This window comes from Amaranthus tricolor, chromosome 3, assembly GCF_026212465.1.
Source record: "Amaranthus tricolor cultivar Red isolate AtriRed21 chromosome 3, ASM2621246v1, whole genome shotgun sequence".
NCBI classification, from domain to species: Eukaryota; Viridiplantae; Streptophyta; class Magnoliopsida; order Caryophyllales; family Amaranthaceae; genus Amaranthus; species Amaranthus tricolor.
This window is the reverse complement of record NC_080049.1, coordinates 23,986,348-24,058,436: the sequence shown is the minus strand read 5'-3', so window position 1 is coordinate 24,058,436 and position 72,089 is coordinate 23,986,348. Positions and strand designations below refer to the sequence as shown.

Below are 72,089 nucleotides of genomic sequence, written 5' to 3'. Positions count from 1 at the left end.
GTAAATGAAAAAAAAATGGAGAAAGTATTATTTTAAATGAGAAATTTAATTAAAATAGAAAGAGCAATACTGATTTTCAATTTTGTATTGCCACTAGTTAACTTGAGAATTTGTTTGTTATTTTATGAGCGGCGCAAAATTAGAGGAGGGAGAAAATAAACGAAATGAGAAGAGGGCCTCTAATCTCGAAAATTTATAACAATTTTAAAATGAAGAGGAGAGAGAATTCATATAATCTTTAGGAGTAAAAACGGGCAGAAAAAGTGGGTGGCTGGGTAGGCAACGGGCAGTTTTCGGTCAGTTTCCGATCCTGTGCGGTGTCGACCGCCATTACTGTCTGTGAACAAGATCTGAATGTCAGTGATTTGATGATATGATCTCAACATTACATTAGAATTATGTCGTTTTGATTGATTTCTGTTTTTGATCTCTTAATCTTCAACATAACAAAAAATTCTCAAATTTCTCTTCATATTATTCTCAGTATCTTCCTCTAGTATCCTTGCAGCTGCTTTTGTTCCTCTTCAGGTCGGTATTTTCTTTTTATTTTTGGATGTTGCATTTTTTTTTTAAATTTGATCCTCCGGGTAGATGTTTTGATTGTGATAAGACCCGATTTTCTGGATTGTGGGATTTGAAAATGTTACATTTAATGATATATATATATATTTAGCTGATGAAATTCGTTGCATTTTGCTAAAATTTTGTGATTGATATGAATTTGTTGAAATTACTAAGCATATGATATAAATGTATGTATCATATCTTCATGTTTCTGATAAAACTAGCTAATTTCTGGTTTAGCGTTTCGGGAGATACTATATTTGCTGGGTTAATTTTAGATTATGAATATTCGTTTTTTCTTATTGAATTTTATTGATATTTCTTGTTAAAAGTGCGACTTTTTCTGGGTTATTAAAGATCATTTATTTTTCTACAGCTCATTTTATGTCATTTTCATCTGCTAAAAATGGGGTTTTAATGAGGTTTAAAGGCCGTTGTAGATCTACTATCATGTCACATTTTTCTGGGGGGCTAACTTATGGGCTTAAAAACTTATAAAATTGAAACTTTATCCTGGGGTTTAGGTTTTATTGAAAAAAAATCTTTATTTTTGTTGCTATTTCAATGAATGAAGATTTTTACTTCATTCTGCTTGTGATTTGTACGCTTTGAGGATTTTTCTGGCCACAACCACAACCTCCTTTATCTCCTCTGATAAGGGTATGTTCTGTCGTCTTTCACGGGCGGTTTAGATGATGATTTATATGCTGTGAAGGATTTATTGTCACCATCATCATCATACAGGGTGCGGCCAAAAAGTCCCTCAACTCGAGAAATATCCCGACAACTGTTTATTGTCACCATTTATCATATTTGAATTCTGAAGTGTGCTCCTTGTTAATCATTTTTGATTCTGTTTTTGGTTCAATGTCATTATCAAACTAAAAAGACTAATTCAAGATGACAACTGCTTATTTAATAGTTCTTTATTAGGTAGATGAGTTGAAAGCCCATAATACTCTAAAACAACATGGAAATTTTAAAATATCCTAAAACTAATTAGGTTGATGGGTTGAAAGAAAACAAGATGAATTATCTCACTAATGATTCATTGTAATGTTTCTGAATTTCTCTTCTGGTGGATGCAGTGAAAGATTAATCTAGTGTAAAACACGATGTCCTTCAAGGGCATTGTAAGAGAACTAAAAGGAATGAGGGACGGGATTGGAAATCTCTCGAGACGAGAAGGGGGGAGGCATTGGCGAGGTAGAACGAGGTCACATATTGCACCTGATCATGCAGCACCTATTACCGAGGAAATTGAGCAAGGGCGGTGGGCGAATTTGCCTCCAGAGTTGCTTTTAGATATTATTAGAAGGGTTGAAGCTAGTGAGACATCTTGGCCTGCAAGGAGTGTTGTAGTGTTTTGTGCTGCCGTTTGTAGATCATGGAGAGAGGTTACTAAGGAAATTGTTCAGACTCCAGAACAATGTGGAAGGCTCACTTTTCCGATCTCTTTGAAGCAGGTATTACTACAAGTCTACAACAATGTTGAAGCCGACTAATTCTGTTGGCTACACGAACCAAAATAAACTAATGCATTTGTCAGAGTATATAACATATCCCGAGGCCTCAGCTTAGCTTTTGGTTGATATAGTTCCTTGACCTGTTAGAATATATAACATATCCTGAGGCCTCAACCCAACGGGCTCTCGTGTGAGGAGGCGTGTTAAAGTATATAATATATCCTGGGGCCTCAACTGAAAGCTTCAGATGATGGTTGAGGCCCAGGATATATTATATACTCTCACAGCATCCACCTAATTGGTTTACTATTTGAAAGATTTTGCAACTTGAATTAAGACCTTTAATCTTGCTATCTGATTTCTAATTGTTGTTTTTTGTGGTTTGATTGTAGCCTGGGCCACGCGATTTGCCTATTCAATGTTTTATTAAAAGAGATAGAGCAACTTCAACTTTCCGGCTATTCTATGGATTGACACCTTGTAAGTCTTGTCTACTTGTAATTTTGTGATTTTGTTTTATAGCATTTGGTGTTCTTTTTCAGCTTGAAGTGCATATGTAATCTTCAAAGATTACAGCTTTACATTGAAAATAAAGTATGACCATATCGAAATAAAGTATGAGATCATATTCTTGCTATGTTGTGATTCTAGGTCTATTATTCCCGGACCCAGTTAAAGTAAGCTCCTTATTCAGTTAGTCCTTAAATTGACTAGATTGGACTTTGCATCGAGATAGTATCTTAAGTGTTGGTTGTCTATCAAAAAAGATTTTTAGCTCTAAGAGATATTTCTGAAGTACAAGAGAGGTGCAAGGTGCCCAACCGCACAAGCCTAAAGTTGTTTTAGATTTAGTTTAATTTACTTGTTTTTAGGCCCTAAAAGTTTGAATAAATGTAAAATACACCGGGCCTAAAAATTATAGTTTATTTTTCTCCGCCCCAGCTGAAGTAATTATTGATCATATGCAGCTGAAGATGAGAATGATAAGTTATTATTGGCTGCTAAGAAAATACGAAGAGGAACGAGCACAGACTTTGTAATATCTTTAGTTGCAGATGACTTTTCTAGAGCTAGTAATGCATATGTCGGAAAGCTCAGGCAAGCTTATTTATCGCAGTAACTGGTTTATATCCCACCAACTGGTAACAACCCACAAATGAAGATCTAACACGAGTTATGTTCATTACAGGTCGAATTTTCTGGGTACCAAGTTCACCATGTTTGACAGCCAGCCACCGGAGGATGCAGTTGTCAAAACAAACAGTCGATCGAGTCGTAGGTTTCATTCTAAACAGGTTTCTCCGAAAGTGTCTGCTTTCAATTACAGCATAGCGACTATCTCCTACGAGCTGAGTGTTCTTCGTACGCGGGGGCCCAGAAGACTACATTGTGTCATGCACTCGATCCCTCTTGCTTCAATTCAAGAGGGAGGCTCTGCACCGATACCTCAATCCTTTGCCCGATCATCTGACGAGAAGCAAGGTCTGCCCGCACCTAATTTATTAGGGAAGGATCAAGCTATCAATTTTAGCTCTACTAGTCTATCCGAGCTACCACCCACAATCTCCGAGGACCGACTTATACTAAAAAACAAATCTCCTAGATGGCACGAGCAACTGCAGTGCTGGTGCTTGAATTTCAGGGGTCGAGTGACTGTTGCCTCAGTCAAGAATTTCCAGCTTGTAGCAGCTGTTGAGCCGCACCACAATATTTCAGCGGCTGAGCAAGAAAAGGTAATACTGCAATTCGGAAAGATTGGAAAAGACATTTTCACCATGGATTATCGGTACCCACTCTCTGCATTCCAGGCCTTTGCAATCTGTCTTAGCAGCTTTGATACAAAGCCCGCATGTGAATGATATCTCAGATTGTTTTTTGTGAGTTTTCTCCCCCCTCTCCTGGCCGATGCCAGTCGATATCGAAAAATTTGTGTTGAAAGCCATGAGAAACCCGAGCTGCAGAATGTGTTGACTGGTGAGTGTGATCTTAACTGTGTAATCATGGAAGTTTGTATTGCAGAACAACAATGGATGTATATTAATGGTGCCAAGAGAAAGTAGCGTATTTTGTATTTCGTTTTCTTTCAACTCGGTAATATTTGCCCATGTACGCGCCTCAAAGTGATACCGGTAGCTCTTAAAAGTCGCAACTCCTTAATGTTATAGCTTAATCTGCTTAAAAATTTTTCCCAAAGAATGGCTTGATGCATTGCTGCCGTTAGTTTCACACATTGAATTTTCTTTGTCAGTTGCATAAAGAGAATCTACTAGTCTTTATCATGCTATCATAAGGTCAAACCTTCCCAATTAATTTGGGCACATGCCACTCATCAAGTTTCCTTGAGACGATGCTTGATATATGGATGTACTGAGAGGTCATTCGGGTCATTAGGTTGGATTGATTTCGAGTTAGGTGTATTGCGTCTGTGTGAAATCGTGTTTTGCGTCCATATTGTTTGTTACATAATTGAAAATCATTTTTAAAGTCGAGTCAAAACGGGTTCAGTTACAAGATGGGATAAATATCATATCATCGGATTTGTTTTAAACATTTATAGATAGACTTATTAAAAGGTGTCTATTGGAAATTGGAAGATGGGAGGAGCCGACCACTTGATTCTTCCAAGACACTTTCCTCTGAGTAATAATTGATATAGACATCCACCTGAATCCTGATATGACAATGTGCTAATGCCTATTGGCATAAGCTGTGTTTGTGTGGATACCACTATAAAGAGAAGTGCTATTTTCTTGTTGTAGAATTTTTTTGGTTACAACCTGAGAGAAGGAAGAGTTAGATAAAAATTGAATTGAACTGAAAACTTTGCTTGAAAACAAGACTTGATTCTTGCTGTAACAGAAATTTTAGATTAAAAGATCAATGTTTGATAAATTCAAGATTGTTCTGGGGAGGGAAAATCATTTTGGTCATAATTTGCCGAACTAGAATTAGATCAAACAGATTGAAAGAATCCAATGATAAAGATTAAAGTGAATATATGTTATCCAAGTACTAAAAATCTATCAAAAAAAAAAATAGTTTAAGCAAGTGTCATTTTCTTAGACAAAGATTTTGAATTTAATTTTCACCTAGCGCCAGTTCTTCTAATCTAAAATTGATCTAATTTTCAAAAACATATCTATAAATAATCCAATTTCATTCGACGTTACATATGAATGGGAAGATATAATGATTAGTTATCCATAAAGTTCTGAAATAACCAAATTTGAGAACGTGAATGCCCACTTCTGTTATCCATTGACTTATTTTCTTCAATCCATTTTAAGTGTTTTATTTGCCTCTATACGATTGTAAATGTGTTACTTCAATCCTTTTATTTTTAATTATGCATAATTAAAGATTATAAAAAGTTCATTGATATAAAATTCATATTAATTAATCAAATAAGATTTCATTTGATTATGTTTTCTTATAGATAAAAAATAAAATACAAATAAAAAGTAATTGGTAAATATCTTCTCCAAATTCAAAAGATTCGTGTTTATACAAGACAAACAGTGAGTATTATTTTCTTCAAATTATATGTGGATGACATATTAATTGTATGAAACAATGTATCAATGCTTGAGTTTGTAAGGACTTGGCTGAGTAGTATATTTCTCTATAAAAAGTCCTTGAATACATATATATTTTTGGGAACTATAGAGTTAGATTGATTGAGAAGGATGATTAGAATCAATCAAAGGACTTATATTCATATGCTATGGTAAACTCCAATAAAGACTTCCGTCCCATGTTTCGTAACATGTCTATTAGTAAGAAAGTAGTATCTTTGGACACTTGATGGCCTAGAAAGCCCGAGCATAAATAAAGGATGCAACTTTGACAGTTGGATCCATCTTGTACGCTATAATATGTACCTGTCTAGATGTGAAAATTTGAAATCATTAAGTCAAAAAATCAAAAAAATGAACCAAATAATACCACTTACATAATTATTCCAAAAGTAAGCGTGAAAATCTCAAACCAGAGGTTTGGAGCTGTTCGCAGTTACTAACTGCGAATAGGAAAATAGGACAAAATAACTGTTCGCAGTTACTAACTGCGAACAACTGTTTTGTCCTATTTGCCTGTTCGCAGTTAGTAACTGCGAACAGCTATGCTGCACAAATACGCAAATCAGCTTCTTTTTTTTTCCCATTTTTTCTAATTCTCAAAATCTTACCTTCACACTCGATATTCTCCTTCTAAAACCATAGATTCAGTCCATCAGTTCTTGCATTCCTCTTTCAATTTGGCACTTCAAAATTAGTCTGGGATACTCTAGGTTGCTCAAAGGTAAAACTTGTTTGTGTTTTTTTAGTGTATATGTAGTTTTTTAGGGTTATAAGCAAATTTGCTTATTTTTTCAAATGTAGGTTACTAGTTGTTAAATCAAGACTCTTTCTTAATTATCCATAACTATTCAAGGTAATTTTTAATTGTTTTTATAGCTTTATGTTGTTTTTTGAAGTAATGTTGTTGAATTAGTTAAATTCAATGTTGATAATATTATTAGAAATGTTAATGTTGATGTTGGTATTAGAAATATTATTTATGAACTTATGAATTGATTTATTATTTGGATTTTATGTGTATTATATATGTATGAACTTAGTTACATTATGGACTTTAATAATTTTTAGACCAAAAAAGATTATAATCAAATGAATATAATGTACTTGTATGGGCATGAAGTTGATGATGATGTTGATGTTCTTTGTATTAATGTAGAAAATGGTATCATTTCGCGTGACTATAGTATGTTTTTAGAATGGTTGTATTCGAGAAAGTAGTGGTAAAGTTCATTATGTTGGGAGAAGACGTAAGTTGTTTGCATGCAATTCGAACATGGATTTGAACCACTTTAAACGTTTTATATGTTCTAAGATTGGATTGGACCCCACTAGAAGTACCGTAAATATAAGCTTTAAATATGACATGAGTGGAGAATTGTTTGCCTTTCCTGTTGAGGATGATGAGGCTATAGATACTATGTGGGAGCATTCAAAGTCCACCCAAATTCCCTCTTTGGAGTTATACGTCGAAGAAGTACCCTTAGGGAATGTAGTTGCTTCTAATCCTACTCCTACCCCTATGCTTATATTAACTCTAGAAGCTCCTACCCCCTTCGTTCCTTCCGCATCTTATACTTTTTCTCAACCCCCAACGAATCAACTTCCAATTGATTCAATAGTTAACTTAGGAGAAACTATTTAGATGGGACCTTGGGATGATGGAAATGCGAGTAATGAGCTCATTGACGATCCTTCTGAGGATGATGTGGATGTCGATGAGGATGCGTTAGCAAATGACATGACCCTAGGCAACATTCCTACAATCATTCCTCCTACACCTTATGCCCTATGTCCACCTTTAGACGAGTATGAGGAGGACAACTCATGGAGGACTTAGGCTTGTGATACCTCTTACAAAAAAGACGGAGAGTTGGAGAAGGGTATGATGTTTGATAGCAAGGAAGCGTTGTTGGAAACTATCAGAGTGTATCATATTCGCAGAAATATGGAGTACAGAACGGAGACCTCGAACCAAACTGTCCTTACCTTGAAGTGTAAGCGGGGTTGTTCATGGAGACTTAGGGCTACGTTTGATTCTTATTTATCTTCATGGCGTATTGTTACGTATAAAGGTAAGCATGGTTCTTGTGTTTTGGGTAGTGACACTGTTTCGGCTGGACACATTCACCTGACATCTTCTGTCATTAACAATGTCATTAGAAATTGTGTTGCTAAAGACCCATCCATTAAGGCATTTATCGCACGGCAGATGGTTAAAGATCGTTTTGGTGTGGATGTGAATTATAAGCGAGCGTGGTGTGCAAAGCAACAAGCTTTATTGTCCATATACGAGACCTGGGAAGGTTCTTACTCACTCCTTCCACGCTTTTTAGAAGCTTTGCAACATTCCAACCCGGGGTTAGTACTTGAGTGGTATTTTAAGGAGGACAATGACACGGGTGTATATGTAAGACCTAATATTAGAACCTTCCAACGTGTCTTTTAGGCCTTTAAACCTTGCATTGAAGGCTTCAATCATTGTAAACCTCTTATCGCCATTGACGGCACACACTTGTATGCTAAATATCGTCATACCTTATTGACTGCCATTGCCCAAGATAGTGATAAGGGAATCTTTCCATTAGCCTTTGCCTTGGTAGAGAAGGAGAATATAAGTGCATGGTCGTGGTTCATGGCTTGTATTCGTAAGCATGTTACACAGAGGATGAGTTTATTCGTTATTTCTGATAGACACGCGGGTATTTTAGCAACCATGGAAGAGCCGGAGTGGCAACCACCTAATGCCTATTATAGGTTTTTCTTACGTCATTTGCTTAGCAACTTCAATCGTGCTATGGGTAATGTTCAGCTGAAGAAGTTGTTTGGTAAAACAGCTGAGCAAAGACAACAAGCTAAGGTAATGAATGGCTTAAAGGCAATTGCGACTGCAAAACGAGAGGCAATTTTCTGGATTGATGACGTGGGTGATATGTCTAAGTGGTCGTCGTGTTATGATGGAGGTCATAGGTATGACGTTACTAACACGTACTTAGCTGAAGTTTTCAACTATGTGATGAAGGGTGTACGTTTCTTACCTTTGACAACACTTGTTGAATTCACCTTCTATCGCGTAAACGACTACTTTGTTCAAAAACGTGAACGTGCTAGTGCATGGTTACTTGGAGGACACATACACAGCGCATGCCACCAGGATTATCAATAGAAACACCGAGAAGGCAAATTTCCATGACATAATCTCCTTTGATTATAGAAGAGGCGTATTCAAAGTTAAGAATGGGAGAGGAACTAAAGGATCGTCCAAGGGGCGTAAGATTCAACATGTGGACTTGAATCAAATGAAGTGCACATGTAACAAACCTGAGATATACCACCTACCTTGTTCACATGTACTTGTTGTTTGCATCAAACGACACCTTTCATATGAGAGGTTTGTGGATCTGTGCTATACATCTCAAAGTTATGCAAGTACATACGAACATTACTTTATGCCAATGATCGATAAGAGGTCATGGCCGCAATACACGAGCTTTGAACTTAGACATGATCCCGATCAAATTCGTGGTAAAGTGAGGCCTAAGTCTAGGAGAATTGCCAACGGATGGATGAGAGTAGAAAGAAACGAACTAATTGTCGTCGTTGTGGGAGCGAAGGTCACAATACTGGAACCTGTAACTCCAGGTAATATGTTATATATATTATACTAGCATGATAATCTATAACACATATAATAATGTTAAACCGACAACACAGCAGTAGCGGAGATGGATCCAGCAGCTCCAGGACCCCTAGACCCTAGTGTCTTGACTATGCAGCATGAGCACAGGAGTACTCCTCTTTGGGATGCTCAAGTTGGGTGTACGATAGTTGTAATTTGCATTTTACTAATGATAACATACAAGTAAATTATTTATATGTCAATATTCATAGGTGTCCGATGCAGACACGCTAGGCACCAGGCATCCAGATTCCATTCCATGGGTGATCAATGATAGGATCATCCCGTACCTGGAGCTAACGAGGTTGTACGACTTTCACTTCGTTGCATACGACAGAGTTGACCGTGCCATTATCACAGCACTGGTCGAGGGACGTGCCATCAACTCCTTCTAGGTGAGGCTACCATCACACTGCTTGATGTAGCCTTACTAACGGGGCTTCCCATCGAGGGACGTGCCATGTGTACAGCCGGACGCCAGCTATCAAGCTGGCGTGACATGGTGCATCGCATATTGGGAGAGCGCCCTCCACCGAAAGTGATCAGGGGGAGCGGTTTGCGCTGCACGTGGTTAGTTCAGACCTTCTCGCATCTCCCCGAAGATGCTGATGAAGGCACCATTTCAAGGTACGCCTTATACTTGATAGGAGCTGTGTTGTTTGCCGATAAAACAAACAGCCAAATACAGCTCCTTTACTTAACTTTATTTGACGACCCATTGGATCGCATCGCCAAGTGTAGCTGTGGCACCGCAGCCCTTGGAGACCTGTATAGGAGGCTATGTAGTGTTGCCCACAAGAACGTCAAGGAGATTGTGGGACCATTAGTCATATTACAGGTAATAAAAATAACATTTAATTCTAATCCGTTGTATTTGAATTTCATACTAATTACATTTTCAATGTTCAGCTGTGGGCGTGGGAGCATATTCTTATCGGCCAACCTTACAGAACCGTTGGTCGTGGTGATACTGCTCCTCGGCCACAACCCCCACCAGATGTTGCGTACGTTTCAAGGTGGAACTTTGCACGCCGGGCGCGCAAGCACACCGGCACCGGTCTCAGATTCTACCGAGATCAGTTAGACTGGCTTTGACCCAACCAGGTAAATATTTCAGTACTCATTAACATTAGTACAATTTAATTAACATATTACTTACATTTGCATAACATGTATTTTAGTTTTTGTGGGACCCATACCCTGCGTAAGCCTACGCAGCTTTACCCGAGCACTCAGCGATTCATTCAGGTGCGTAGAGGGCTTCTGTGCCACTCATATGCTTCGACATTGTCGAAGTACATCTACCAGAACGCGTACTACGTCAATATAGGTTGGTACAGGGCATTCCACCGCCTTGTGACACTGAATCCCAGCTGCACCTGATTTCGAGCAAAAATCAGGGTCTGGCAATCTGGATGGACATCAACTGGCGTCACATTGGTCGTTGGGATGGTAGACTGGAACTGCTGGCACAAGGTACGCCGATCAATGTTCATGGCGCACCTACTACACCAGAGTACATGCCGTGGTTCCTCTCCATCACACGCCGATGGATGACGCCACATGGCATCATCACAATGGCACATTACGCACTTGCTGCGCCTACGATGACCCAATTTGTAAGTCTTCATTTGCATTTAAATGATTAAGTTGCCGATTACATAATATAATGTTACATTAACTAAATATTAATTGCAGGCACAAGGTGCGGCAACAGTGATGCGGTATAGCCACGAGGAGCCGGTGAGGGAGATTGTGCATGGCATGCTCGTCGGCACGCAGTTCCAGCATTTCATATTGGAAGTCGCTGCAGAGTCCTCACCGACTATCACCCATACGCACGTCTCATCTCCTGCTTATGACTATCATTTGGATAAAATGGAACTTTCATACCCCGTTAATGTTGCGGGGACCTCGTAGGCTAGGCCATCACAACCATCATAGTACCAGTCCCTTCCACTGCCAGAGCGACACCCGAACGCCTCTTACTACCATAGGAGGCGTAGGAGACCAACTCAGTTGGATAGGGTAGATGAGGGTCGTGAGCGTTAACGTTTAACTTTTGTGTATTTGGATCGACTATATATATATATATATATATATATATATATATATATATATATATATATATATATATATATATATATATATATATATATATATATATATATATATATATATATATATATATACATATATATATATATATATACATATATATATATATATATACATATATATATATATATATACATATATATATATATATATACATATATATATATATATATACATATATATATATATATATATATACATATATATACATATATATATATATATATACATATATATATATATATATACATATATATATATATATATATATATACATAATATATATATACATATATATATATATATATATATATATATATATATACATATATATATATATATATATATACATATATATATATATATACATATATATATATATATATACATATACATATATATATATATATACATATATATATATATATACATATATATATATATATACATATATATATATATATATATACATATATATATATATATATACATATATATATATATATACATATATATATATATATATACATATATATATATATATACATATATATATATATATATATATATATATATATATATATATATATATATATATACATATATATATATATATATATATATATATATACATACATATGCATATATATATATACATACATATATATATACATATATATACATATACATATATATATATATATACATATATATATACATATATATACATATACATATATATATATATATATATATATACACATACATATATATATATATATATATATATATATATATATATATATATATATATGTGTGTGTGTGTGTGTGTTTATTTAGTTGTATATTTCAAACATTTGTATATATTTTGTTGTATATAAATGTTTATTTACTTTATCATAGCCTCCAAGTTTTCATTTACGAATGATCGGAATTTTGGTGATGAATCTTCCCGCCTGAAACATACATTGACTTGTAATTACTTATTCTAATGTCTCTAATGCAAATACAACAAATAACAACTCAAAAATTAGACAAAAAAAAAAATTTGTACATAGTTGTTCGCAGTTAGTAACTGCAAACAGCTCCAAACCTCAGGTTTGAAATTTTCTCGCTTATTTTTGGAATATTTGAAAGTTGGATTATTTTGTTCATTTTTTTGATTTTTTTGACTTAAACATTTCAAATTTTCTCTAGATGTCTCGTGGACTTTGAGAATGAAGGAGAATATATACATTGCTTCTTTGGTAAAACCCATTGGACATTGAAAGTCATCAAGACAATTAAGAATATATGAACAGCTAGTCTCTTCAGAGACGTATCTCAAACCCAACCCATTAAAGATTAATGTCTATTTGTTGTATTCTTAATGCCTACTTACATTATCCTTAATGCTTACTTACCGTATCCTAAAGACCTACTTTCAATATGATAAATGTCTACTTACATCATTCTTAATACTTATTTACAATATTTTAAAAAATATATAATGGGCCGGTTCAATTAGAGATGGTCTCTCAATTAAACCATCTCTCACAAGAATTTGTGTATATGAAAGCTCCTTTTAACAAATTTTTGGAAAAATCCTTGGTTTGGAGAGGCGTGTTTGAATTATGTGTAGGGGGTTTATAAATCCACATTTTGCACTAATCTTAAATTTAGTACAATAATAGAAATTCTGGTATCAACTTCGTTTAGGTATTGGTTTATTGATTATCATTTTTGTTGATTTTTGACTTTTTTTGTTAAAACAACAAAAAAGGTTATATAGTAAATAATTTTTATGTCAAATTAACTTTAAGTTATAATGAACAAGCATCACAAATATATTATCATTTGCTTTTATTTGGTGGCTGAATTTTCTCTAATAAACAACCAACATGCAATATCTAATTGCAAATTATACTAAAAATTTCATAAATAATTGACATAAGTATCTAATCTAGCCTAAAAGTAAACTATCCTTAAACAATTTACTTAGAGTTCTATTTCATCAATTAAATTAATTAATTAGTCATCAATCAAAAATCATTAACAAAGCTCAAAATATAGAAATCACACTCTACATAAATTTCTTTTCAGGGACAAACATGTACTCCTATACTATACTTCCTCTCGCTAATTAACGTTATTAAAACATTCATCATTCAAGCTTATTTTATATTATATTGGGGTTAAGTGTAAGAAAAAATATAGTCAAATAAGTTTTTGTTTGAATCGTCTAATTACATACTTTATAATATTAACTTTTTATAATTTTTAGATGTGTATAGTTCAATATATAAATAATCAAAATAACACATTAAATTACATAAAAAGACAAATATAAAAAATATAGTGAAACATATTAAGTCCTATCTATAAATATAAATAGAAATATGTCATCTACTCACACAATTCCACTAATTCATACTATTAAATTTACTCTATTTCTATTTTTGATTATGAACTTGCACTCTTTGTTTATTTACCATTACATCTCAACTACATATTTCTCTCATGACCCTATACTTTAAATATACTTATTCCGTTCCGAATTATTTGCAATATTTCCTTGTTTACGAAGTCTAATGCACTAATCTAATTATTAATATCTCAAATTATAAATTATATTATATATGATAAAAAATTATAATAAATAAATATTAATAATTTTTACATTGGAACGAATAAACTAACATCTTATTTGACTATATTTTAACTTATAGATTAAAAATTAATCGCATATTAAACATGATAGAAAAATAGTATTAAATCTCTAATGTTACAAGTAAATTAAAATAAAGGTAGTATAATTAAGCGTGCAAGTCTTAAAAGACAGCTACAGCTGCAAGACTAGACGAAATTGAAGGAGTCAATATCAAAAAAAATCAACGTCAGGGTCTCTTGACTTGTTCTAGTTACCAATCTTGAGCCTTGGCGTCTTTCTACTTTCTACTTACGGACTTACCATTTCAACTGAACCAAATATGGAAACTTAGAACTCCAAACATTACTCCTCCATTCCAATTAAGTTATTTTTAAAAAAGTGGTAATAAATGAAAATAGAAAATAAATTGTATAAATAATTTTAAAAAAGAATTAAAATGTATAAATGAGATTAAAAAAAGTGATAAACCATTCTCCAAAATTAAAAGTCAAACAAATTAAAATGAAAAATAATACAAATTTAAAGGGACAAAGAAAATACTCAATAAGCTTTCAAATTAAGATTTTACAAGCAAATCAAAATTATTAATATTGTCCTTCATTATTCATTACCAAACAAACCGTAAAACATTTTAGAATTTCAAGTACAAAACATATTCTTTCGCCCTTTAAATTAGCTATGTTGTGGGTCATGTCCTGTGTGATGGCTTTTTGGCCGCATTATAGCAAATTTAAAGAAAAAACACGTGCAGAAAATATAAAAAAACACTACAAAAGAGTATTATTATTTTGAAAAAGGAGATTTAGTAATTTACATAGCCTTACATTACATAATGACCCAGGAAAGAACAAAAAAGGGAGCATATCCTATATACAAGTTCCAAGTCAAATTCTTCAAAACCCTAGAAAAACTAGACACTAACTACAATTAATAATCTAAGCCATTTGCCTTAAATATTTACCTTACACCAAACAAGACATAACATCTATCTCAAAACCAAAATCATAAATGCTATAAAAAAGTTTACAGTTTTACTAACTACTTATTAGTTATATACATGCACTCTAAATGCTGGATGATTCTTTTTTACCTCAAAATTTTGGTTTAAGGAGCAAAAAAGGGATTTACCCTGATACCCAAAAACGAAATCATCTCTTTCTGAAGAGCTTGCTGAAAAACCCCGAAGTTTTTGAAGACTTTTGCTTAGACCTCCCTACACGACCATCGAATACACCAGCATTTGATCTAGGGAGCTCTTGCTCGGCATTTGATCTAGTAGACTCTTGCTCGATTTCTTGACTATTAAATTCCTTCAATTGCCGAAGCAATTCCGTTGCAATGAACTTCCCTTTATCGCTCCCAACATGTGATACATTGACAACTGAAGGTATGCATCCCTCGCTTAAAACCAAATAACAATAATAGTCGCTTTGAGAGCATAGAGAAAGAAGAATACCAACTGCGTATTCCTGGTCCCTGCTACTGCAATTCTCATTCTCGAGTAGCTTAACGATTGATGCTATGCAACCTTGTGTCTCAGCAATAGATCTCTTGGTCTCTTCAAATTTACATAGGTTTTCCAAGATGCCTAAACACGTTCCAGCAAGTGTGCTATCTTCCAGGAAATGAACAAGAACCAGTATCCAATCTGAAGCGACGTTGCATGAAGCATTGTCAATACTCGAGGAAAAATTGTACAGCACTTGAAGGGCTGGTTCAAGAAAATCCCTTGCGTGACTTTTGAGTATATTTACAATTGAAGCGCAAAACGCGTCAGATGCTGCGAATTTGGAAAAAGGAACTCGAAAAGACAACACTTCCATTATGGCTAGGGCTTCTGCAGCAGGTTCTGTTGCAAGAACAGAAGCTAAGAAAGTGTACACATCCTCGCTTAAATGAATTGGATCCCACCTGAAAAGGATCAATGGACTCATTAGACCTTCTAAACAATATTAATACTTACACTAATTATTTATTGAGGTTTTCTCACCGTGAGATGACCTCAATTGGATCAGCCTAAACTCTTAAAAAAAATGTTTTTTGTACAAGTATGAATTAAGATTTCATTGTTTTTTTATTTTTTTTTTACAAATAAGCTGCTTGTATGGGCTCGTCTCACGGTCAAATAGTCTCATACAAGACTTGATGTAATACTTATTGGCCTTGATCTAAAACTTGATTTATCAAGATATTTAAGAATACTACTTGCACTTCATAACCTCAATACAATTTTGATTTATCTAGAACTTGAGCATGTCCACTCTATGTGAAACCAAGGATTACAATTTTTGGTTTTAGATTATAAAGAAATATACTAAATAACTAGTTAAATCATGTGAACTTATTTATGTAAAGTTGCAAATAATGTTTTCTATCAAGGGTCAATCCAAAATATCTATGTTTTTACAAGGTTAACATTGTGAATACTTGACCCTAAAACCCTGCGTAGGATGTAGGTAGGATAAAAGCTGGAGCCACTTAATAACATTGGGGTAATGAAAAGTTGTTGTATATCGGTTAATATAAACCCTTACGGCCTTTTGGAATAAAAAGAAATAACATTTACATCGATGAAAAAGACCAAATTACCTGTCTGCTTGGAGAAAAGTTAAAAACAGTTGACTCCCAACCTTAAGAGCTTCCCTATCATGCTTGTCCACAGCATCTTGCAAGAATGACATTAATGGATCCAGAAAATTCTCAGAGGAGACAAAAGCACAAGAAGGATTATGATTGATCAAGTACGTCTGAACATCTTGAATAGCTGTACATTGCAATTTCCAACTGTGCCCCCTGATGTTTGACAAGAACTGTGTTCTAATATCATCTATGCTACTGTAGAACTGAAATCTAGGAGATTCGATCTCTGAGGACTCCTCGATACAAGCAAAGCTGTTCTCGGGTTTAGTATGAGAGATACTGTAACTGCTATCAAGTGATCCAAGGGATAAACTGCTCATATCAATTCGAATATCTATATCTTTCATTGAACTTGCAGTGCTGCGGATGGAATTCAAAGAAGTATCCAAGGAACCATACATTGAAACTTCATGACCAAAACGACAAACCTGAGCAGAAGACTTGGTTGTTTTAGTTTTACTATCAGACTCTACAGAGCTGAAAGCCTCGTCAAGTTGGATTGAGGACGTCCTTGTTTTGCCTTGCAAAATAAGCTTATCATGCTTCTTCAGGAGATAACAAAGGTATTTCAGCGTCTTCCTTTTTGTTGACATCCCATCTTTCACATCATTGAGCAGTTTCCTTAAGCATCTTGCCTCTATCAAGAGATCCTTTGCTGATTTAAGATCAAGCTTTGAAGCTGCAAACTGAATCAAATCTATCTCAGAATTTCCATCAGAATTTAAAAGATACTCATCTTGCTGGAGTATTGCTCTCAATGCTTTGCCAGCTAATTCTTCACGCGAGTCCAAGAAGAACTTCAAAGCTCTAACATCATTGAGTATTTCAGATATCTGCCAAAAAAACAACAAAGCAGCTAAGTACTTTGTCACAGGAAAACACTCCTTCCAATTCCTATAACAAAAGTTGCATTTGAATGGAGTGATCTAAAAGAATTTGGCCCAAAACCCATTATTTTTCACTATATATAGTCTTACATCTCCACCATATAGTCATACAAATATAACATTTCTTTGGATTTCTTTTAATTGTATCACTACAGCTCGACATGGTAGTTGGTAATCAAAGGTAGTAATGGGAATGATATACAAATCGAAGGGGAAGCACAATTTCACATTAACGTCCAAGGTACTTGAACACCATTTAGGTTGTTAGTGGGGTAGGTTCAAATGGAAACCTGCCCCACACCCACCCCAACAGGGCACGGATAGATTCAAGTTTGCTGGTTGGTGGGGCGCAGATGGAGATGAGGAATCGTACCCAGACTACCCACCTTAAATAAGACTATAAAATAATAAGTATTGCACCGAGTCGAAATGATACAACCCTATTTTCGCACCGAGTTGTTTTGATTATCAATTTAAATATGGTGGGGGTTGGGAGTCTAGTGAAAATTTGGTGGGGAAGGAGAATTGATTGGACGGTGGAGAGGGAATGGTATTAGATCCATCCCTGTTGGGATGGGGATGAGGATGGCATTATATCTACTGTGAGTATGGAGCGGCGTGAGGATTAAAAATGGGGGTGTGCATGGGGGGAGACTGTGGACCTAACCCCTCCACACATGCCTTGTCCATTTACGCCATATATCACCTTGCAAGTGCTAAAAGGGAGGAAATTTGAGTTCTAACAAGGTCGCGTCATAGGAAGGAGGAAAACATTTGGTTTCGTGTTCAAATGAATAACACTCATGATGAAAAAACCTTGTTTTAATAGTCAAACATAACTAAAAACGTAGTTTCTAGAATATATATATATATATATATATATATATATATATATATATATATATATATATATAAAAGGAACTTTTATGAAAATAATAATGAAAGGTTGTTTTTCAAAAAACGTTTGTCATAAAAGGTAGTTTCTTAAAATGTTTTAATGACAATTAATACTATAGAAATTGGTTATGGACTTTTCTTAAAAAAATCATGATGCATTCAATCTTTTTTCCACTATAGATTATTGGTCTTCATATGGAAGCACAAATAATGGGGTAAATAGCACCACTGATCAAGAGTTAGGAAAGGCTGAAGAAATCATGGCTCCATTGGACAAAGAAAACCCACATTCAGAGTCTCCTAGTAGCACAAAGAAATTTATTTGTAAATAAAAGGTGAAAGAGAAAGGACCTTTGTTCCCAATGCAACCGGAACCATATTTTGAAGTAGGCTCAAATTATGGTCCAAACAATTTTTTGTTTTCTCAAATCTTGACTTTACTGTCTCTCCTGTAATTGCCTGAAGAAAATTAAACAAAACTCTATTAAAATGATAAGCATAATAACTATAATCATATCTTTAAAGTTACAATAGTTGCAGCCAGTCCCCCCAGCCTCACAAACCAAGCTTTTCTTCAATATCATCAATCTATACAATGATGATTGAGCTAAATCTTTGTATATGGTGACAATGATTTCGGGGTGTTTAGCAAAATAGCTTATTGGGTAATGTTAGCTTATTCGGATACAATTAGAGGGTTGGATGGTCAAACCAGCAATGCTAATGTTTGGTAAATTTAGCTGGTTGAAACAACTTATTATTATGAATAAGTTGTTTTTCAACATGCTGCTCATAGTAGCAAGTTTAAATCAGCTGGTCAAACCTGTTAATAAAATCAGCTGATAAAATCAACCACTATAATCCGCTATCAGCTACCAGCTATCAGCCATTTGTCAAACACCCCTTTGTTAAAGACATTCTATAAATGCCCTGCTTCATATAGATTTACGTACCAGATAAAGTTTACTCGATGAGCGGCAATTCTGAACAAGTGCTTTGGCTTTGTCAATTGCAAGATGTAACTCAGAAAGTGCATTTATTCCCTGAGCGCGAGGCCGAGCTGCTTCAATATCTGGAACAATTTTTGAGATTCTATCAACAAGTCCCAGGAGTAATTTACACATTGAAAGATGCACCTGTAGAATCATATATAAGAAAAATATTAGCCTGTTGTGATAACTAAATATTAATTATTCATTTCTGGAGAAGATTATTTTACTCCTTTACCATCAATTTTTGTTTTTCAGATTTGATATTTTCAGTCACCAGCATAGTTGTAGGAGAGATGTGAGGCAAGAACAAAGGGAGTGAAAATCTAATATCAAAATTATGACATTTATCTGCATAAATGAATTTTAGCAAAGGATTATTAAGAGAAAGCAAAAACTCAGTATCAAAGCATAAAATTTAAATTGAAAGAATTACCTTTATACCAAGAGCATTTGTTGTTGAATCTTGTACTTCAAAAACATCAGACCCCATACAAAATAAAAATAATAATAATGATAATATCCTGGAAAGAAAGTAAAAACTCAGTTATAAAGATGGTAAATAGTAGGTTAATTTTGGTTTCACAATAAATCTGAACATAGTCATGGTCATGGTCATCAGCTCAGCGTCCCGCACAAAGTCGTGTCTGGGAGGGAAGAGGTAGCGGACAGATCATATCCGTACCCTCCCGGGGGAGAGGGCATGAGAAATGCGCGCAGTCAATAAAACCCCAAGTAAAATAAATTCTGAGCATGATAATCAAAAATTGAATGGTCTATTTTTATCACTTACACAAAAATTACAGGAATGTACATTCAGCTAAGTTCTAAAGAAATATTCTCTTAAGAAAAAGCTTCTAATAAGGGACATCCAAATTGAACTCACAACTCAATTTCGACAAAAAAGAATTGTGACAAAATGACCAACCGAATTCACTTGCAGTGTGATGACAAAATGACCAACTCAATTACGTTCAACTAACAAAATTTCGACAAAAAAGAATGCACTCGCAGTGTGATGGCATGGTTGAAATAAGAATCAAATCAGAGCAAGGAACCGAATTCTGCAGGTAAAAATTTTAACACCAAATTACTATTCGGGAATACCCTTCATCAGTTTGAGGGAGAGCTAGGTAAACTTGAAATGTCACTCCTTAATGTTTTAGAGGCCGACATAATGATATGAGCCAATCACAATTCACTTCAACCATATAGTTCCCTTTTGAGAATTGTGACAAAATGACCAACCATATACCAAGATTTAGACCTTAAACATTAATACTCAACCTAAAAAAGCTAAAAAGATATTTAAATCGCTTGATTTCCAATGTAATGGAACCAAATCAGACAATAACGAAATAGAGTTCAATTAGTATGTTTCGGTTTGCAATTCACAGGCAAATTAGAGAACTAAGTTGGACTGAAACTAAAGGTAGGCCAAGCCAGCGAGAAACAAGTGTTCCTGGCAGGGCACAAAATGAATTTAACATCAGCACACCATCACAAAACCAGTCCAAGTATAAGGCACCAGCCTATTTGACCAAGTTGTCATAAAGTATAGGCAAGTAGTCAAATCCAAACTCTTTGGATTAATGATATGCTCTTTATAGCTATTTTCACTTATTATATGTGGACAAAAACTTCTAATAAGGGTTTATGATTTTCAAAAGAACGAATTACTTATCCCTAAATAAAAGTCAATGTAGAAAAACAAAGTTAGTTAGATGATCAAAGGAATTTGATTGTTAGAGAGGTTGAAAAATTAGTTAGAAAGTAATGAAAAATAGATAAAATAGAAATTAGTTTCCTCATTTTGGGTATAAATTTACCCTAGAAGAGGGTGGGAAATTCTTCTCCTTCAAAATAGGAAAATCATCCTTTTTTATTAATTTTTTTTAGTTTACTCTTATTCAACCTGTTTTACAATAATTTTAATTACTTCATTTGTACATGTGATTAGAAATATTTCATCAGTTTTATTTTTTTACCCCTTAAATATTTAAAATCAAACCAAGCAAGCCGGATTTATGATTTTCATAAGAACGAATTATTTCTAATAACCGAGTTCAATTCACTATACACAATTTACAATTCACAATAGTTTCTAATAGGTTCATATAATCAATAAAAAAACAAGGGTATGTAATTAATGTTCCATGCTAGGAGACTACAAAAGATACTTTCCCACCAGCCGGTATTAAAACCTCCATTAGAGCTCAGCCTTTCAGGCCAAATTCATCCCTTTCCCATTAAAATCAGACTAGTGCGCACAAGAATAATAATTCATTCCCTCATTAACAAAAACCCTAATTCGCGTCAACAAAAACATATCATGGTCTCATGGATGACATCACTAAGCAAAGAAACAAGCAGATAGAAAGTGTCGCTATTAACAGATAAATTTTCAACATCACTATCTTCTACGAAAATTCCATTTCTGCTAAATAGGAATGAAACAAGAAAAAATTAGAATCAAAACGATAAACAACATGATAGACAATTCATAGTTAAAATTCAAGGAAAAGATTATACCAGAGGTATCCAAATTCGGCAATTCCCAAGAGCAGGGGAGTAACCCAGAAAATAAATGGAAAAAAGAATCTTTATCTTCCCAACGACAATAATTTCTCTCAAATTACAACAACAAAACCCCTAAACACTATTAATTTCCCATATCTAAATAAACGGAAAATCTACTAAATTCCTTCAATATCAAACAATTCAAAGCTTCCCAACTCATTACTCCTTAAACCCAACTCAAATCAAAAAATTCAATCAAAAATAATATGAATTGAGAAAATCAAGATTCTTTAGGAATTTAAAAAAAAAAGGTAGAAATGATAAAACCCAGAAAGAAGAAAAACGCCAAACGTGAAAATTGATATTTGAAAAATGGAGTAGTGAATAAAAACAAGGTAAGAAGAAAAGGTTAAGAAAAAAAACAGAGATTTTTAAAATATAATTCAGAAAAAGAGAAGACTGATTGACTAATTCCGAAATGATAAAGAAGGTGCCGCCGCACAATATTGATCATATATTTTCTACATAAACGCTTTTTTTGTGTAATTTTATGTTTCATTAGTTTACTAGTCAATTCAACGACAACTACCCCCTTTCAGAATATGGTTACCTTTATTACAATAATAGTAAATTTAACTTAAATTTAAATTTGAAATACAAAATATAAGTTAAATCTATATTTTCAAATGAAATTATCATTCTCAAACATAGTATCAAAAATATCGATTTAAGCATAGATTTTCAAATTTGATATTCTTATCCAAACATATTCCACAAAAAATTCAACTTCGAAAATATTGAGCTAAGCATCGATTTCAAGTTTGTAGTTGAATTTTATAAATTAGAAAAAAATTACGAATTTGCGGCTTGTAATTTTTATTTTTTTAATAATTTTTTTATTTTGTTATTATTTATTTTTATTATTTTTAATAATTTTTAATAATAATTATTGATATTATTTTTCATTTCACTCTTGCTTCTTATAAGCAAAAAAAGTCATTCTACAATTAGTTTATACCTAAGATGACTTCGGTATAGTAGATTTAGAGGTTAGTTGTATGACTTAGATAATGCGGCTTGACAAGGATCTATAAGTAGGACATGTGGCTATCGGTTTATGATTATTGAATATTTTTGTAAACTTAAAAGGTCATTGATGTAGAGAAAGTGTCTTTGTGATAAAGCAAGACAAAAACTATTCATTTAGGGTATATAGAGATGGTCGTGTTAAAGCAAGTAGGTTTATACGTCACTTTTTTGAAAAAATTGAAATAAAGTATATTTACTTTTTAAAATTAATTCGTGTAAAATCAAAATTAACTAAATTCAAAAGGTCATGTTTAGTTCCCTCAATTTTTATTAATCAACTGATTTTTGTTGATTGTTACTGATTTTTACAAATTGAAATTGACTTTTGACTGATTGAAACTGATTGTAATTGATTTTTGATTATAGACTATAACTAATTACTCCCTCCAATTCAGCACTAACGTCCTATTTGCTTTTTGGACACTATTCATCTCTTACTCTTAATTTGTATTTTATTATTAATCTATAAGTTAAAACATAATCAAGTGGGATCTTGTTTGATTCTTCTCAATGCAAGGATTATTCAAATCAACTTTTCATAATTTTTAATTATGCACAATTAGAAATATTAAGGATTAAATAAGTGCATTGGATAAAGTGAAAAAAGCAAATGAGACATTAGCAGTGAATTGGAGGGAGTATTACTAATAAAAACTGGTTTATACTAATCACAATTGATTATTACTTATTATGATTGATTTTTACTTATTGTAACTGATTTTTGCTATTTAAAACCGATTTATACTGAATAAAATTTATTTTTACGGATTATTTTTTTAAGGTGGACTAAACAGAGCCTAGGCAATTTGCGAACAATAAAACAACTAAATATGTTTAACGTTCGTTAATTTTTTCAAACTTCAATCAATAGTTTAAACCGATCGATAATTTGTGATCCCTATGATACTCTTGCCCCGTCACAAAAAGTATTTTAGGAAGAATGGTGAATGCATTATGCAGGACATATTTCACTCATAATTATCTCTAAATATTTCATTTGAAACGTTGTTAACTCCAATACATATTTATTTATAAATAAATTATTTTTCTATATTTTCATTATTTTTCTAGCAAATAATAATTTTCTAGGTAGAGATACAATTTCTAAGAATTTCATTAAATAAAAGTAATGGTCTACCACTATGGTGCAAAATTGTTAATTTGGACGATAATATAATTGGTCATAACCATATGCATAAATGATAATTAATTCACTTAAAATAAAATCAATTTAAATATATACATTGAAAGAACACGTCTATTAGTAACATTGACGTTTGATATTTTATTTTATATGTAAAAAAAGAATGCAATTATTTTACTAATCACATATTCATCCTTGAATATTGATCAATAAAATATTCTTAAAATAAATTAGAAAAAATGAAAAGTATCGATTGAGTAGATATTGACATTATCAAATAATAACTTAAAAATTGCAATGAGTTTTTTTTTAATAAAGTGTTCTTACGTAAGACAAAATAAAGTATGATTTTAAGAATGTTTCAAAGGGTTTTTTTAATATGGCGTTCTTTAAATTTCAATACTTCTATGGTCTCTCTCTATGACTCAAACCTCTATCTTACTAAAGATAGTAATATTTTATCCTAATGTTTCGCAAATAAGACAAATTCACATGTGCTATTGCATTTGTCTAATTTAAATTTTTAATGTAGCCTAAAGAATTAGATTATAGGACGTTTAGCAATTACCTTTTTTATTAGTTTTTTTTGGCTATCTTTTGTCGGTTAGTTTTTGGCTTTGTGGTTGTTTAAATTAGGGGCGTTCAAAAATATTCGGTTTTGAAAACCTGACCTAAATAATCCGAAATCCGAATACAAAAACCAGACAATTTACCTGGTTAACAAATTCTGGATAATCCGGATCGGGTGCCTAATTTCAAACCGGGTATTCGGGTCAGATACAGATCACATTTTTTCAAAATTCGAATAGTCGGCATTTGGTTTATAATTTTTTAAATATTTATTTTGGAAAATAGAAACCCTAATGTACACGTGGGCCTTTTGTTTTTCAACAATACATTACTGATTACTCATGCCACGACACATAGTCACACATTCACATTCTTCATATTTTCTCTTTTCTTATTTTGTTTCTCAAAGACGAAAGTCACTTTGAAACCCTACCATTTTCGATTTTCATCGCCTAACGAGTAGTGACGACGGCCAACAACTACTGTCTTCTTCATCACCATCGTCTTCAAGCCAACCTTCTTCTTAATTGGGTAAGCTTTTTTTCCTCTCATCACCATTTTTTGTTGATGAAATTATTTATATATTCTCTTTGAATCATTTATTTAAGATTCCTTCTTTTATCACTGCCACTAGAAATTGTTATAGTCTTTTCATTGAAAAAAGAAGAGTTGAAATTGTTTTTTCAGAACTTTAAGTCATGAATTTGTCTAACCACAGACTTTTGGACATCGGGGCAAAATTTAAGTTATATGTGTTTGACTTCACATTTTATTAATGATAACTGGAATTTGCAAAAGAAAATCATAAAACTTTTGTCCTATTATTGGTCACAAGGGAATACTTGTTGGTAGAGCGGTCGAAAAATGCTTGATTGATTGAGGTTTGAAAAATATCACGACATTGATCGTAGATAATGCAAGTTCAAATGACATAGCGGCCACTTACCTTAAGAAAAGACTTAACATTTGGGATGCTTGTTTGTTGGAGGGTCAACACCTACATATGAGATGTGCATCACATTTTTAGAATTTGATTGTGAAAGATGGTTTAAATGAAGTTGAAATGTCCGTTTTGAAAATTCGAGCTCTTATAAAGCATGTAAGGTCTTCTCTTGCTAAGCTTAAAAAGTTTAAAGAATTCATAAAAGAGGAGAAAGAGGAGAGCAAAAGTCTTGTTGTTTTGGACATTGAAACTAGATGGAATTCAACTTATCTAATGCTTGAATTTGCTATTAAATTTTAAAAGTCATTTGCTTCTTTATGCATGAAAGACTATGCTTTAGTTAAATTACTTAGGAAGGTTGGTGGTGCTCCTACTGAAGAAGATTGGAAGAAAGTGTCTACTTTCTTACCTTTCTTAAGTGTTTTTCATGATGCAACTTTTAGATTTTCTGCTTCTCGTTATGTAACTTGCAACTCTTATGCACATGAGATTTTTGGGACTAGATTGTTGCTTGCCAACAACATGAGTGTCGATGATGAGGGTATGAGAAAAATGGCTACCAATATGATGATGAAATATGACAAATATTATGAAAATATTGATAATATCAATAATTTAGTGTTTGTAGCTGTTGTCCTTGACCCTAGACATAAGTGGAATTATGTTGATTGGATTGTGCGTGCTTCATATGATGTCACAAAAGCTATTCTCTTGTCATTAAAGATTAAAATTGGTTTTTCAAAGTTTGTTTAATTCTTAATGCTTCTTCTATGCCTCCTCGAAAGACAAGTGGGGCTACTTCCTCCACTTCCACCTCTTCATCCTCTTTCATTTTTACTCAAAGTGGGATTCAAGGAATGGGAAAGGTGGACCCTATTGAACTAATGAATTCAAGATATCAAATGGTGACAGGTTATTCATTAACTAATGTCAACAAAATTGAGTTGGTTAGGTATTTAGAAGATGTATGTGAACCTCATCATTCTAACTTTGAGATTTTACCATGGTGGAAAGATCAAACAAAAAGGTATCTCAGTCTTCAAAAGATTGCTAAATATGTACTTGTTATACCTATTTCTACCGTTGCTTTTAAATCTACTTTTAGTACTAGTGGTCGTATTCTTGATAATTTTCAAATTTTATTAACTCCAAAGATGGTTGAAGCCCTTATTTGCGCACAAAATTAACTTCGTATTTCTGGAACTTCTTTAGCAATAGTGGAGAGCTTGCTTGTACTTGAGGAAACGGAGGAACGTTTGTATAAATTTTAATTATTTTTCAATTTAATATTTAAGTGTAAAAATATTGTTTTTTTAACCTTAGATTGTTCATAACTTTGGTTTAGGTAATGCATTGACTTTGGTGCATTCGGAGGTTATAATTGATGAAACTCTTGACTTCCTTGAAGATGATTAATGGAGTTTGAAGTTTCAACTTTTAAATTTTAATCACTTGCTTTTAGTTTTTAATAGTTTGATGTGTAACTTTATGGTTGCATTTCAATTGACTTATGGTTGTATTTTAATTTCTAAACTCTTTCTATCCCTTACCCCATGATTTGCCTTACATAACTAACTAAGTTAAGTATTTCTAGAGAATTAGTATTTGAATTTTATATAAAAAATTCTAAAAGAAATAAAAAAAAAAAACGCATGTTTAAGAAAATAAAAAAAATCGGGTCGGAACCGGGTCACATTTTTAGGTCTCCGAAAAGCCGGGTACCCGGATTTCCAGATCCGGATCTACCCGTTATCCGGTGTTGAATACCCCTAGTTTAAATAGTTAGTTAAATAACTTTTAAATCAATTGAAAAAATGAATTTTAAGCTAAAATTAAAAATCTACTTATAGTAACTTTTTATTAGTTTTTGGCTTTTTGACAACTTTCTTCTCTAAATAACACAACCAACAACTAATAAATAATTTTTACAACATCTCCATAACAACGATTTTAAACAACTAGTTTTTTGGCCGATGCTTCCAGTTGGTGAAACCACCTAGTATCATCAGCCAACAATTTCAGTTAATAACCATTTGCCAAACAGACCCATAATTTTTCTTGTGACTTTCCATTAATGATACACTAATAGTAATAATTTAGTGTGAGATTCTACTATTGTGTAACCAATATTTGATTAAGATCATAATCGAATTTTGTTTCAATTAAATCATATACAACTCCCTCCAAATGAAGTTTTAGATTCCATTGTTGATGTACTTTTCCTTAACTCTCTCCTTTCTTTAGTATAGAAAGAAATATTTGATTAATTTATCCACACAATAAGTTAATTGATTTGGAAATTTGGTAGAAAGGGGGGAGATCAAAAAAACACTTTATAGCGTAGGCAACCTTCTTAAAAAATCACTAATGCATTCAAGTAAGTTGATTAACCAACCATTACATACTAGTTAATTTCCAAATTTTGAAGTGTACGGTATATATGTACTATAAATGTACGGTATATATGTACTATAAATGTACGGTATATATGTGTAATAATACTAAAGGGTTTACTAAATTCTAAATATACAGAGAGAATAAAATAATAGGTGAAGAATCATGTCTAAAAACTAAAATCTAAAGGGTTCTAGACTATAATAATTCTCCCATTACTAGGGTCTTGATAATCACCACAATTGCATAAAGATATCAATTTATACTCATCATTCATATGGGTCATAATCATAATTAAATACGATCTTATTAATTTTATATTGTCGTTTTGTTAAATAACTATTTGATTAAAACCTAATTAATTTCTAACTCATATTGTCATCTTATATTCTCATTGAATAAACTACTAAGATTAACCTAGTTTATTACTTATAATCGCATCTTATTGATTAAGTTCACAAAAGATTTTAACCTAAAATTAATTGAACGCAAATTTGATTAAAGACTCATAACTCTATCAACAATTTATCCATATATAAGTGGATTTATTTTCTCTATTTTAGAAAAGAAATCTACACACTAATCATGGTAATTAGAAATAAAGAAGAAATTAAAACTATACATTAACATGATACAAACATTAACATGAAATTAAGAACATAAAAAGTTCAGAAATCAAAACAATAATAAATGGGGAAATTTACTTGATTTAAAATGATAAAAGGAATGAACATGAAAAGAATCTTAAAATCATACATTCTATTAATTTTATTGTATTTTAGCAAAATGCAATTTGATTGTAAGCATGTCATTTGTCTTTTTTTTATTGGATAATATTAATGGAATTTGACTTACCATATTTACACATTTGCATTTTTGGAAAAAATTTATACATTAATGAATGCAATAAATCATAATTATTCCAATTATACTGTTATATATAAATGTACAATTAGAAAATTATACTGAAAAATAGATAAAATAATGAAAAATACACTAAAATTATACAACAAAATAAATTACTTTTATTCCAATCATACTTCAATTTATTAAATTATTAGAAGTACATAATTGCCTTTTTTTCCCGCAATAATTGTTAAAAACTTAAATGACATAAATAAATTTAATTGATCATTAAATTCAGTTATTTACATTGTTAGACTACCATAATTACAATTTTGAATTTTAGGAAAAATGTCAGAAATATTGAACCAAATGATAACTATGGAAACAAATAAATTAATGCAAAAAAAATCAAACAACTTCAATCAGTGTGTAGGCAATCAGACTATCTTAGCTACTAAATATAGTGCAATAAAAATCAATCAACTAAAAATATTGTCTGATTTTCTGTAATTTAATTATTCCTTTATAAAAAAAATTTATAATTACTTTCATCGCAAAAATTACAATATAAATAGCCCCATATGGCCATTCCAATTGCTTGCTCATACTAGTTCTTTTCTCTGAGACTTTAGTGTTGTTTAATACTCCCTCCGATCTTTTAATTTAGTCCCATTTCCTTATTTGGCAAAACCTTTGAATTAGTCTCATTTCTATTTTTGGCAATCCTTTTTTACTTAAATACCCTTAGTTCACACAAGTAATTACGAATATACCCCCATATACCTTACTTACCCAACTACCCTTCACTACTTATCCTTCACTACTTACCCTTTACTATTTACCCTTTTTAATGGACCCCACACAACCCTTAATATCCGTGCCCAACCTATATGGGACTATATTGAAAGATCGGAGGGAGTAATATTTTATAAAATAACATTGAGTTTAAATTATATTCAAGAAATTCATAGTAATATCCCATGTTGGTCTATTCCTATCTTAGCCTGTTTTTAGTGATGGACAATTTTACGTCGTCATTTTTAGAGTGAATAACAGGAATGGACCAAGGATTTTCATATGCTACAAGTATAGTGAAATATGTCATCTTAATGAAAATGGAGTATATATCAAGGTGTTTCAAAACCTATAAACTCTTGATTAACAACGTATTTTGAGTTTCTTTATATTTAATTCTTTTTCACTTACAATATACATATGTAAATACTTTATTATCCATCTTCATTTAATATTTGTATTAGTCTAAAATTTCACTAAAATATTAAGGTATTTAAAAATCTGTGCATCGCACGAGTTTTAATACTAGTAATCTTTTAAATGACAAACTTGGAATGAAAATCTCTTATGAAAACTAGGGTTAAATCCAATAAAATTAAAACTAAAGGAAGAAGATGAAAAAGAAGATTAATTAAGAAAAGATAGAATAAAACCTAGGTTAATATCCTAACAATACTAAATAATATTTAGGAATTAAAATTAATAAGAAGCTACAAAGACTTAATGGAAAAACTAAATTCCGTGTCTAAATTTATGAATTAAAACCCAACTCAATATCCCTAATAATAAATAATAAACTAACAGGAATAATACAATTTTAATAATTTTGGGCTCATATATAAGACCACATAAGAGGAGATCTGATTGGATATAGACCTCATGATATTCGAACATAAAACCAATTGGTATTATGAGAAGTAGCCCATCAAGTATACATATAGGTCAGATTTTCTCTAATTTTCACATGGGGGTTAATTTCAAACATTTCCCTTCAAATGTGAGTCTATTTTTTATAAGATTATTATATGAGCTATGGAAGAATATAAGAATTTGAGAACAGTTATATATTCATTGATACAGAAGGATACAATATATATACTAGTAGTGATTACAAGGTATAGCCATACATAAGGAAAGCAAGAATAATTATGGCTAAACTAAAGGCAATCAAAGATCACAGTCAAAAGGAAGATAACCGGATCATATCAATGACAGCTATATATTACTATTAATACTAAACTACCTAAAATAAAACAATAAACAGAAGAGTAAAGAATATATAAATTATTACAAAGAATATTATATGAGATATTTACTTATTATTTTTTTAAAAATTATGTGCAACGTCATTATTTTCAAATCCGCAATCATTGGAAATTGTTAATTGAAAAATGTCGACTCTGATACCAGCTATTGGAAATTATTAAGGGGAAGTAAAGAATAACTATGAAAATATGCTAGAAGATAGTACAATTTTTTATTACATGATTATATAATTTTACGATCCGATTCAACAATAATATTGACATTAACAAAATTGAATTTGTTTAATGATATGGAGTTTTAAATAAATATTGAACATTATTCTATTACTTTCTTATAAATGACGTATTAATGATTTTTAAATTACAGTTTTTAAATATCTAAAATTAATGTTTATGAGTAGAGACTAGAGACTATATATTTTAGGAAAATTTTGCGTAATGATCCTGAATTTTAGAGTATTTAATGCGGTAGACAAACTTTTTTTTAATCCGCGTAGTGACTTTAAGCTTTACCATTTTTAATCTCTGTGATCCTATGTTAATTTTATTTTCTTCCATTACCTCTTTAAAGCTTCCTTCCTTCTTCCTTCTAACCTTTATATTTCCCTAAAACTCAAACCCTAAAACAGGATCATGGCAAAATGTTATTCACACTAACCATATATTCCCCATAAATCAAACCCTACAATCTATAGCAAAATCAAATTGCCAAAACATCCCCCGAAAAAAATTTCAAAATCAAATTGATAACCCAAATTTAACTAATGAAGAACTTTTGTTTTTAAAGAATATAGGTACAATAGGAAAAAAAAAAAAAGATGCCTTAATGAAGTATTCGAAGAAAATAAAATTAAGGATAGATTAAATAATTAAGGAACTAACAACACCAAACAGAAAATTTGACATTAAGGTAATGAAAATTTAAAATGGTAAAACTTAAGGTTACCACGCAGATTAAAAAAAAGTTTGTCCACCTCGTAAAAAACCCTAAAACTTAGGGCCACCTTGTGCAATTTTCCAATATTTTGAAATACTTATGTTTAATCACAGTAGAATCATATAATCTTAAAATTCATTCCGATCCTACCCCTTAAATGATCTCAATTAGAATCTCAATCTTACAAATTTAAATATGTGCGCATATCATTCCTGTGTTAATGTAACTATCATCATCAAATGAGATTTGGTTCATTATTTGCATCTACCTAATACCATTCTCCTAAGTAATAATCAATGACAATAATGTTATCTAAAAATGATTAGAAAAAACACGATCAAAAATCATGTCAAATGATTTTTCTATCTTAACTTTATTAAATAAATTTCCATGTCATGAGTATTTATATATAGAAAATATTTGAGAATTAGGGTGTGAGGTGTCAAGGGATGATTGACTCCTTGTGTACATTAAAATTGTGAAATCAAAAGAGGTCTCAAGAACCACATGATTTTTTTCCCAATACTTATTTATTTTGCCTTATTTTCTATTTTAATTTGTTTTACACAATTTACATTATTTTTATTTTAAAAAATAGTTAATTATTTTTTTAAATTTCACTCATACATATTTTTATTAATTTTATTTGCATAATTTATTTTTTCTATTTATTTATTGACAACTATTATGATTTAAGAAAGAAAACTTTAATTTTCTTTTATGAATTCATGATTAAACATCGCCACCCTTTTCATCTTATCGCCAACCCCCTCAATGAAAATTATGAATTTGCCCCTAGATTTAAAAAAATTACGAATTTGACATGGACTTAAAATTTCTTAAAAAATGTAAATTGCACTTAATAACACTATTATCACTTTAATTCTGAACATTTTTAATATAATTCGAAATTTAAAAAAAAAAAAGAAATTAATACCACACGCACAAAAAGTGCGACTGGAATTATATTTTTTATTATTTTTTTATTAAACTATTAATAAAAAATAAAAAATTAATTAACAAATAAATTTTAATTAATATATTATTATTATATTAAAAAATAATTAAACATTTAAATAAATTATTTAAATTCAAAACTAATTATTATAATAACATTATCATAATATAATAATATATTAAAATAAAATAATTTATTACAACATCTATTAAATAATAATAACTTAAAAAATAAATTAATTAAACAAGAGAAATTGTATAATTCGAAATCAAAAAAAAATTAATAATAATAATTTCAGTCGCACTTTTTGTGCGACTGATATTTTTTTTTAATTTTGAATTATAAAATTTCTTTTGTTTAATTAATTTATTTTTTAAGTTATTATTATTTAATAAATGTTGTAATAAATTATTTTATTTTAATATATTATTATATTATGATAATGTTATTATAATAATTAGTTTTGAATTTAAATAATTTATTTAAATGTTTAATTATTTTTAATATGATAATAATATATTAATTAAAATTTAGTTTTTAATTAATTTTTAATTTTTTATTAATAGTTTAATAAAAAAATAAAAAATAAAAAATAATTCCAATTGCACTTTTTGTGCGACTTGTATTAATTTTTTTTTTTAATTTCAAATTACATTAAAAATGTTCGGGATTAAAGTGATAATAATGTTATTAAGTGCGATTTACATTTGTTAAGAAATTTTAAGTCCAGTGGCAAATTCGTAATTTTTTAAAATTCAAGGGCAAATTCGTAATTTTTATTTAAAAGGAATGGCGATAAAATAAAAAGAATAACTATGTTTAAGGATGGGTTTCTTTTACCTTAGTTTAAAAGCATAGTAGATTACATTTCTGACATACTTCTATGGCTTAGGTGGGTTCAAAAGTCAACCAGATGAAACCAAATAACATCAGTATCTTGAATCCTATTCACTTTAATAATAAGTGCTTGACTAGTTGACTTGCTATATAATCTTTAATTTTGGGGAATAAATTAAATTTGACATGATTTTGTGATGCTCATTAACTACACCATTCACTGACCATTTCCTACGTTTCTTATCCACATGCTCCATGTATTTTTTTGTATCTTTCATCTATTTGCTTTCAACCAATGTTTTCATTTAAAAAATCTCATATAGTTGGGACAATAAATTTCTTATTAGGATTATAGGTGACCAAGGTAATTACGATTTAATTAAAGCAATTAATTAAGTGTGTTAGTATGGTAATAAAAGGGTCGATCATGTACTAGCATGATATTGATTAGAGAATAAAGAATCTTAGTACTAATGATTGAACAATTATTGGTTGGTGAAGTTTTAGAAAGCGACCTAAAGAATCATGTTAGGATAATGAAGTTAATTCATAATAACACATTATAACAATTTAGGCAAGTTAATTCATAATAACACTTTATAACAATTTAAGCAAGTTAATTCATAATGAAGTTAATTCATAAGGTTTAGAGTATAGAGCTATGCAAAATTGTTAAGTAAGTTAATTCATAAGGAAGATCAAAACTCAAAAAAATGCACAAATATATACAAATCCAAGTAAATGCACAATCAACAACCTACATTTGAACACAATATTCAAACTTGCATAAATCCTAATTTTCGGATAAAAATACAAAAAAAACAAAGAATTAAATACCTTAGACAACTCCAAGTATATGCTAGACCACTTTACTAGTGTTGAATTAGAAGAGGGAAGGGATTGATTGAAGGTTTAGAGCTTTTTAATGGAGGAAAATGAGGGAGTATGTGTCGACTGTTACTTTAAGGTTTAATGAAATTGGGGCAAACGAGAAAGGAAGAAGCTGCTGCTAAATTTACCACGCATGAGTCGTTATTAATAACAGCGAACAATGACTGAAGGTAAAAAATGGTCAAACTCCTTGTTCGCTGTTAGTAACAGCGAACAAACACTTTAACTTTTATTGATCTTAAGTCATCGTTCGCTGTTACTAACAGCGAACACTACCAAACCTCAGGTTTAAGAAAAAATTGCTTATCTTGAGAAATAGTTTCAAAAGTTGGCTATAATATAATTTTTTAATATATTTTTGCTTATTTGTTTTAATTTTCATTGAGTTTTGAGACACTATTGTGGGCTTGGTGCCTTGTTCTTTCTTATTTTAAGGCACAAAAAAACTACATTTAGAAAAATACTTTGGTTGTTTGGCACATGGGATTTGGGGAAGGGAATGAGACTTTGTTCCAAAAAAAAAATCTAAATCTTTGTTTGTTTAAAGGGAATGGGAATAGGAAATGGGTATAAAAATGGAGAAAATCCCTAAGAATTAAGTCTTGGGGTAAGGATAGTAATTGGTGATACTTTCATTTTCATTTATTTCTTGTAAGTCCCTAACATGCCAAATAAGGAATGAGACTTTTATATCTTTAATATCTCAACTTAAAAGTCTCATCTTAAAGTCTCACAAATCCCATTTCTTTATGCCAAACACCCATTAGATTTATTTTTGATTGTTTGACTGACTTTAACACTATTTATGTACTAAGTTTGACTTTTTTACTAATTAAAAACACAATTGAGAGCTTATTGGATAAACTGAACAGACAGCATATATCTTCAACCAGACAGTCTGTTGATTGAATTACCTACCAGATCATATGAGTAGCACGCCCAAAACTAGTACCAAAAAAGGCTATACAAATGACTATTAGAACGATAATAATGGTACATAGTCTTACAAGTTACAATGACAAAAATCACAACTTCTACAAGGTATTGCAATATGAGCTATCTGGGTTTGCAGGTCCAAACTCCTAACAGAGCTTCATCCCTGCCAAGAAAATTAATTATCGATGAATTAATTAGTATGCTTTGAAGCAGCAATCTTATTCTTAAGAACAAAGATCGTAACAATGAGTCCAAGGTCTGTTGCAAATGAAGAATTACTTCAGGGGAGCTAGCTAAGAGTCCAACAGTATCATGCTTGGCCCTGCCGTAAGAGTGCATAACAGCATAAGAGATCGACTAATATGCAGTTTGAACTACTTTTAATCTTTAGCCTTTATTAAAAACCGAGTAGGTTTGTACTTCTGTAACACCCCGAGATTTTCTGATGTCATTAATTAGTATTTTAATAACTTTTGGGGATTTTATAATTATGTTAAATTAATTTAGAAGTAGTTTTAATAAACTCTTTTCATATACGAATTCAAATATTAACATATATTTATATTAAAAATACAATTATAATTTCTAAATAAAGACGTTCGAATCAAAATAATTATTTTATTAAAATGAGTGAGCACACGAAAGTGAGTCTCTTAGTTGGGTCTCGCAAGAAAATAAATCTAGATAAATAAATAAATAAGTGTATATATTAAATAAATAGGATGAGTTAGAGTTTTAAGGGGTATTACTCCCTCCCACACTCAATTCACACGCCGTCACTCCCCCTCTCTTCTCTTCTCTCTTTCTCTTCTCCCTTTCCCCTTGTTGTGCCGCCAATAGCTGGCTCTCTATCAGCTGCTCACGACCAGCCTCAGTTCACCACCATCAGGCCGCCTGCCTTTTTCCCTCCACCGTGAGCAGCCACCAAGCAAGGTAGACCCTCTTCCTCCCCACGAACAATCATGAGCAGCAGGTGGTTGTGTCGCCTGTTCCCAGCTGCGAGCAGAGCTGCGTGTTGCTCTCACAGCAGCTGGCGGCCCCTAGTGCCACCAACTCCCCACCTTGGTCCTCCACCACCACAACAACCACCTAAAATCTTACCCTTTTCTAGTTCCTCCATTGTAAGCCAACTTTTTTATTTTCTAATTAATTTTTTAGTTTTAATTGGAGTTTTATTAAGTGTATTGAGTTTGATGTTGGTTTTGTGTTAATTTCATTGAATCTTTTGTGGCTAAGAATTTGATTGATGAATTAAACATGTTTATGACTTAGGGTTTGAAGTGTGATTTGAAATTATGGGTTGTGTGTTGATTTTGTATTAGTTTCTTCGAATCTTAGTATGGATAGTAATTAAATATGTTATCTTTGAACACGAAACGATTAGGACTTGGATTTAGAGATGAAATTACTAATGATGTGTGTTTTATACTATATTTTGGTGATGATTGATTAAATAACTTTAAAGTTGTTTTAAGATTTGGTCGATTGGTTATTATTGTGAATAATTAGTAATGGTGATGATGTTAGTTGACTATGAAAGTGATTTTGATTGATTAAATTGAGAATAATAGTTACTAATTGTTGTGGTTTGATTGTTGTGAATTACAAATACCCTTATTAGGTTGTTATTGAAATTATAGATACATGATATTAGTAAGCCAAGAGCATAATGTCAACTTATCGTCGATGGTTGCTAAAGTTATTTGTCGTGTTGTTTTGACTATAGTTCTTAATAGCTTTGGAGAATGTAACAAATGATATCTCGATACGATAACTCTAAGATTTGCCTTATCGTTATATTAATGTTATATTAAAATTGTAAGATTTAGTTGTGATTAATTATTTTAGGGTAACGCGAGCCGATATGCTCAAAATTAGTTAATGTAAAGAAACGATTCACACATACTTCTACTTTAAATTGATGGAAAGACTTATGTTGTGTTGAGTTAATGATTTTGACTTGTATTGAATGAGTTGTGTGCGTGCTAGAGTAATCGAAAACTCATGTTGAATGGGTGATAGCGGTAACTTTGGTATTTAGTTTGGTATGGCAAAGTAGTTAAGGGAACTTATTAGTTCTACTCATAACTTATATAGGTGCCCATTTCGTAAGAGGAAAGTAGAGCCTTAGTTGGATGATTTTGTGACTTTTGATCGTGCAGTGACGCTTACAGGTACGTACACGCAGTAACGAACCCTTATATGCAATTTTATTTAAGACATTATTGTTCATTGTAATAATATGCATTGCATCAAAACAATGAGATACTAGTGAGTACGCCTTATACGAAAAGTTGTCGACTATGAAATCCTTGCGCTTAGAATAGTTATAGAGAATGAAATTGTTAGTAGGAGGCGGGGACCACCCCCTTATTTATTTAAGAATTAGATTATGCCTTAATTGAAGTTAGAATGACTCCTTTATAGGTGAACTTCATATTCTATTGAGTGGCTCAGTGGGTTTTGGCGCGCTGCTATCCCAGGGCGCTCATTAATAGTCGAAAGTGGAAGTTATTCCCACCTGATAAAGTATTAGATTATGATTAGCTGGCATGACTCAACTGGATTATGTCCGGTTGATTTAGTAGTCCCCTAGGTGAGGTTCGACGGGACCACTGTAAGGGGGGTATGAGCATGCTTGAGTCATTGGGCGCCGAGGGGCAGATACTGCCCCTTGACCGAGGTGTTACCATGCGGGCCTTGCAAACCCCAATATGGTGGCCTCTTCACTGGTTTAGTACCCTAGTGTGTTAGTTTTTCGCGAAGGTAGGACTCGAGAGGGTCAGCTGAAGGGGGCATGAGCTTATACTTTGCCATGGGCGCCGGGTGGCCGATAACGCCCTTGGCCGTGTCACTATGCCAGGAAGTAGAGAAAAGATCCACTGATAGAAAACTATTCAGTGATAGAAAGTTTATTCATTGATCGAAAGTTATTTAATGATAGAAGGTTCATTCTTTGATAGAAAGCTTACACATTGATAGAACGTTTACTCATTGATAGAATAGTTTATGCTAGTGAGAAGTGTGCTAAGTTAAGTTACCTCGAGGGTATTACAGACTATGATCACACTTACCTTAAGATAGCAAGCTCTATAAGGTCATGTGTTAGGTATTTTGTTAATGCCTTGGTCGAGTTGATACTATACGTGTTTTGCAAGAGTTTATGTTTGAAAAGATGAGCGTGAAGACCTGCATTCTACCCAAGAACACGTGGTTCGGGTTGGAAAGCACGTAATGAAATTAAGAAGTATAAGTGACCGATAAACGGTTACTATCTGTGCTTGCGTTTTATGAAATCATCTTATGTTGTTTTATGATATAATGCTATCTAGTATTTGGCCTTATTATATTTGATGCTAGTTATTGACGTGTACGTGTTGTGTTTATTATTGATTGTTGATGACTTTCTATGATTATCCTGCTATGACACATTGGCCTTTGGTCTAATGTCGAGCAGCAGGAGGATCATAGAACAGGCGTACCAGGTACTGGAGCTTCAATTGCATTGCATTGCATTGGGAGAGAGTGATAAGGGCGAAGCATAACCCGTGTCATACTGCTATCTTTCGATTTTGTAGCTCTGGTTATCTTTTGTAAACTTTGGTTGTATATGTTTTGTTATGAGGCCTTGTGTCCTTCCTCGTATATTGTATTTCCGCTGCGTAGTTAATAACTCTGTATGGTTTTAAGGAATTAAGTCTTTTTAAAACGCAAACGTCGACACTGGAACCACGATCCATACTTGACATGTTGATTTAAGAAGCCGGCGATGAATCATCCCGGAGTGGTGTGAGATTTTAAAGGCAATGATGTCTTAGATTAGTTTAATGTTTTATTGTGCTAATTGTTCTACCACATGTTCGATTTTTAGAAGAGATGTTGCCGAAATTTCCACTCACCTTTTTAATGTTAATATTTAACGTTTATCCAAATTCTTTTCTTTTCTTTTATGTAACACCCGAATTTCCTCCCGTCCTTTACGGTTTTGGTTTCGTTAAGGGGTCGGAAATTCTGGAGTGTTACAACTTTACTGAAGTCTGATATCTCAATATCTATCTGCGAAAGAGGTCATCACCAAGTCAGAACTCGACTATTATTACATTTAAAAGAAAACATAAGAAGAACAGAACACTATACCATATCATATCATCATACTCAGTAAATCCCGCTTATACAGTTAGGGTCTGGGGGTAGATGACATACAAATCATGCCCGTACCCCCTCCTAAGAGAGGGTAGGAGGAATGCGGTCAATTAACCATACCAAACCATAGCAAGAACAGAATGTTAAATGTTATTTCATAACTGACTAAAATAAGTGCTACTACTGCAGTAGTTTGGGGTCCATGAACTTGACACTCCTATGGAAAATCAATGATTTAAACTATGCATTCGTTAAAGGGAAAATGCTTTCTTATGCCATAATAGTAAACACAAGAACCCTGATTCCAAAATAGCGAATAGCGGATAGCCTATTACCATCACTTTCATCGCAACTTATTAAGAAACCACAAATAATGCTTGAGGGTATAACCCCACCCTTCAAAATATTTAAGTATGAAATTTTTTATGAGAAACACAGTAAATGCAGTGTTGGTGTTTAGCAACTAGTGTCCCGTACACAACTGTAAAACAACGGAAAGCGGAGAGGGGAAGAAACCTATACCAGATGTTCGAATCTTGAACGATATTATGGAGAGTATTGTCCGTACACTTTGTACTATTATTGCTCAACCAACATTTTTCATGCCTCTCCTTGCTTTATGTTTATCAAACTCTGCACCTCATCTAAAACGAAACAAGGAAACACTTATTGTAAAGAATTCTAGCAAAAATTCTGTGTTTCCATTATAATTAGAATTCTGGGGATAGGATTATAGGACTTGCACAATTACATTTAAAATTTGTGTGTACTCGTAATATCATAAGGTGATTTCTTCTGTGATTGAATGAAGAGCAGTCGTTCTTTCTTAACTGTGGTGCACAACATACAGAGGATACAAATCAAATAGATGAATGAAAGTAAACTATGGAGCTTAAGGGCATAGCCAAGCAATTAGGCACACATCCATCATTTCAAGGTCACAAGTTTAAGCCCTCATACATTCATACAAAGGAGATGTCATAAAGAGAACTGAATTTAGGTGCGCTAGTGCCTATGAGCTTAGGCTTGCAAAAGGCACCCATTTCATAGGCCCAAGTCTTATCATGATCAAAAGAAGCTAGCAAAATATGCTCAGATAAGATTCGTTCATAAATCTCGTGTCTTTGTATTCACTAGGGACAAAGGAAATTCACTGAGATCGATTCAAGTTTTTCATCATTGGCCTCAAGGTAGGAAGAATATAATAAAAATCTTACATAAAGTGTTTGGGCACAATTCTCATCTACGTGATTTAAGATGGAGACATATTTTGATTCGAAGCAAATTAATTTTTAGGCCATCTTAACCATCACTTAGAGGTGGAAAACTCTAGAAGTTAAGCCTTATATTCCATGCATTTCTTCTCTTTACCCAGCAACCATCACTTTTCATGCCATCAGCACATCCATCAGACATTCAGTGATATAATAGAAACAAGTCTCGGGGAAAAAAATAATTGATAGTAAAATGTGTACGAGTAAGAGGAGGAGGAGAAGATAAGAGATTCGAGATTTTAGAATCATGATCATGATTTACCTTAAGGACCATTGTGGGTGGACATCTCTATCACATTTCTGGATCCCCTTTCCTCCAATGCTACACTAGAACAAGTTCCACCAACCTCAATCTTTTTCCTTCCTGGAAAATGAAAGTCAAATAATCAAGAGGTTTTCTATTACAAATGTCTTATTTCTATAAAATTAACAACCAAAAATCAATTTTCAACACATAAGGGCTAAAACATTGACAAACATTTAGTTAATGACTCATAAAATGACTATTTTCTCGTCTAAAACGAGTTTGGTAAAGAAGAATGATTTTTAAGGGCAACTTTTATGATCAACTTGAGACCTCCTCCATCTCTTGTGAGATCGTCCCTAGCTAGAATTTGTGTAAAGAAAAGGTGATCTAGTTTTCAACAAAAAATATGATTATCTCAGTTATGTCCATCTCACGGCCAACTTTATCAATTCATCGATAAGAAAGTCTACTCATTTATGTCCATATTTGAAATTTGTACAAGTACATACTACATAGTACACACACATATATGGTATTCACATACGATTTGCATATTACTCCAAAGGCATTCCAGGAATCCACTGGGACGTATTTTACAAACAGCAAGGACCACTACAATGTCAAAACCATATGCATAAACTATCTTTATTCCATATCAAAATACTAAAACTGCACAAAACTTAAATATCTGAGCATTAGAAACGATAATTTCGAGTTAAATGTACCTGAATATAATCAAAATGAATGGACAGTAGTCATGCCACTTACTAAAAGGGTTAGATGCTACAAGCAACTTGATCAGTAGCAAATAAATTGCAAAAGATAATTCCAATATGTTTAAAAGTATATGCCTAAGTAGAAATACTCCACACTCACTGAATAAAATGTAGTCCATATCTTGATTGAATAAAAGCAAGTGGAAGAATCAAAATCCAAGCAAATATAAGAATCATTAGCCAGAAGATCTTCAAAGATGTGATGGGAGTCCATTGGAAGTGTATTAGTTCCTATAAATGGTATCTGTATATATTATTGCCTAAAAGGCATCATGTAGCTAGGTATAAAAGGTTATTTGATCCGTACAAAGTGGTGAGCAAACCTTTTTGAAGCTTTCTTTACATCCACTAAAACCACTAAAGTGTAATTGTGTAAAAAAAGTGTTGTGATTCTCCAGTTAGTTCAGAATATAAGTCATTACACATGATTATGTCAGCTTGAGTCAGAAATTGATGCTCCGTTCTCAAAAAGATAATGTTCGTCGATCAAGTAAATCATCGGAACAGTAATTACCGTGATATTGATTTCTGAATTAGCCCACTGTTATACTCCAATTTGTTAGCCCACCGACTGCACTGTATTCAGGCAGGGTGTGCAGGCTGAAAAACTGGTTATTTACAAGACGAATTGAGTGCTCCTGTAATTGTAATTCGAAGGGCTCTTTGGACGCATCTCAGTCAGTGGAATTTTGCTTTGCTTCACTGACAAACAACTTGCGGATTTTACCTTCTCTTGCTTCTCTAACATGAATGGATAAAAACAGATTGGTTGTTTTTGACAAAAACAATCGAAAACCCATTGTAATTGGTCATCATTCAACGTTTTGCTCAAGCATAGGAGGCCAAAATCATACTAGCTACATCAATCATGACATAAAACCTTAGGCCAGCCAAAAACAAATAGCCTTTTATTAAGGCCCTAATTAGCCCTAGTAAAATGACATCTAATCTAACTTATCAAAAATAACAAGAACCAAACTTAATAAACTGAAACTAACAGAAGCGCATGTTTCGCATTTATTGATTATTTTGCAAAGTGGAAATAATAAGTTAATAATAGCTAACATAAACGAGGTCCAAGAGTGGGTCATACCTCCTTTCCAAACTACAATTTTGAACTTGTGGGTTGTACAATTGACACTATTGGATAGTGTAACCAAACTAAGCTGTGAAGATCATTTCTTAACACGCTCTAAATACTGGAAGAGCACCATGAAATAGGTAATAGAAGTGTTAGCTCAGATTTACTTTACTTCATTACAGCATAAATAAATATTAGACGAACCAGATTTCTATTAAGACTCCTTTTCCAGATATTATCACCCTGCTTCACCAAGGAGAATTAGAAAATGGCCAACTCACATACACATTGGGAAATTCGGTCCTTCACAAAGCAGCTTTATCATCAAGAAATTTGTAATTTAGTTGGACATTCTATATTAGACTGCACTATGATTGTGCCCATGGTGAACGGCCAAATTTAAGTCTAGGCACACCAAGAACATTAAAACTAGCCACTGTGGTTGAGATAAAGGTTTGGACTGTTTGGTGTTTCTACAAGAAAATAAACTAAAGCTTAAGCACACTTAAGTTGGGTATCACTCAGGGGAACATAACAAAAAAGGAACAACAGGGAATAATATGACGCAGACTAATGAAACATACATTAGTGGGTATTAATTAATTCTCATAAAACAAAATCAAATAAGAATCTTAGTAACTAATGAATATAAGTTGAAGGGAATTAGTCTGCAACAATATGATAAACAAGAAAAATCAAGCTGATGGAACTGTAAGTCCCTTCAATACTGATTCTCTTCCTTTGCCTAATCAATTTGTGGTTTCAAAAGTGTGAAGGGATCACTGCTTAGAATACTTTTCTCAGATTCTCCCAGCTGGAACTAACCCCACAAGCAACTTTTTCTCCGGTTTATAAGGAGGTAACTCTGTTCATCTCAAACCATCCCAACTTTCAATTCCTAGGAGTCTTCTCTAACTTGGGTGACCAGTCCTTCTTCTGGTCACACTTCTTCACTGACCATTTTGATTGCCGCTAGGAAAACACCGTTGCTCCTTCACTTCTTTCATCCTACACGCTTTTTAATCTACAACTTGATCCCTTAAGTAAAAAGTAGGCATTAAACTGTTACAAATGGCATCTTCCTCATGCAGCTCAAACTCCTCATGGACATCCAAGCAAAACAAACTGTTTGAAAAGGCCTTAGCTAAATATGATAGTGAAACCCAAGACCGTTGGCAAATGGTTGCCAAGGATGTGGGGAAATCTCCAGAAGAAGTAAAGAGGCACTATGACATCCTTGTTAGAGACATTAAAAGTATTGAGAATGGTCAAGTTCCATTCCCCTACAAGTCATCTGGCCGCAATGTCTAAACGACCAAACAAGTGAGGGTAATCTAATCTTGATCTTGATGATCAACATGCATAGCAATTACTTCCTATCATACATTGCATACATCATTGTCCATGCAACCATTATTGTGTTACTAGATAGAACTTTATGTGCCGAATCCGTTCCATGGTAGGACTAATATATGGCGGTTCAGTAGTTTCTATTTAAAACATAATTCATAGGACTTTAAATAACTTCTAGAGTAAGTTTACGAAGTACTATCACTCGATTAGCTCGTTCTCCAATCTCCACCAATTAAAAAGAAGACCGTCATCAACTACCTTTCAATACATGCATCATTCTTCACACTCTCACAGTTAACTTCACACATAAAAAGTAAATAATATTGTGTGGCATGAAGACGACATGCAACCTAAGCATTCATTTCAATAGATCGGAGAGACTATAAAAACGGAAGTTAAAAACCTGGTTGACGTACACTCATGTTCAATAAATAGCTTTTTTTACCATAAACACTTGAAACTCTATTTTCTTAGCAGGAAACATACATGTAAAACTTCCTGACCACAGCACATCCAACTCCTTATCTAGTGCTCAATCCCTCCCCACAGACCCTTTCACGCACCACCTAATGAAACAAGTGGGAATTAAAAAGAAGAAAGAAAAGGAACCCCATTTGACATTCATTGAGATTTTGGATAATATATCCTGTGTCTCTAATGTTAGCAAGTCCAGCCAGCTTATCTTTATAAGATTCCAACTACTAGATTGCATGATGATACTCCAATAGCCCATATCCAGCACTTTTTCTTCTTTTATTTATCTAGTTAACCTTTTGTCCTCATTTGGAGGCACAGTTTTAATAACTCAACATATCAAACTATTTGGAAATCATCAGTTCTGAAACTCAAGTTTGTTGCATTTAAAACTCAACAAACATAACTCATCACTTAACTTGACCTTTCAAATGCCACCAGTTAAAGTTAAGAATCATTCATAGTTTAATAAATATCTTTACCAATCACCACTCTTTTTTTCCTCAACTAAATTTACATACAACATGAAATTTGGATTTTAATCACTATAAAATAATTCGCTAGAAACTTCATTTTATTGAATTCACAATTCGCTATAAATAGTCAAAATAACCCAAAATCCACCAGAGTTAGTTTTTTCGGTTCGCAATTGCAAGGAGATTGGTGAATCATGTGATACTCGTTTTGACATTCAATTTGTTTATCAGAATCTTAGGTTAGGCTAGTGGTTGAGGGTCACTGCATACATGATAAATTAGTTCTCTCCAACCTACCCACAAATCAAAATAACATTTAATCTTATTTGCCGATGAAAAAATCTTATAACTTCGATTATTTGTTTATGGCTTTCCAGGCTATCCTACCATGTCTGTATAAAAGATGAAGGCAGAACTACATCCATTTTATTCACTCCAAGGACGTTATCTTGGGCATTTTACAGTCGATTTAAGTACATTTCAAATGAATTTAGCTATCAATCATGTAATCTTTAATGCTATGAGCTATGTAATTGTGTGATTTTTGTTTGTTTTTTGTTCGATTGAGATTGTCGGAGTCTATGTAATGTTGTCATTAAGCATTAATGAACAGTATGAAGTTGTTATTTATCGACATTTTCACATAAACGAACAAATCAAAGAAGAAAAAACAAAAAATTACCATTGACGAGAGAATTAAACCTAAGGAAAGGAGTAAAGATTGTTCACCTTTATGATTCATGATTAACTGAGAAAACAGCTTTTTGGTGGAGAGATCAGAATTCAGAAGAATTAGAATCAGAATATCCACTTTTAGATGGAGCAACAATGTGCAATTTCATCCGGGCGTTGAGGACCTTGAGGTGAAAAGCCATGTAACAATCAGGACCCTTTTGAATTTTAGTCCTTATTTTAAGTCACTTATTACTTTAATTTGTATATTATTTTTTTAATTTCATCCATAACCTTATGCGGTCTCCTCGCGTTAACGATAAATTTCATCCAACCTAATTTCTATTTTCATTATACAAAATAAGAGAGACAGAGGAGCATCTAATAAATTTTTGAGTCATATGTACAAACTCAAATTGATAAGGACACTAGTGGCGGAGCTACCTTAGAGCTCACGGAGTTATGTGCCCCTAGGCGTTTTTTTTTTTTTAAAAAAATTCAAAGTAGAGTTTTCTATTGGTAAGAGTAAAAGTGTAAAATTAATACTAAAGTCTTTTGATGATAAATACTCTCTCATTTAAGTAATTTTATCTTGTTTATTTAATTTATCTTATTTTTTTAATTAGGTTAGTTGATTTATTTTGTTCAATTCCTTTTATGGTATGTGGTATACTCGTATTTAAAATTTTAGCAAGTAAAGGTAAAATAGTTGTTAATTTTACAAATAAAATTGTGTCGAAACTTCGTTTATTAGTTGGTGCCCCTAGGACTCCGAACTCTGAATCTGCCACTAAAGGTCACTAATCTATAAATAGCTAGCCGTTCTTGTGAAAGATCGTCTGTCGGTAAGACGACCTTAAAACAAAGAATTTAAATGCTAATAGTTATATTAATTGGACTATTCATCATAAATAAAGAAAACTTTTTGTGATCAAACCATGTTACACAACGATTTCTAATCTATGAATACTTCTTTAGTATTATTTTTATATAGTATTTAAAAAAATAAATAAAGAATTAAGTCAAAAAATAGAGTCTATTCCCATTATATTGCTCAAAAAAAAAATAATTTCCACTTTGCATTATGTGGGAAACTATTTCCCACATTACCGTCCACGTCAGAAATTTTTTTTTTTTTTTTCCAGACAAAACCGCCACTTGAGATGGCGGTTTGCCTTAAGCACTAAACCGCCACATGAAGTAGCGATTTGCTTATTAATTTTTTTTTTTTAAAAAAAAATTAAAATGACATGTTGTTTTGTACTGCTATAAAACCGCCACTTGAAGTGGCGGTTTGCTTACTTTTTTTTAAAAAAAAAAAAATTTAATAATGTTTTGTACTACTACAAAACCGCCACTTGAAGTGGCGGTTATCTTACTTTTTATTTAAAAAAAAAAAATATTGTTTTGTACTACTATAAAACCGCCACTTCAAGTGGCGGTTTACTATTTTTTTTTTTAAAAAAAAAAATTAAAATCCACAAAACGCCATTTCAAGTAGCGGTTTAGTTCAGATCTCTTAACAAAACCGCCATTTCAGGTAGCGGTTTTATTAAAAAAAAAAAAAAAAAAATCTGACGTGGACGGTAATGTGGGAAATAGTTTCCCACATAATGTAAAGTGGGAATTATTTTTTTTTTGAGCAATATAATGGGAATAGACTTAGCAACCTCACCGAATTCCGATCACATTTGATTTTTGTTAGTCACATTTTATCTTCACTCTTTTAACCCGAATAACTCTCCTCTCTCCTCTAATTTCTTTTTTCTTTGTCTTTCATCCTCATTCCTCATCCATCGTTTTATCAACTCAGAAAACTTCAAATTTGCTCAGTATAAATCAAATTACAAAGTTAAAAACTGTAAATTTTGATTAGTTCATTATCATCAAATAAAAACCAAACAATTGAATTTTTAATTTGATTTATTTAATTATTTTATTTTTCATTTATTTATTCAAATTATTTTATTTATTTAATTCATTTATGAAAACAAATAAATTGATTATTAGTACATTTACTTTATTATATTTTTGTTTTAGTATTAATTTTATACTCAATTTTTTTTATTTGAATGTATGATTTTTAATTAGTAATTTATTTATTTATATTTTTATATCATATTATATAGAATTTTTAAAATTAATTTTTTACATTAGTTTTATTTTATTTCTTATTAGTTTTAGTTAATCATTTTTTTACTTCAAAAACAAATAAAAAATTACTAAATATGTACACCGTCACAAAAAACATCATCCACTTTCCCCTATCCCTTCCCCTCGCCTAAATTTTAGCATCAAAAATCGCCGAGAATATCTCAGTATTGTCTTCGCCATTGAGATCAACAATGATAGATGGAGGAAGACAATCAGCTTCGAATTTAATAGGAGACTAATAATGAGCGAGCAAATATAAGGTGTGTGTGGATATGAAGACGACAAAGGTGAATATGACGCACCTAAAAACTCATACCCACTATCTACCCGATGCACATCACATGTGAGACTTTTCAACCCACATCTATAAACTACGTGGCAAACTCATACTCAATCAAACCTTACCAATTGTCATGCAAGTAGAACAATAATTTGAATTATTTCCATTCTTTATACTCTTAAAGAACCAAATTCATATACATAACATGATTCAAAAGAAGCATATCCCCTGTCTCACTATAATTGCAAAATTTACTCTTAAAAGTTTTTATATAGATTTATGTAATATTGCAATTTTAATGGGATAGATGAATAGTTCGTTGGGATTTCTACCCACGAAATACATAGCTCGCCTCGAGGTGCCACTATAACAAGTGTATTAGTAAAACCTTTACAATTTATAACTCAACAAATAACCTCAAAATTACACATAGTATGATGGAAGAAGGGGATCATATCCACAAGGAAGAAATGTTTTGTGAACGAATTTTGTAAGTCTTGAAGGTAACAATTTTTGGTTTTAAAATGATGATTGCATAAAACAAAAGTTTAATTTGATTAGAAAGGGGAATGGATAGAGTAAGATGCATGCAAAGGGTCAAAACAAGGTTGACTAATTGGTGAAACACAATTCTAATGTGACTCCACCGCTTATAGGATTGGGAGGTATACATTTGGTGGGTTAGAAAGAAGTGTAGGTTTCTTCCTCTTTGCTTCTTTTTAATCACAACTTCAAATATTCATTTGGTCTAAGATGCATAATCAAGCTATTCACAAATAATTCTACAATTCGATTACTTGTTTTGGATCAGATATTCGACTTTGATCACCCTATATGGTCTTAAATCTTTCATGGCAAACCCAAAAAGTAGTTTAGTCATGATATGTTGACGAAAAAAAGTCAGAAAGTTGTAATATAATGTCATTAACATAAAGAAGATAGACAATGTGATGAGTTGATCGATGACCATACTTCTATTTAATTGTTTAATTATTTAATAATTATCGTTGTGAAACTACCTAACTACCCTTTGACTTACCGTTGACCTTAACTCTTAGTCAAAAGGGTTTTTTTGAAATCCCGTTCAGTTTGCTTAACCGACAAGTAAATAACCTCTTTAAACCCTAATATAACTACCCACTACTGACCTCTCTACCAATACTATCCATCACACCCATGATGACCTACTCTCTCTGCTGAAATAACTTCCTCTCTACCACTATAAATAGAGACAATCAACTGCATTTACCCCCCTAAGAAAAATACCATACCGAAACTCTGCCAAAATCTCTACTCATCATCTTGTTCATCAACACACCAAAATATAAACAATCAATATCCTGATATCTACATTCTTGCGTTCAATTTATTATCATTCATTCATTGATCTCTTATTTCCAATCTGACTTGAGTGTCGGAGGGATTTTCCGGGAGGTTACTTCCGCGGAAGGGTTATATCTCACTTCCAATTCGTTGACCGTTGACTTGGATAACACTTTCACTTCGGGTATTTCAAGTGTCTCTTGCACTTGTTCGTTTCATCATCAAAATTATTTCATAAATTGTCAATCCGTGCTGCTTTTTATGACCATAAAATGATTTTCCTCAACGATATGTTTATTCACATTATAAGTCTGCAAACAATTATAACTATATCTTGTTGAATTAGTGGCTGTTATAACTGATGCAAGAAAGAAAGCATAAAGATTGACAAAATCAAAACACATAGAATTTATGTGGTTCACCGAAAATATGTCAACTACGTCCACAGGCAGGGGAGAGAAAAAATTTATTACTAGAGGAAACCCAAAATATAAATATTGGCTAGAATAGAAAATAGGAGTTTATAAATTACTCCAAAACAGAAAACCTTAGACAAACAGATTTTTTTGGATGATGCAAAACTAATGCCCAAGACTCCTTTTATAAGGAGAAGAATAATAAGCCTTTGTTATTTTTTTGATGTGGGATAATGGAAAAATATCAATCTTTCAATGTGGAATTCAAAGTATAACCTTATAGTGGCATAATGAGATTAATTAAAAAAATTAGTAAAGTGTATGTTTTGTAAAGATTGATATCATTTAAATGAGTTCCTCCACCATTAGGCCATTAGGCATGCACAAATAGAAAATACATAAGAATATCTCTCAATCATCAACAAAAAATGTGGTCAACTCAACATCTCAATAAATACCAAAAATCCTCAAATAAGTTGGCCTGCCATAAACAATATGGTCAATTCTCGTAATGCTTATATATGGTTTTCGTTTTGGTGGGACTTTTTGGTTTTGGATCTTCTTTGTGTAGCTTTTGCCTTTTACTTTACTTGTTTTGGATTTTAATATTAAAATCCTTTTTTAATTCAAATTAACTGCTACACTAATTATTTTCATATTTGGTTTAAATTAATTGCTATAATACTTATTTTCATGGTAACTAATGCATTGTTTTGTTTTTTAATATTTTAATTGCACATAAATAAAAATTATAAAAAATTATACTATAAAATTATCCTCGCATCAAAATGAATTAAATAAAATCCCACATAAATATATTTTTAGCAATTATTTTCAAATAGATATAACATTTTTAACTTCTAAAAATAAATTCTAGTAGTCATAGATATTTATGATGTTAAATTAATACTTCTTTCTATTCAACTTATGTGTCCCATTTCTTTTTATGGTTAAGTCATCTTAATTGTCACATTTTTATTTTTGGTATGGATTTTTGACTTTTATGCCCTTAGTAACTTTATTCTATTTTCAATTAACCCACCATTACCCATACTAACTTTCCTTCCTTACATTAAAAACCCATAATATCACTCCCTTTTTAACCCTTAGGATTCCACTGACTCTCTTTAAAATCCGCAAAAAGTCAAATGAGACTTCTAAGGTGAATAGGGGTGAGTATTATGAATTTTTAGGTATGTTTTAGCTTAGCATCACCCCCACAAAACGGGCACCTAATTTTCTTTTTCTCCAAGTTGCTAGCTTTAACAGTTTACGTTCTAATTATTCTTCGATTCTCAACATTTCTTAGCTTAAAACCCTAAACCCTCAATTCATCCATTTTCTAAATAAAACCCTAACCAGAGTCTTCCTCTCTTTCTCTATCCTCTAACAATGACATCTTGGTTCAATCCTTTCTCCACATCTCGTCCTTCTCAGCCGGAAAATGACGTCAAATCTGATAAACAAGCTTCTCCGGCGCCGGCGAATGATACTGCCGACGAAGAACCTGTTGTCAGTTCTTCGGGATTTGACCATGATAAGTTGGTTCAAGCCGCTGAAGCAATTAAGAAAATGAACAATTCTAAGTTAAAGAATGAGGTTATTTTTTTGTTTAATTACTCAGAATTTTTTTTTTTCTGAGATATTTGTTTTGATTTTGATTAGATTGTATTTTTTATCAGTTACATGAGCTTATGAGGCTGCAAGAGAAAACGAGATTGGTTGAAGTGGAATCTGAGAAGGCTATGATGAAGGCACATCAAGTTAAACTTGATATTGTGAGCTCTTTTAACTTCTCATTTTGAGCATCTTTTTTTCCGTTGTATTTAATTGAATATTTTGCTTGACGACAATATTACCCTCCAGCGTTGGCGTGGAAGGGGAGTCTTACTTTGTGTCTTTGTGATAACAATGTTATCACAAAATGGGCTGTCTTCAGCTGATGGTCAACATTCAGGGATTGAAATTTCATTTAGTTTCTTAATTTTAGCATTGCTGATTTGGAGATTTTGAGTGTAGTATATAGTTAGTCCTTCGTTCTTTCTAAATTGGTGAGTACTGAGTAATTTTAAATTTTTAAGGAATATAAAGCTAAAGATGTGTGTTATTGAAACAATTTTTTTGCTGCCCTACCCTTTAAGAACAAGGAATGCAACTGTAGACTGGTATGTATTTGATATTTATTTGGGAAAGCTTGGCACAATGGAACCATTTTAGTTAGATTCGTATATGTTGTGTTTTTACATAGTGGGATAGCCCGACAAGAGGCCCTATGATTTGACACCCAATAACATACAACGAAATCCCAATAATATAGCCAAAGGAAATTTTCACTTTATGAGATTGACGCATGTTGTGTGGATAGCGAAAGCAATTCACCCAAAATAATAAAAGAAACAAACAAAGATTCAACAAACAATAAGAAAACACACCAAGAATTAACGTGGTTCACTATCAATAAGATAGCTACGTCTACGGACACAGACAAATTAAGTTTCACAGTTTCACTATTAAACTGGAAGACTACAAGATAAATCAAAGAAAAAACTCTCTTGGTGGCTCCCTTTTTCTCTCGTGTTTCTATATCTCTTAACCCTAATTACAAGAAGGGCTTATATAGTATGCTTCTTCCAGAAAAGAAATTAGGTTTAATATGAACGAGTAACCAACAACACATGGGGAAGGAAGGAGTACTTTCGAGTATCTCAAAGTTGTGTCATGTCCAATGATTTGACAATCATTAGGGATGAGTTGGGGTGTCAGGATCAACAGTAACATAGCATGGAAGTACTCTTTTTTCGCCTTTTTTCAAGAAGTCTTGAAGGCTTCGTACATATTTTGGCATTGTTTTCTTTCATCATGCCAAGCCATTCTTTCTTCACATGTATTAGTGTATCTAAATTTTATGCCTCGGCTTCCTCTCTCAATCTCTGTTAACTTCTTAGAAGGGTATGTAGGAGATCTCAGAGTTGGTTTGAGACAAATGAAATTGCCTCATTCGCTGCTACATGTTTCAACAACCTTGTTGATTCAATCATCTACGTTTCTTGATTCGTCTATGCTCCTCTACTCAAATCTAATACTAGGTTATTTATATTAACTGCTGCAATGGCTTAAAACTAATTATAATCACCAACTTTCAAATTCCATGTGAAGGCCAGTTTTGCATTCTACAATTTGTTGACTGTTGCATCATTCTATGTAAATATTATTGTTAATTAACTGCATCCTGTATCTCATAATTTTCATTGAGAGGTAAAATTAGAAGATCTTGCTTTCATGACCAATGTATTGTGTCTCAAGATGCTTAACCAGGGAACCTCTTTTGGCAGGATCGGACACTAAAATTGGCTGAAGAACAGAGAGAATTGTATCAACAACAGTCCCAGGTGAATGCGCAAATGTTGCGTCAAGAAGATGAGTTGGCCAGAAAAAGAATGCAGGTTGTTTGAGCTATAATCTTTTTTACATAAACATGAAATATTTAGGATAGAACGCATAGTGTAGTGTATTCTTTTTCTCTTGCTCAACATTCTTTTGGATTGAAATTTATAATTTATTTACGGAAATTGTGACATGATAGGTAATTTAGAAATATCTCGCATTCTCATTGTATTAACTCTTGCATTGTATGCATTCCAAAAACTTCATATCATATTGGAATCTCATTTTGATAGAGATAAATAACACATGCAGCACGAACATGAAAATCAAAGGAGGAATAATGCTGAGCTGGTTAAAATGCAAGAGCAATCTGCCTGGCGTCAAGAACAAGCGAAGCGCTCCACCGAGGAGCAAATTCAGGCTCAATTGCGTCTAACTGAGAAAGAAAGAGCTAAACTAGAGCAGGAGACTGCACGGGTGCAGGCCATAGCGGAAGCTGAAGCTCGTGCTCATGAAGCAAAATTGACTGAGGAGCAGAATAAGAGAATGCTCATTGATACTTTGAATGGTGAAAAAGAGAAGTGGCTTGCTGCAATCAATACAACATTTAGTCATATTGAAGGTAATATCCTTTACTTCAATAGAATTATGAAAAAAATAAAAATTTAAACAGTAATAGTTGCCTTGTTGGTAAGCATCTCTTGTCTCATTTCCCTTTTGTGAAGTGGAAAAGGGCTGTTGGAAATGATGTACTTTTTGTTAATTGTTACTGATTCGAGCTTCCTGAGTATGTTCTTTGACAAGTCTATTTTCTTCGTTGGTATGATTTTTCGGCTTTTCGCTTTCACCATCCGAAATGTATGTCGGTCTTTTTCATTTCATGTTTGGTTGAAAACCTGGTGGAGCATGATAGATGTCTTTATGGATAATTAATGTGTTGAGGAAGAGCTTATGAGTTATGAGCTTGATTTATTGGCGATGTCTTAGGATTAAGTTTATTTTAGTTTTTATAATGATGAGATAAGACTGAAACATATTTGTTCAATGCCAGCTATTGAAGTGTGAGTTGCCGGATCTTAAGCATCCTAAGAAGTCTAGATCTCTCTTTAGCTTAATTGTACATAAATGTTTGCACGCTGTAACATTTTTTTTTATTCTCACTTGGAATTGAAAAATTTTGGGAACTGGAATATATTCCACTGTTATAGGCTCCTTTGACCATCCCTCCCTAACAATATAAGGAAGGGTTGGCTGGTCAGATGTACGTAGCGATGCAACCTTACCCTCGTAATAACATAGAGGCTATGTCCGATTGGCCTGTGATTGCAAGTTTTTTCCTTGAATCAGAAAATACATGTATCTCAAGAGTTGAGACTCGGATAATTCCAAATTGTTCTTTTAGGCCTTTTCTTGTAATTGATATTGATATTTACTTAAAGGAAAGAGAAAAAAGAAAAAGAGTGAAAAACATCTCTAGGAGTTCCACTATTGTTTTACTTGTTCTTGATGTTAACATGCTTCAATTTACTATTATGATGCACTCATGTCTCAATCTGCCTCGCTGATCATCGCTCTTTTTGATCGTTCCTAGAATGGATTATTCTTATATTCATTCATCATAATTTCTGTACTTACAATTATTATTATCTATTAAATTATTTCACTTCTTTTGTAGGGGGTGTTAAGGAGTTATTTAATGATAGAAGGAAGTTATATATGACTGTTGGTGGTGTCACTGCTCTGGCTGCAGGAGTCTATACAACTAGGTAGATGCTCCCACCCTTGCCAAAATATGCATTGATACAAAAAATTTGTAGTTATTTTTTTTTCCAATGCTCTTTTCTTTTCACGCTTAATATTTATTAAAAAAGTCTTAGCCATTTAGTGATTTATGGAGTCACCAAATTGTCTAAGTTAATCTTGAAATGATGATAGTATACATTTATCAATTTTCTTTTTGCACTTTGCATATGGTTGATTAGGGTTTTAGAGTTTCTTGGCTATAGAACTTATTTTAGATGTGAAACCGGAAGCATTAATGTTTACGATTCCTTTTTGTACTGATGAAAACAAAAGAATTATAATTACACTTCTCTTTATCACCTTTGGCTTTATGCTTGTTGAATTTGAGAGCGTCTTGGCTCGAATAAGCAACTCCCTATGCTTAGTTACTGGCATGGAGATGAAATGTTGAGACTTGAGATGTTCAGATAATTGATAGAGTAATATGTATCAAGTTGGAATAGAGAGGTCAAGGTGTTTGGTGGTTGAGGTGAAAGAGCGTAACTTAGTGATTGATTCATGGCGTTGAAAATCAAAACAGGTAAATAATGCTTATTTTAGATGTGATGATATTATGGGACATCAACCGAGGACTTCGAATTTGGGTTGATAGGTGATACATATTGCATAATCATAATTAAAATTGAATATAACTAGATGAAAATTCAACGGAATGGATAAAGGATTTGCATATCGAATAAATAATATGAATGAGTTTAGATACAGGAATCCACCATCGACAAATGGGAGCAACAAATTCTCATCTAGATCTGTTATATAATGATACATTGATTTGAACCTATAATTAAATGACTTAATGTATTTTATTGGGTTGAAGCAGAACAACCAGTCAAGGAATAAAATATATTTTTTTAGATCATAAGGCTAAATTGTGAAATATTACTAAGGGGGTATTTAGTAAAATAATTTATTTGGTAGTCAAACTCTCAAATAGATGATTGGGTAGTCAAACTCTTTAATACTAGTGTTTAAGTAACTTCTTGTTATGAATAAGATACAATTGAACAAGCCCATTGATAGGATAAGCTAGTCAAATAAGTCCACTTCAATCAACCATCAGCTAGCTGAACACTCCTAAAGAACATAAGCTAGTCGAATAAGTCACTCCAATCACCTAGCAACTATTAGCATTTGTCGAACACCCTTAAAGCTTTCAAGTTTGTGAGCTCGTTTCATGAAGTCATAGGTACCCGGATCACGGAATGGAGCTGTGTTATATGACCTAGATCGCTCGTTCTCTTCCGCGTGTCAAACACGACCCAAATCGCTAGCAAGACCATTCTAGTTTAGTGGTTCATATATCTCATGAAGGTTGATGTAAAAGAGAGTAATGGTGAGCAAAGATGAAGAATAATGGAGGAAATAGATTCAGAGTGGAGGTTGTTGCAATAGGAGATAGAAGCGGATTAGTGGTACAAGAAATGTGTACAAAGGAAGCCAATTGTAATCTTTTCTTTTTTCTCCTTTTCTTTGATTGAAAGGGTTAATAGAGAATTTACTTCTGATAAGTAGCCTTACTATTCTTCTTTTATGATGGGGACATAGGAGTATATGGAGGAAGAATTGAATGACATTTACTTTTGAACACTTATTTAAAATACTTACATTAGCATATATATTATGTGCTATTAGTCTTTTCATTATTATTTATGTTTTTTCTTCATAATTTTTAAAAAATATTTAAACATCGTATTCAGTCGTTCTCTTTGATTTTGGTCTCTTTTGACCGTTCAAGACTAATATTTTTGACAATTCTAGTCTGCTAGAGGAGACTTCATGTTGCTATCATTGATTACTATAAAGTCACAGATTGTTATCTCAAACATCTTCTAACGTATCTCATTAATTTAGTGTCTTTTGATTGTTCAAGATTAATAATGTTTAATGCCAGTGGAGTTGGACATTAGTAACAGTATTATGCAATTATTTAAAAAGAAATTTACAGTAGTTATAGTCACAACAAAAACAACCTCCCAGGATTAATGTCAGCAGCTAGTCGGGTAAACCCTCAAAAGAAATCTTCAACTTTATAGTTGAGTGAATTGAGCATCCTTGATTAGGTATCTTGCGGCTTCCGTCTAATCTGTTTTCCTTTTGTAGAGAAGGTGCTAAAGTTGGTTGGAGCTACATTAATCGCATACTAGGTCAACCATCCTTGATCCGAGAGTCATCGATGTCGAAGTTTCCTTGGTCAGTACTTGCTTCACGAGGGAAGCAGAATTTGTTTAGTCAGGCTCTAGCAGCTAAAACAGCCAAAGCATCAACACTTCGTTCTGGATTTGATAATGTAGTTCTCCATCCATCGTTACAGCGGAGAATTGAGCAACTTGCACGAGCTACAGCAAATACCAAAGCTCACGAAGCACCTTTTCGTAACATGCTGTTCTATGGGCCTCCAGGCACGGGTAAAACTCTTGTTGCCAGAGAAATAGCCCGAAAGTCTGTAAGTTCTGTCCCATAAGTGCACATTTCCTTTTTAGTAATAGGTATAATCTTAGTTTCACTGCTGTGCTGCCTGTGTAATTTAGAGCTATGGGGCACTAGTTTGCTGTGTTTCTGATGATTGTGAGTTCCCGATGGAGTAAAATAGTTTTTTGGTTTTGGGGTATGACAAACTGGAGTAAAGTAACTCATTGAATCATGTGATCTTGTTTATATAAAGCTTCTGATGGGGTCTGCGATAAAGGTTCACTCTTAGAGAATTTCTTTGTTATCACATTTGCAAGGGTAAGTTCAATACATTTGACATTCTTAACCATGTTTATGTGAGGGACATCTTGTAGTGGCATTGGGGGATATGTTATGTGATGGGTCTCCAACTTTTTTTTTACTTTGAGATAGTAGCTTGACTTTTGGTAACCGAGGTGTTCAGCTGCTTAAAGGATCTCTTTTAAGCTTGTTTATTCATAGTGGCTGGCTGTCCGATATTCAGGATATCTGTTTGAATTTATGGTCATTAATTTGTGCAATCTTAGGTCTTACGTTGTATCATCCCCTCTGCTCGAGGGTGTGCATGCTCAAGGGTATGTGTGATTGTACGTGGATGAAGTATATTGGTTGATTAATTGGGTGATTTAGATTTTAGTGAAAGTTTTTCTACCCAGGATCCTTGTTTTGTTTGAGGTTTAGTGTTATTTGTTTAATTGCTTGTATTTTCCACACCGAGGGAAGCTAAAATCAAGTGGTTGCACAAGCTTTTGCTGTGAGTAGGAGGGTCTTGTTTGACAGTGTTACCTTCTATTCTGTGATGTTTACTTTTGCATTTATGTGCTATTGATCTTTTAATTGTCTGATATGGTAACATGGACTTGTTGAACAGGGGTTAGATTATGCCATGATGACTGGAGGAGATGTTGCACCCTTAGGTTCACAAGCTGTTACCAAGATTCACGAAATTTTTGACTGGGCTAAAAACTCGAAGAAAGGCCTACTGCTGTTCATTGATGAAGCTGATGCATTCCTTTGTGAGTAAGTGACCCTGAACACTTTCTCTTTCATTTTTCTAAGGTACAAGATTTTACTGAATTCCTAAAACAACAAAAGCCTTATAGATAAAGGCCTACTGCTGTTCATTGCTGAAGCATGCATTCTGGTAGATTAAACCCTTGAGCAGTTGGGGGACAGTTTTTGACCTAGTTGAGGGGAGAATTTTGAGGACTCATATGAACTGTTTGAATGACTTTATCTTGACTTAATGCTACATGCTATGTCCATGAATGATGAAACCCTTAAGGAATAGGAAAATGTGGGGCATGCCAGTCTTAGTGTTGAGTTTCGTTTGTTTGTTTAGTGACTGCCTTATTGCAAAATTACTATACCAAGTAGTAACTTAAATATAAATAAGGGGTTGCCTGGAAATCTGGACTGAGAGTAAAAGGAAGGTTATGATGAGGGAGCCGATACTTTAAGAAACTTAATAAAGCTTGGACGAGGGAAAATGTGAAACGAAACCAGGAAAAATGATTTTTGTAGTTAGGAAATGATGCTACGTGAAGAGAGAGGGGAGAGTGGGTGACATGACAGTTTAAAGGTATACTAGTGAGTGGGTGACTAGTTCAATTTCATTACTGGGTGATTAGTTCAATTTCATTGCTGAACCTATGCAAAAGGAAAATTTTTCTGAGATTTATTTCCCCAAAACTTTGCCTCTTGACTTTTTTTTTTTTTGGATTTTATGCCTCTACTTTTTACTCCCTAATTTTAAATTGAATGTCAGGCAAGCCTTGAGAGATACTATGCCTTTCTAGGCTTATAATATATAGACACCTCTTGGTACCGTTATGACTTAGTATTAGTTATTTTGTTTCAGTGGCCTGAATTATGAGTTACTATTGGCTTTTATAAGTTAGCATTGGTTCCTATTTTCTGCAAATTATGAGAATTCAATATTTCAAGTGCCTGGTGAGATGGTTGCCTTTTATTCATGATATTCATGAGTCATGACTATTGTTTTGTGATCCTCTCTTTCTCCTCACCCACTCAACAAAGATAGAGTTGGTGATGATAAAAAAATTGAGCGGTGATATATTGGGTATGATGATGATAGTGACGATGAAAAACAAGTCACGAATTAAATGACGCAATTTTCTTGGATAGTTTCGATGTGGAATGGATGGATTAACGATCTAAATTTAGCTTCAATGTAAAATGTATTCGAAAGGTAGTTTGAATAGGGTAGATGATGAATTTGGCTGAAACTTAACTACTCTGACACCCTTAGGCATTGTGGGATTTTTGGACTACCTAGAAGGCACACATCAAGGTCCAAATGGCCTCTTAAATCATCACACAGAACGTTAAAAGTGGGCAAGGTTTGTGTAGGATATTTTCTCAAGTAGTTTTTTTTTTTGTTAAATTCAAGTTTACCTCAAATGTGGAGCTTGAAGCTTTATTATAGATGTTCTTAAGCATGTTTACAAAGACTCTACATGCTCAAGAGACTCTTCATCTGCAAGACTTCCCACCTCTCCTAGCAAACTAGAGACTTTTCATGTAAGCAACTTCCCATTTCCCCAAGCTAGCTACTTATTACATTAAAATAATCCTAATGCCCCATTGAACATACCCGTGCAAAAATGGAAAGGTTTACATAATAACTGTGCTAACCAAACATAAGTAAACGATGTCTTGATGATGACCAGCCTTGATGATGGACTTGGACTAATCGGGCAACCCTTTAAGCTTCTTCTCACATGGGACATGTTACATATAACTGGTTTGAGCTTTTATTTTGCCCTCAATGTGCTTGGGTTTATCTAGAAAAAAATTGGGACTTTTATTGAACTTGCTACTTCTTAATGGGACTCATCTTGTACATGAGTAACGGACAAATTCACATCAGTTTTTGTGATTATTATCATATTGATATTATTACTATTTTTATTTTCAAAATGGTTTCCCGTGATCCCTCCACATTTTTGATGTCAACAAGTCTTTCATGCTATACTGCAGGCGAAACAGTGTATACATGAGTGAAGCTCAAAGAAGTGCTCTCAATGCGTTGCTTTACCGGACAGGAGATCAGTCAAGAGACATAGTTCTTGTGCTTGCCACCAACAGGCCAGGTGATCTTGATGCTGCTGTCACTGATCGGATAGACGATGTAATTGAATTTCCACTGCCTGGGGAAGAGGAGCGGTACAAGCTGCTGAAGCTCTATATGAATAAGTACCTATCCGGCAACGTTAGTGATGACACTGAATCTAAGTGGGGCCCTGTGTTTAAAATCAGAAAGAAGCCTAAAAATATAACCCTCAAAGATTTCTCTGAGGATGTGATTCGTGAAGCAGCCAGTAAAACGGAAGGATTTTCTGGTCGAGAGATAGCAAAGCTCATGGCTAGTGTTCAAGCAGCTGTTTATGGGCGACCGGACTGTGTTCTGGACTCTCAACTATTCAGAGAAATTGTTGATTACAAGGTTTCTGAACATCACCAGAGGAAAATGATGTCCGCTGAAGGCATGCAGTTTGCTTAAATACGGAGTAGTCATTTAGGAACGCTCTAGCTATTCCTTGAGCTTTTTATAGACGGAAATTTTCAAATGAAACTGATGATTGTATACATATATAGTTGTAAATTCATTCACAAGGGGAATAGCTGTCTATTTATTTTTGAAATCTGACTAGTTTAGATTTTAGAACATTGAGAGCATTCTGAAATCATGTTCATAGAGTGCATGCAAGAATAACACAACAAATGTTCTTCACCTTTTCTGTGTTTAGGAAGTGGTTGGAGGCTTCTTTCACAGCCCTTTTCTACAGCCTGTATTTGTTCGTTTTTTGTATGTTGCGTTTTATGAATTTAGTTTGGCATTCTTTGGTTTCAGATTATTCTACATTTTTACTTATTTGAATTACACATAATATTTGTTACGAAGGACTCATTAAATATAACCTCTTTGTTAGTTTAATTATTAACAAGCGTAAGATTTTCTTACATTTAATCCTTGATAGAAGTGATAAAGATGTAGTAAAGAAGCCAATTTTAACCACAAATCTCATATTTATTTCTACTACTTCGACCGCTAAACTTTATTTATTTTTTTATTTTTGTGATGAATTTACTTTTACAACATATTATAAATTGATAGGTAAGAGGCCAAACTGAAAATACAATGAATCGCATGTTTGGACGTAAAACCAAAATCTTTTGTATCGACACAATTGTATTGGTTGTGAAAACAAAGAAAAAAAAGGGCCAACCAAAATCTAATTTGAAAAAGTGAAGCAGAAGCAAAGCCTTGATGTTTAATAATAGATCAGATATAGATGTTTCAAACTAACCATTAGACATATATAAACTGATTGATTTTCACTAGTTATAATGTGCAACTATAAACAAATCAAACTATAATTTGAAAAGACATGTTAATGCTATAACAGGAGCATCCTGTCATAAGTTATCGATACTAACAAAAATTTATTCCTCATTCCTAATTTAGAAGTACATATATCACATTCATGACAAAGACATGTGCTTATTGGCGCATTTTAGCACCGACCTCACCAACAGCATCTGAATCTTTCTCTTTGGCAGCCTCATGCTTGGCCTTGGCTTCTTCACTATAACCATTTTTGACTTCCTCTACTTTCTGTTTTGCTTCGTTATAAATCTCTTTTACATTATTATTGTCTTCTCTCGATGAATACTTCTTTACATCTGATTGTTGGTATTAAATATCAAGGATCATTATTAGTAAGTAAATATATACAACAACAATCTAAACGATTCGATCCAACCTAAATGTGATGTACGTACCAGATGAAATGTCTTTGGTTTCATCCATCAAATTTTGTACGCCTTCTTCGTTGTCTTGGTTGTCCATACATTTTCTGTAATGCAATAACACGATTACGTTAAGAATTGGCGATAATAAGGTAAATGAAATTTAGGAATAGGGATGACGAAACAACAATACAGATAGCTGCCTGCTGCTGCAGACCATGGCTACTACACTTCTACATAAAATTATAAACCGATTTGGCTCACAATGCTATACAAATAATCTAGTAGACGTACACTTTTGTCTAAATTCGGCCCAAAATAATAATGGGTTTTAAAATTGAAAATAAAGCTTAATATAATGTACTTTACTATTCGTTCTTATTTTTTATATTATAAAGGAAAACCTAGAATAATCCGAACATTTTTATAATTTTTCTACGACAAATCCACCTATTGATTAACAATAAATAATCCCAACTTTAGAGGTATTTTCCTAAAGTAAACTTAGATAACCTGAAAAAATAAATTAAAAATTAATTTAAAATTAGAAAAAAATTTTAAAAATTTTTTAAAAAAATTCTAAATAATAAAAAAATTATAAATTTTGTTACATTTTATTATAATTTATCTTTTTTTAAAAAAAACTTGCTATAGCAAGTCAGTTACTGAGTTTACTCTAAAAAAATACTTGTTGGGATTATTTATGGTTAATCAATAGTTGAGATTATGGTAGGAAAATCATAAATAAATTGGCTTATTCTAAGTATTTTTGCCTATAATAAACTAAAGGGAATATATATTTTGTTTTTAGATTTCTGTTTTCTAAAAATAAAAAACTGATTTATGTTTTCAATTTCTAATTTTGTTGAAATATACTTTACTTTTTCGAAATCAATAGTCATACATACTTGAAAATTTTAGCTTTTGATTCATCAAATTTGCAACTTAGAGATAGATAATTATAAAAGATGAACCGACCCTCTTGTAACATTTCTAACACGTAACAATAAAACATACTCTTTAACATTATTGCCCGTATTTGTATAATATTAGTATATTGGTATATAATAAATATAATTTTAATTGTATTAATTTATTATATTAATTATATTTATAGAGTATTAATCGTATTTGTGTAATATTAGTAGTATTAGTATTAAGCATTAATATGAAAATGAAGTAATAATAAAATATACCCGGAGATAATTTCATTTTCATAAATCTTTGGACAAACAGCGTCAGCCACTTCATCCATGTCCAAAGCCGAACACATCCTTCCATTTCCGACAATCACGGCCGTCACCACCATACACACCAACCATACTATTTCTGAAAATCTTTGTCTACACACCATTTCTCCTCTTAATTTCTCTTCGTATTCCCACTATTTTTTCTAATTTGTAGCTTACTTTAATTAGCAAACTAAATTTGTTGATTATTAATTAATTCGATATATATATATATGGAATATTATGTATAGTGTAATGAATTAGTGAGCAGTCTTGAGTTAGCACGTAAGAATCATCTCCTGGCGGTTATTACAACGTGGCACTTCCTAATTTTGCCACATTCTTGGGTTCATATATGCAATTAATGGGTTTATATCTCTTTGCCACGTAGAGTTGTTCAAATCCAACCCGACCCGAAAATCCGACCTGGAATCGAAAATTATCCGACCCGAAAAATGTTAATTTTATAGGTTTACCGAACCGGTATTATCCGAACCGATACTGCACTCGAACCGTTTGATAACTGAAAAGGGCAAAATCGAACTCGAACTGCAACCGAATTTTATAACCGACATATGAACGTTAACCGATGTTACCTGAACTGAACAGTGATCGACCCGAGTCAAATCCGACCTGAATTATGCACGTAACCGAATGCAACCTGACTAAAACCGATTAAGATCGAACTGTTTTTAACCTGAACTGATACAAACTCGAATCGATTATTAATCGAATTATTTTTAACCCGAACTGATACAAACCCGAACCAATTGTTAATCGAACTGTTATAAATCCGAATCAATTTTTCACCTAATCCGAATCAATTTTTTTAATTTCCCTTTTTTTATTAAATGAGAGTGACGTGTCAATTTCTTGACCGCTGATCTGATATTAGCATTATAAATCTAACGTCTAAAACACCTTATCCGTGTGCTATCTTAGTAACCAATAACATTTTGTGCAAGTACAACTCATGGATTGCTAAGATGGTAAGATCTCACACGTCTATATACAAAGATCAACGACTTAGAATAAGTGATATATCAATTGAGTAATATATTTATCAAATTGGACAATTAGTTATCTAAAATAATTTCTTTGAGTAATATAAATATTGTATATCAAATATTAAATATTTTTATTATTGAATTTGGTCAAATTGTATAATTTAGGCTATTTAATTCAAAGTAACAAAAAAGGTGAAGTATTAGTTTCATATATTATAATAGATCGAATTACGATAAGTGAACTTTGAATTACGATCGATTATTAATAGTCTATAAATTACTTTAGTTTAGAGTATTCAAGATCAGTAATAAGTAATAACGTTGAGTTAACTGTCAATGATAGTCTATAACTATAAGATAGTTTGTATTAGTTTCATTCACTCCAATAGGTTTAGTTCCGAACATTATTAAGCTTTAAATTAAATACGATCAATTATTAGTGTAATAGATTTATTAGTTTAAAGTATTCAAGGTCACTAATAAGTATAAATACATAATATCATATAAAATGGTTATGATTACTTGATTAATCTAATTCACTTTATTATAATAAGTTTCAATTATCAAACTTAGAAATACGATCGATTATTAGTGTAATAGAGTAATGTATATTCTAATAGTACTCCCTCTAATAAAAACAAATGTCTCATTTGGAATTTGCATAAATTCTCCCTTTAGTAATATATTCTAAATTTCTAATAAGTTAATAACAAGTCTAAAAAGAAATTGACAGAATTACTCTAAATTGGAGGGACTATTAGTTTAGAGTACTCAATAACACTAATAAGTCTAAGTATGTAATAGCCTATAAGATAGATTATTGTTATTTATTCAAATAAATCGAGTTTTAATATTCAATCAATTATCAAAAGTAGCAACATGATGCATTGTTAAATAATAGTCTCATATATATATATATATATATATATGTGTGTGTGTGTGTGTGTATATATATATATATATGTATATGTGTGTGTGTGTGTATATATATATATACATATATATATACACACACACACACATAAATATAGATATATATATATATATATATATATATATATATATATATATATATATATATATATATATATATACACACACACACATATATATATATACACACACACACACACACACACACACATATATATATATAAACTAATTGAAATAAATTGATCTGCCATATCTGATAAAACAATCAGTAATTATTTTTTGTAAGTAAATGAGCATACATCAATTAAAAACCTGACTATTAACTTATTTCGATATTGACCCGATCAATAGTTGTCCGTAACCGATAACTACTCGAAAAATAAAGCTCGAACCCGATTTGTGCCCGAAAAAACAGACTAATGTTAGACCGATGACAACCCGAGCTCGATTGACACACGACTCGAATTTCAACCGATAACAAACCAGTTTGAACCCGATAATGCGAACAATCATTGTTAAACCGACCCGTAACTAACTGATCTGACTCGAGTATGACCCGTTGTTGCATACAACCGAAAACTTATCGATTCGAAATCCGACCGAGCCGAGTTACACCCGTCCGAAACCGACACGATAACCCGAATGAACACCTCTATTGCCACGTTTCTATTTTCAATTAGTCTCAAGTCGGTTTTATCATGAGATTATTTCTATTTTTTTTTTGTATATTTAGTTTTTAAAGTAATTACTTATAACCTTAAAGTAAGTATTTATAATTTTAAAGTGAATAATTATAACCTTTAAGTAATTATTTACTGTCTTAAGTGATCACTTATAGTTTTAAAATGTAAAATTTTTTAGTCTCAAAGTGATCACTTGTATATATAACAAAATGGACCTAAAGAGAAACGTTGAAATCCCATGACAAAGAGGAAGTAATTTTATTTTTAATCTCTTTGGTTATGCATAAAAAATCTTAAAATTATTTATTGACTACCCTCTTGAAGTTTGGTCATTTTAACTAAACAATTTTGAAGTTTTTTTTATAAATAAAAGCTTTTAAATTATCAAACACGACATCAATTACAACGATTTCACCGAATGACCTGCTAATGACCGTTGACCATGATAAATGACTTTTGACTTTTAATCAAATTTATTAATTTAATTTAATTACCCAATTACTTTTAATTAAACCCTTCTTTTTCAACCTCTCCCTGTCCCCTCCGATCACCACCATTCTTCCACCTCAACATCACGACCACCATCAAAATCCCTCCTATAATAACTAAAGGTAAATTCACTAAACAAATATACTGTACGTTTTATTAATTCTGTCAAGTTTGATAAGTTGGTGGTTAGAATTTTAAAAAAAAAATTGAAGGCCGTAGTTTTTAACAACCATAAATTTAAAGAATGTAATTGACAAAATATTTTAATTAAAAACAGAGAACAACATTTTTTTACATTAAAAGTTATAAAGTTATGGAAAATCTCAAACAAAAAACTATTCACGACCCAAATTAAATTCATCATTTTCTGTCAATTATATACGATATTCAAATCAATTGCCATGACACTTTCAAATGAATAATACAAATATAGAAGCATTATTTATTTTTCCTGTCATGCACTACTATTACATATAATTTTTTAGGTTAACTAATCAATGACGCCTGTTTATGAATTTAATTTGCATAAAACTAAACATTTTAGAGAGTTTTAGACTTGTATATGTATAAATACAAAATTTTTTGTGAATTATTTAATTTTCTTTTTATTTGAACATTTTTTATGACATTTATTTATTTTTATATGGATTTCATTTGCTAAGATAATGAGTAACTAGTGACAAAGAAATTAGGCCCATTAAAAAAGACGACATGCTTTATAATTTAAGGCCTGTCACCAATTTATTTGAGATAACTTTAACCTATTACCTTACCAAATCTTTCATAAGCAACTCTATAATAATTAAGTCTTAATTTATAGAAATATTTTTATATTTTTTTATAATATACTTATTGTCTTTTAATACTTGTTCATGTATATACAATTAAATGGAATAAGTATTAAAAGACAATTTTTGATTAGTAAACATATTGGGTTAATCCAAAAATGCAACAATTAACTTCAAGCTAGAGTATTTTAGCTTTATAATTTATAGAAGTTATTATGTTTTTTTAAAAATTTAAATGACCCATTTGGTTGATGGTAATAAAGTAATGGGAATGAAATGTTGTAATGGCAATAGTAATGAAAGAATGGATATGAGAATCGGTAATGAAGATTCTTTTGTTTGGTGTGCATGACTAAAGAATGGTAATGAAAGATAATATTCCATTGATTGCATTTGGTTGTTAGTAATAAAAAATGGTAATGACTCTTAGTTTCATTATTGTATATTTGTATCTAAAAGCATTATTGTATCTAAATTATTGTATTTAATGACTTTTTTTAATAATAATATTTTTTTTGGATAATTACATACATTACCGTTTTTTTCTTCATTATTTTCTTTCTTTAGCTCGAAACAACGGTACCTTATTTTATTACCACAGTAATACTTCATTACCATTACAGCCTAATACCAGGTTGTTTGATGGTAATAAAAATGACCCTTTTTGGTAATTTCATTACCTTATTTTATTACCATCCATTACCATTGAAGGCATCCAAACAACCAAATTTTTTATTACTTAATTTTATTACCATTACCGCCCTCTAATACCATGTACCAAACAGGCCGAAAAAGTATTACAATCAAGCAAGGGACCAAAATTATGTATCCCTATTATTAAACAAAAGTTATAGTTATATATAACTACAAGAGCACACTACACACCCATACAATCTCATACACCAAGCAAAAAATTATGTAATTAATCAAACATATACTTATAAATTTAAAAATTAAGTACTTAATTAAAACTTAATTAATTTCCTTGCTCTTTTGGGTGGCATATGATTTGAACAGTTCCTCCCCAGCATCTCTCTTTGCCTCGTCATAGAATCTTCGGGTGTCATGTCTTGTTGAGTGTGAAACTGTGTGTAGTTTAGCACTTACGTACTTCTTTGCATCTGCATATACAATTTTTACGTAATTTAATATATTTTAGTACCTTTTTAATAAAATCTCGTTTTAAAAAAAATACAGATGAATTTTAGCCAATGAATAAAGAAAAGTACAAATGTTATGTTATTAGGATGGTGGAAGTATTAAGTTCAAAATCTACAATTATATTTTTATTAATTTTATTAAAATTACACAATATTAATTTTTTTTGGTTTATGATATTTAAATTTAACATATAGTACAATTAAAATTAAAATTAGTTATGTTTGAAGAGGTTAATCAATTGAGTAAGAAAAAGAAAATGTACCAGTAGCATCTTCACTAGCTTTGTGCATCATGTCCTCTGCTCCTTGTTTCATATCTGACGGAGTGATACTTATTTTTTCTGATGGAGTTCTGTCACAAAAATTCATAGTAAATTAGAAATACCTTAAAAATACATTGAATCACATTTTTTATTGCTTTTTTTTTTTCTCATAATTTATTTGCTTTGCTAGTTTACATAAATAAACAATTCTTAATTTTATACTAAAATAATAACAATAAATTTAAATAACAAGAGATTGCTAATAAATCAATTTAAATTGTATCAGTTCGTCATTATAAATTAATGTATGTTTCTTAAAAAGTTATAGTTTGAGATTGGGAGAAATATTATAACCACCACAATCATCTAATATTAACCATTGATATATCTAATATGAAATCTAAGCCATTATTTTTCTAACTAATTAAAAATAAAGCAATTAAATTATAAATAAAAAATTTAAAAATAGCAAACAATTTTAAAAATAACCACCAATAGCCTCTGAGTTAATATAAATAATTTATAATTATTTCATTAACCTTATCATAATGGTCACCAAAATGTTGTTATTATTTGATTGACACAAGAAATATGAATATGATTTATGAGTATATTTCATTGGTTTATTAGTTCGTATTGTATGAGAACGTCTCACTGTGAAATAGGTTCATATAATTAGCCTATTTTGTTAAAATTATGAGTGATCACTTCAACACTAAATAAATATAAATCAGCCCAATAAAAATAATCTCATAATAGATCGGTTTAATTTAAGAATTTGTGTTAATTAATAAGTGATAAAAATGTGAGAAATGAAAAAATACCCGGTAACTTTGTTATAAGCCCAAGTAGACCAAGATTCAGCGCCTTTCCGAGCTTCTTCAGCAGTGTTGACGATGGAATCTTTAGCTTCACTCATGTCTAATGCCTTACACATTCTTCCATTCTCCGCCACCATTATCATCATAGCCACCGCCATCACTGTCATCCATACAAATCCTGTTGTTTTAGCACCCATTTTTCCCTTTTTTTTTAAATCTTAAATATGAGATCTTAATTAGAAAATTATTATTTTTTTATTTTGATGTAAATAATTTTATTTTTATTATGATTGTGAATGTAATTAATATAGTTGGAACCCTTATAAAAGAATAATGTTAAGGAAAAGCAAAGGAGGAGAGAATTCAACTCCGAAAGAATCGTTTCTGCTATGATCATTTTTAATTTTCCATATATGATTAGTTGTATTTGGGGGTCTTAATTAATCAATTATTTTTATTGTTGTCAATTTCTGGTTTTCCACTTTTCTCTCCTCTGTTTTTTTAGTTGCACAAAATATAATTACGTACAAATTAAATATAGGGGAGAAAATGGTGAAAATTTTAATATTATCCTTATTTAATTTTTATAATTATTCTTATTTATTAACATTATGAGAAAATGGTGGGAAGTAAACACATAAATTAAAGTTTATATGTGTATATTACTATTGTGAATTTAATTTGATTATTAAGAAAAGCAATAACTTTTTACAAAAAGGAAATGATATTAGTAATAGAGAAATGTCAAATACTGAAAATGATATCTCAAATTAGTTACTATATTCTTTTTTATTTGATAATTGATAATGAAGAAAATTTAAATAAAGTATCCTTGAGCATATAAGAGCTAGGCACAGGGGCAAAATTTAAATAAAGATTTTTAAATTCCTATTTATTTTTATGATGTCTTTTAAACTGAGGCCCTTTATATCAAAAGATAAAAAAATTTTCCACTTCAAAAAAAAAAAATTAAAACAAAATGCATTGTAACATTATATTCTAAAAATGCTTTAAATATAAAAAAAGGCTACAAGCAAATCACTTAAATAATATTGTTTAAAATCAAGCCTGAATAGCACCATTAAATAATTGAGACCCTTATTTTTCGAGGTCCTAAACGGTTGACTTAGGCGAGACACCTCTTACCAATTTAAACGTATAGGAGAGGAGGCCTAACATGAAAGAGAAGAGCTCATTAGCAAGCCTCGGATGACTTGCTTGGTGTGGCTGATTTTCCTAGCTAGCATACTGCATCACCAGATATCATGCATATGAAAATTACACGTTCAAAAACACAAAAAAAGTAAAATTAGATCAAAACCAGGCAAGTCATCCTTGGCTACCAAACAAGAATCTTTCTTCATGCAAGACCCCTTTCCTTGCTTATTTTATCTCTTTTCAATCAAATGATCATGGGCATTTGAGTTATTTAGATATGAGATGTGAGATTTTCATAGATCATCATATATACAACTCTATGGATAGAAAGAACAAAGGAATAATAAGTACACTTTTTTCAATTATTAGGATCATATTCTTGTTGATATGTAGGTAGTTAGTTCAGCTTCTTGGATAATCTATGTGTTTCTATCAATATCTAAAGAACTTTGTTATGATTGGATGTACATCTATGTCAACTTGACTCTAGAAAAGTTCTAAATATTTAATAGAATCGATTTATTCTCCAATAGTGTTGCAAAGTAAGAGATAATAAAGTTTGATAGTTATTGACTTTATTTTGTATGATGATTGTTGAATCCAACAAAGCTCTTAAAATTTGACATACTCAAATTGCCAAATTGGTTTTAGTAGTATCAACTATAAATGGACCACTTGTTTGTGTAAATCTACAAAGGGGACCTTAGCTTCAAATCTTTAACTTATCAAAGAAGATCTAGTTGGTTATCACAATTCCACTAGAAAAATCGATGAAATGTCGAATATTAAGCCTCAACTACCCCTTTATAGTCGATGAACTTTATTGCACTGACTAACTATGATTAATTGGTAATAAGTGTTATCGACTATATATCAACTAAATTGAGG

At 32.1% G+C, this 72,089-nt stretch overlaps 6 protein-coding genes and 2 long non-coding RNA genes across 15 annotated transcripts; 4 read left to right on the top strand and 4 right to left on the bottom strand.

Moving 5' to 3' along the window:
• The first annotated feature begins 96 nt into the window (after positions 1–96).
• LOC130808825 (tubby-like F-box protein 5) lies at positions 97–4,362 on the top strand. Its single transcript, XM_057674338.1, has 5 exons — positions 97–528; positions 1,653–2,030; positions 2,423–2,510; positions 2,999–3,128; positions 3,220–4,362. The coding sequence occupies exons 2-5, from the start codon at positions 1,680–1,682 to the stop codon at positions 3,887–3,889; spliced, it is 1,239 nt and encodes a 412-aa protein (XP_057530321.1). The 5' UTR covers positions 97–528; positions 1,653–1,679; the 3' UTR covers positions 3,890–4,362.
• A 10,447-nt stretch (positions 4,363–14,809) lies between these two features.
• LOC130807874 (U-box domain-containing protein 5) lies at positions 14,810–22,557 on the bottom strand. Of its 2 annotated transcripts, XM_057673248.1 has the most exons (7): positions 21,998–22,557; positions 19,902–19,989; positions 19,704–19,816; positions 19,430–19,612; positions 18,828–18,935; positions 16,642–17,525; positions 14,810–15,963 (listed from the first exon to the last, which is right to left on the bottom strand). In XM_057673248.1, exons 3-7 carry the CDS (start codon positions 19,746–19,748, stop codon positions 15,201–15,203), a joined length of 1,983 nt encoding a protein of 660 aa, XP_057529231.1. In that variant the 5' UTR covers positions 19,749–19,816; positions 19,902–19,989; positions 21,998–22,557; the 3' UTR covers positions 14,810–15,200. The 2 variants fall into 2 exon arrangements, with proteins under 2 accessions (XP_057529231.1, XP_057529232.1); XM_057673249.1 differs by lacking the exon at positions 19,704–19,816 and having other exon boundaries at positions 21,998–22,486.
• Positions 22,558–35,600: 13,043 nt separating this feature from the next.
• Positions 35,601–46,636, bottom strand: LOC130807866 (uncharacterized). Its single transcript, XR_009040672.1, has 4 exons — positions 46,144–46,636; positions 41,270–41,371; positions 40,256–40,377; positions 35,601–35,753 (listed from the first exon to the last, which is right to left on the bottom strand). It is a non-coding gene; the product is annotated as an uncharacterized LOC130807866 (long non-coding RNA).
• LOC130807867 (uncharacterized) lies at positions 35,751–39,324 on the top strand. Its single transcript, XR_009040673.1, has 3 exons — positions 35,751–36,711; positions 37,688–37,764; positions 39,048–39,324. It is a non-coding gene; the product is annotated as an uncharacterized LOC130807867 (long non-coding RNA).
• LOC130807865 (protein RADIALIS-like 5) lies at positions 43,961–46,042 on the top strand. Of its 2 annotated transcripts, none has more exons than XM_057673237.1 (2): positions 43,961–44,440; positions 45,792–46,042. In XM_057673237.1, the coding sequence occupies exon 1, from the start codon at positions 44,183–44,185 to the stop codon at positions 44,420–44,422; it is 240 nt and encodes a 79-aa protein (XP_057529220.1). In that variant the 5' UTR covers positions 43,961–44,182; the 3' UTR covers positions 44,423–44,440; positions 45,792–46,042. The 2 variants fall into 2 exon arrangements, with proteins under 2 accessions (XP_057529220.1, XP_057529221.1); XM_057673238.1 differs by having other exon boundaries at positions 43,964–44,434.
• A 4,782-nt stretch (positions 46,637–51,418) lies between the features above and the next one.
• Positions 51,419–61,770, top strand: LOC130807931 (uncharacterized). Its single transcript, XM_057673337.1, has 8 exons — positions 51,419–51,858; positions 51,942–52,037; positions 53,592–53,702; positions 53,956–54,265; positions 55,319–55,409; positions 57,547–57,889; positions 58,766–58,914; positions 60,898–61,770. The coding sequence occupies exons 1-8, from the start codon at positions 51,652–51,654 to the stop codon at positions 61,418–61,420; spliced, it is 1,830 nt and encodes a 609-aa protein (XP_057529320.1). The 5' UTR covers positions 51,419–51,651; the 3' UTR covers positions 61,421–61,770.
• A 582-nt stretch (positions 61,771–62,352) lies between these two features.
• On the bottom strand, positions 62,353–63,998 carry LOC130808863 (uncharacterized). The gene is made up of 3 exons (XM_057674397.1): positions 63,867–63,998; positions 62,704–62,777; positions 62,353–62,604 (listed from the first exon to the last, which is right to left on the bottom strand). Exons 1-3 carry the CDS (start codon positions 63,977–63,979, stop codon positions 62,423–62,425), a joined length of 369 nt encoding a protein of 122 aa, XP_057530380.1. The 5' UTR covers positions 63,980–63,998; the 3' UTR covers positions 62,353–62,422.
• A 4,378-nt stretch (positions 63,999–68,376) lies between these two features.
• On the bottom strand, positions 68,377–71,659 carry LOC130808912 (uncharacterized). 6 transcript variants are annotated; one of them, XM_057674471.1, is made up of 5 exons: positions 71,387–71,535; positions 71,190–71,291; positions 70,047–70,203; positions 69,223–69,311; positions 68,382–68,920 (listed from the first exon to the last, which is right to left on the bottom strand). In XM_057674471.1, exons 3-5 carry the CDS (start codon positions 70,199–70,201, stop codon positions 68,772–68,774), a joined length of 393 nt encoding a protein of 130 aa, XP_057530454.1. In that variant the 5' UTR covers positions 70,202–70,203; positions 71,190–71,291; positions 71,387–71,535; the 3' UTR covers positions 68,382–68,771. The 6 variants fall into 6 exon arrangements, with proteins under 6 accessions (XP_057530448.1, XP_057530450.1, XP_057530449.1 ...); XM_057674465.1 differs by having other exon boundaries at positions 68,377–68,920; positions 71,221–71,659; XM_057674467.1 differs by having other exon boundaries at positions 68,379–68,920; positions 70,047–71,291; positions 71,387–71,538.
• Positions 71,660–72,089: the final 430 nt, after the last annotated feature.

What these genes read in the sequence shown, in the direction of transcription:
- LOC130808912 (XM_057674465.1), bottom strand. Translation starts at nt 71,290, where the DNA reads ATGCTAGCTAGGAAAATCAGCCACACCAAGCAAGTCATCCGAGGCTTG. An exon ending in GCTTATAACAAAGTTACCGG is followed by an intron (nt 69,312 to 70,046) that starts GTATTTTTTCAT and finishes TTTTTGTGACAG; the next exon opens with AACTCCATCAGAAAAAATAA. An exon ending in AGCTAGTGAAGATGCTACTG is followed by an intron (nt 68,921 to 69,222) that starts GTACATTTTCTT and finishes TTGTATATGCAG; the next exon opens with ATGCAAAGAAGTACGTAAGT.
- LOC130808863 (XM_057674397.1), bottom strand. Translation starts at nt 63,979, where the DNA reads ATGGTGGTGACGGCCGTGATTGTCGGAAATGGAAGGATGTGTTCGGCT. An exon ending in GAAAATGAAATTATCTCCGG is followed by an intron (nt 62,778 to 63,866) that starts GTATATTTTATT and finishes ATTGCATTACAG; the next exon opens with AAAATGTATGGACAACCAAG. An exon ending in AACCAAAGACATTTCATCTG is followed by an intron (nt 62,605 to 62,703) that starts GTACGTACATCA and finishes ACCAACAATCAG; the next exon opens with ATGTAAAGAAGTATTCATCG.
- LOC130807865 (XM_057673237.1), top strand. Translation starts at nt 44,183, where the DNA reads ATGGCATCTTCCTCATGCAGCTCAAACTCCTCATGGACATCCAAGCAA.
- LOC130808825 (XM_057674338.1), top strand. Translation starts at nt 1,680, where the DNA reads ATGTCCTTCAAGGGCATTGTAAGAGAACTAAAAGGAATGAGGGACGGG. An exon ending in TTCCGATCTCTTTGAAGCAG is followed by an intron (nt 2,031 to 2,422) that starts GTATTACTACAA and finishes GTTTGATTGTAG; the next exon opens with CCTGGGCCACGCGATTTGCC. An exon ending in GCATATGTCGGAAAGCTCAG is followed by an intron (nt 3,129 to 3,219) that starts GCAAGCTTATTT and finishes TGTTCATTACAG; the next exon opens with GTCGAATTTTCTGGGTACCA.
- LOC130807931 (XM_057673337.1), top strand. Translation starts at nt 51,652, where the DNA reads ATGACATCTTGGTTCAATCCTTTCTCCACATCTCGTCCTTCTCAGCCG. An exon ending in ATTCTAAGTTAAAGAATGAG is followed by an intron (nt 51,859 to 51,941) that starts GTTATTTTTTTG and finishes ATTTTTTATCAG; the next exon opens with TTACATGAGCTTATGAGGCT. An exon ending in GCAGGAGTCTATACAACTAG is followed by an intron (nt 55,410 to 57,546) that starts GTAGATGCTCCC and finishes TTCCTTTTGTAG; the next exon opens with AGAAGGTGCTAAAGTTGGTT.
- LOC130807874 (XM_057673249.1), bottom strand. Translation starts at nt 19,958, where the DNA reads ATGGGGTCTGATGTTTTTGAAGTACAAGATTCAACAACAAATGCTCTT. An exon ending in CAAATGCTCTTGGTATAAAG is followed by an intron (nt 19,613 to 19,901) that starts GTAATTCTTTCA and finishes ATGATTCTACAG; the next exon opens with GTGCATCTTTCAATGTGTAA. An exon ending in CGGTTGCATTGGGAACAAAG is followed by an intron (nt 17,526 to 18,827) that starts GTCCTTTCTCTT and finishes TTTTTTTGGCAG; the next exon opens with ATATCTGAAATACTCAATGA.